This window comes from Phyllobates terribilis, unplaced genomic scaffold (genome assembly GCF_046119375.1).
Source record: "Phyllobates terribilis strain yellow unplaced genomic scaffold, ASM4611937v1 Scaffold_296__1_contigs__length_2355070, whole genome shotgun sequence".
Lineage (NCBI taxonomy): Eukaryota > Metazoa > Chordata > Amphibia > Anura > Dendrobatidae > Phyllobates > Phyllobates terribilis.
In genome coordinates, this window is record NW_027363056.1 from 2,124,220 (window position 1) to 2,196,308 (window position 72,089).

General features: G+C 47.2%; 1 protein-coding gene and 1 pseudogene across 1 annotated transcript; both read right to left on the reverse strand.

Annotated features, from left to right (window-relative positions):
• Positions 1–15,764: 15,764 nt before the first annotated feature.
• LOC141220448 (dynein axonemal heavy chain 12-like) lies at positions 15,765–40,302 on the reverse strand (the record flags this gene model as incomplete). The annotated part of the gene is made up of 11 exons (XM_073666365.1): positions 15,765–15,836; positions 16,228–16,302; positions 16,393–16,581; positions 18,045–18,128; positions 18,641–18,781; positions 27,173–27,353; positions 27,453–27,562; positions 35,541–35,660; positions 36,574–36,819; positions 38,255–38,494; positions 40,165–40,302. Coding segments are annotated over 11 exons (1,596 nt in total), but the record flags the coding sequence as incomplete, so codon positions are not given.
• Positions 40,017–48,796, reverse strand: LOC141220449 (dynein axonemal heavy chain 12 pseudogene; annotated as a pseudogene).
• Positions 48,797–72,089: the final 23,293 nt, after the last annotated feature.

Below are 72,089 nucleotides of genomic sequence, written 5' to 3' on the forward strand. Positions count from 1 at the left end.
CTGTGCCCGCTGCTTACATCCGTAGAACCGCATTTTAATTTCAGCAGAGGTACGTGTATCAAAGGTACCCCGCAGCCGGGCCAGAATGTCCTTTACGGTCCTTTTCTCCTCAGCGGGCCATTACTTTACCTCCCGCTGGGCTGTGCCAGTTAACTGCCCTGTCAGTATGCTAATCTTCTGTTCCTCTGTCAGGGGGTAAACTTGGAACAAACTGTACAGCCTTTCCTTAAAGTCAGTTAGGGCATGGGGCTCCCCTGAATACTTAGGCAACCAGGCCGCTCCATTGACGTAGGGCAGGGAAAATGGCATCACCGCTGCTGCAGCTGTGCTGGTGGTAGTGGGCGCCTCAGTGTCCGACATCTTCCTCCCCCCTAGATAAGCGTGGCCTACCTTCTGACGATCCTCTTCTGTAGGCCGCGACTCCGCTGGTGCTGCTCCGGACGAGGACCTGCGTCGCGTCCTGATGACGTCAGCGTCGCTCTCTCTCCCTTCCAGGACCTTGCGCAGCGTCGGTGCGTGGGGCGGAGATTCGGGTCTCGCGCGGTTTGGACGTCCACGCCCCTCCTCTTCCCGCGCAGCGTCCTGAAGATGGCATCCGCTGGCGGGAAAACGGCTGAAGATGGCGGGAACCGACGGAAGATGGCGGGAGACGGTTGAAAATGGCGGGAAACGGCTCCGGGTGGTGGAAAAACTCTTCTTCAGGTACGTGTACAGTCTTTTTCAGGCACGCAATACCCGTTTGTGGGGGTAATAGGGAGACGATGGGGGTAGTGGTGGCAACCCGGTCCGTGGCTTAGGGTGGTCAGGCCAGTGGCAGTCCTTTATAAGTTTTAAGTAATGTCCGACTACGCCACCCGTGGATTGTGGTCAGTGCTAACCGCCGCTGCAGTGCAGACCTCTGGGGCAGATGTAAATGTGCAGCTCCGAATAGTACAACTCCCCACGGGAAGAGTAGGGCCCCAGGGCAGTGTATGATGGATGATGGAGGGGATGATTCCAACCGCGTTAGCCAGGAAACGGAGGCCTCTTAAACAGTTCAGGGTCTTTATTAGAACAGGTAAAACGACCCAGAAACAGGCCCGGCTAGGAGGGGGCCTGGATGTCTGAGAGCAAGTGGGAAGCTGGCCCTGGTCAAGATGAGGGTGTCGGCCTACCGTGCTCTCTGTGCTCCTTCTGGCTATTTCCCTTCTGGTAATGTAACAGCCCACGTTCCTGAGCTCACCGTGTCCTCTCGCCCGTATGGCTTGCAACTTGGGTCCCTTGCTACTCCCGGCCTGGTACGGCTCTGTTGGTCCCTTCTGCTGTGGCGGAGCCTCCGGGCTTCTTAGGCCAAGGAACATACAGTCCCCTGCGGACTGGTTATCTGCTGTAGGATGTGGAATCCTCACAGCCTCAGACACCAAAGTCTGGAAGATTAGTTTCTTTATCTGCCAGGACAGACTCACTTCACCTTTTGTCCCTGGCTCGTGGCTCTCCTACTGCCACACGTCCTCTTAGGCTGCAACACAACTGTCTGTCCCGGCTCTGGGACACCTCTCAATCCAGAGACAGGTTGTCCAGTTCTCTCTAACCCTGCCCCCAGTTCCAGCTTTTATAGGGGCAGCCTGCTCCCCCTACTGGCCTGTGACAGGAGGTATTGCATGCTAATGGCCCTTGACTAGAGGACCTCCCCTTTGCTCTCAGACACAGCTTTATTATACATTTGTGGCATCCAGGCCAGGGTGACACACATTGTGGTCCTGTTCTTGTCACAGTTTGGGCAGCGACCATTATTTCCTCTTCTCTTCTGATCGAGAAGTTCCCTTATCACTCATCTTGTAAAGTGGCACAGAGCGGTAGTCGTGACTGAACGTCTGTCTGATTTCGCTCTGGCACTTTACAGACAATGGGTGTCCCAGTCCCAGTGTGCTCTAGGGTGTGGGGTGCAGCACATTCTCTTGTAGGCCGCAGGCCTCCACTGCCTTCAGGCTTCTTTCCTCAGAAGCCGCCGCACACAATTTAGGGGACACAAAGTTCTTTGTAACAGTCAAACATATACTTGACAGTTCTAGTTCATCAGGTGGGTACAGACAGGATAAGGCACAGCAATTCACATTATCCTCCTTCTTAGCATAACTCCTCTTCAGCCCTGTTGCTAGCTCATCCTGTATTTCTCGTCCACCTCTGCAGTGCACCCGGGACTGGCCTTCAACTTCCATCTATGCAGGTCCCTGTCCATCTTCCTTTGTACTTCAGAGTACACAAAGTGTCCGGCAGCTCCTATACCAGACCTTAGGCTCTGGACGTGACTGGAGCGACTGCTCTGGATCCCAGTAATGCCTCCCACTGCCTGGAACAAGTGACACATGCTGCCCCTAGCAGCCCACCGCACCTGAACTTCACCTTCACTATGCACTTCACTAACTCTCACTGAACTCACACTATTCTGACTCCATGACTAAGCTGCAAGCATAGGGCGCTGTGAGACACCGTTTCTAGGCTGTCTCTTTACCGTACTCACACATAGTGATGTTTTCAGATAGTTTAACTCGACTGCAAGAAGCACATTTTTGAAGATTCAGAAGAAGATTTATTTTCTAGCAGAATACTCGATGATGTGCAAATGTACAGCAGGTAAAAAGACTTTTTTAGAAACGGGCTGGAAGCACATAAGCTTCTAACATGGCTGAAGATGGTGAATGAGGAAGAAGAATGGAGAAGAAGGGAGGGGTTACTGACATCACAGCTACATCTGAGAGAGACAGGGAGAGACAAAGGACAAACTTATAAGAAAGGAAAACCTAACTGCATAGCAACAAAACAGCAACTTAATGATAGTGCAATATGGTCTGTAAGATTCCCAAATCATGGGACATGGCGCACACTATCAGGAAGTGCCCCTCTTTTTATTAACACTAGTGCCCATCCACTGCACTAGTTCTATCAATAACTATTTCCTATCTCATATACTAAACCTATTATCCTTATCCTATGTGTTATGCAATTCAAAAATTCTATAAACAAATTAGGAAATCCCAGAATTATAATAGAAACCCTAAAATACAAATGTTATTAAATCTCATTAAAAGCGGGACATATATCACCCTAAGTGAAAACAAATTAGTCACACCCCTAACGATAGACCCTTATTCAGACTGCCGGAAGAGGCACTTCTCAATCAGAGGCAGGCCACACCCATTGAGTACTATATACAGTGGGTACGGAAAGTATTCAGACCCCTTTACATTTTTCACTCCTTGTTTCATTGCAGCCATTTGGTAAATTCTAAAAAGTTAATTTTTTTTTCTCATTAAAGTACACTGTGCACCCCATCTTGACTGAAAAAAAACAGAAATGTAGAAATTTTTGCAAATTTATTAAAAAAGGAAAACTGAAATATCACATGGTCATAAGTATTCAGACCCTTTGCTCATATTAAGTCACATGCTGTCCATTTCCTTGTGATCCTCCTTGAGATGGTTCTACTCTTTCATTGGAGTCCAGCTGTGTTTAATTAAACTGATAGGACTTGATTTGGAAAGGCACACACCTGTCTATATAAGACCTCACAGCTCACAGTGCATGTCAGACCAAATGAGAATCATGAGCTCAAAGGAACTGCCTGTTACGATGTTAGTAGATACCCTGAAGTCCAATGGCGTGGGCCAAAAGCAGAGACTGAGACAAGAGTAGTGTGAAAGTCTATTTTAAACTCAAGTGCAAAAGATCACAGCAAACAGTTTATGAAGGTAAGTTCATTCCAAACAACACTTCTTAGAACCTAATCTGTAAGGCACGGCCTTCATTACTATTAGGGTATGTAAACGTTAACGATAGTCCAAGTTTACTTAGGTACAGTAATATGCAAACAGAAATAAGGATAGTAAGCAGACGTAGGTATTCCTCAGTTGATTGTGGACTCACGTAGTGCAGAAGAGAAGACAAACTGGAATATGGATCTGGATATTGAAGAATGCAGAAGGTGCAGCGGAGGAAACAGCGATGTCTTAAACCAGAATGAGGGAAATTATGCCAGAATGGGGACAATATGCCAGAGAGGGGCCCATGATGGGGGAAAATGTTATAGCATGAGGTCTGACCCAATTCCCAACTCCATTTGCTGAAATGCAGCCCCAAACTTACAGGACCCTTCACCGTGGTTATGCATCACTATTGACCACAGACACTCATTATTGTTCTGCTCTCCAGCCCTTCAGTGAACAAACTCCCTACAGTAACAACCACATTTTTCATATTTTGGCTCAACCGCGCACATCTTGCCAATCCCCCCCCCTCCTTCCCCGTTTTCTCTGTTTTAATGCAGTGACTCAGCGTCACTTGGCCTTGTTTTGATGTGGAAGATATGGCTTTTTCACCATAATTCTGCTATGAAGACCACTTCTGGCCAGTCTTCTCTGAACAGTAGATGAGTGAAGCTGAGTCCCACTGGTTGCTGCCAGTTCTGAGCTGATGGCACTGCTGGACATCTTCCGCTTTTGAAGGAAAGTAACCATAATGTGTCATACATCTGCTGCACTAAGTTTCCTTGGCCGACCACTGCATCTATTGACCTCAACCTTGCACATTTTCTTGTGCTTCTTCACTAGTGCTTGAATGACACATCTTGAACCCTCAATCTGCTTTGAAATTTGTGCCTTAGAGACCTTGCTGATGTAGTATAACTTCCTTGTGTATTCTTGCTCAGTCTTGCCATGGTGTATGACCAGACACCTGACTGCATTATTACAAAATCCCTGACTTTGCGCAGGTGTACCTAGAAGAATTGACGCTGTTTTAAAGTGAAAAGTTGGTCACACCAAATATTGATTGGATCTAGATTTTTCGTTTGTTCATTCACTTGTATTTTGTTAATTGATTAAATAGATCATTAACATTTCTATTTTTGAAGCATTCTTACTTTACAGCATTTTTTCTACACATTTCTAAAAATTATTTTTATGTGTCTTTTATTTGCTCATTAATAATCTGATATACCTTTTGGTATTTTGTGTATAGTTGTTTTTTTTGCTGTTGGGGTAAATTGTAGGATATTGATTTCAGAGGGGTTTCCTGATCCTTTGATTGTAGGAATGAGTGGTATATATGTGCTAATAAATTAGGACAAACGTAGGAAATTTAGGAAAAAAATTGGACATATCGGCAGTAATAACATGCTGATTGTGATGTCATGAAGATGACTTGAATTTCCACCATTAAGAGAACAGCATTGCTGGTCATTTATATTAAGTAAATTGGATATTCATTCTTCTCGATTGTGATGTCATGAAGATGACTTGAATTTCAACCAATCAGAGATCAGCATGTTTCAGGTCACCCAGATAGAACAGTCCATGAAACATGAGTCACGGCCACTGTGAGGTCATAATGCTGATTAGAATTTCCACCAATCAGAAAACAGAATTGCCCAGAAGAACCACCCAGGAGGTATGAGTCATCGCCACTGTGAGGTCATAATGCTGACCAATCACAGAGCAGCCATGCCCAGATTTTCCACCAATCACAGAGCAGGCACCCCCAGATTTTCCACCAATCAGAGATAAGCAGTGGGTATAAATAGCAGCCACACCCAGATTTTCCACCAATCAGAGATCAGCAGTGGTTATAAATAGCTGCTGCCGCCTGCCCGGCTTAGCCTTGCACTGGTTGGGTCTCTCTCTTTTTCTCTCTCTTGGTATCTCCCGGTATCTATCCCTCCCCTCTCTCTTCTCTCTCTCTCTCTCTCTTTGACCCAACGGCCCTCTTAAGGGCTACCCCAAATGTGTAAAAGATAGAACCAATATTTGTGTTGTTTGTCCGTTTTATGAGCCTGTGATTAACCCCTTCCCACTCTTTGCTATATATATATATATATATATATATATATATATATATATATATATATATATTTATTATGTGCAGGTGGGCCTTAAAGGGATTTTCCAGGACAAACATTTTGATGGCTTATCCCCTGGTTAGCTCATTAATATGAGATTTGTGGTGGTCCGGCACACGGCACCTCCACTAATCAGCTGTTTGCAGCTTCGGCCGAGGTCAGATGTAAACAGTGTTGAGGAGCTGAAAAATCACTGATCTGTTCACTCTGTAGTGGCCGCTCCCTGGTGCTGCAGATCAGCTCCTATTACATGAATATTAGCTGATCTGCAGGACCCACAGTACAGTGAATGGAGCTGTGATGTTCAATCTTCACACTATTTACACTTGAGCGCTGCAATCAGCTGATGGGTAGAGCCGGTGCCGCGTGTCGGAGCCCCACCGATCTGATATTGATAACCCATCCCCAGGATAAATCATCATTATTATACTACTCATACATGAAGAAAGCGAGGTGGCACACCGATTTAATAAAATCTTCTTTTATTCCATTTCCATTAAAAATACAGGGAAGCGGCGCCTTTTGCGGACGACGGCCGTTTCGCGTGTCTATCACGCTTCTACGGGTCGAGGCATATGGTCATGGGGGTGTGCAGGGGTTAAAATACTCCTGACCACACCCCCTGCACCAAACAGCCATACAAAATGTTACAACAAAAAATACATTAAAAACAACCACCCAGGAGGTATGAGTCATCGCCACTGTGAGGTCATAATGCTGACCAATCACAGAGCAGCCACACCCAGTTTTTCCACCAATCAGAGCAGCCATACCCAGATTTTCCACCAATCAGAGATCAGCAGTGGGTATAAATAGCCGCTGCCGCCTGCCCGGCTTAGCCTTGCACTGGTTGGGTCTCTCTTTTTTCCCTCTCTTGGTATCTCCCGGTATCTCTCCCTTCCCTCTCTCTTCTCTCCCTCCCCTCTCTCTTCTCTCTCTCTCTTTGACCCAATGGCCCTCTTAAGGGCTACCCCAAATGTGTAAAAGATAGAACCAATATTTGTGTTGTTTGTCCGTTTTATGGATGGAGCGAGACATGATGTCCCAGATGTGTCCCGGATTCAGGTCTGGGGAACGGGCGGGCCAGTCCATAGCTTCAATGCCTTCATCTTGCAGGAACTGCTGACACACTCCAGCCACATGAGGTCTGGCATTGTCCGGCATTAGGAGGAACCCAGGGCCAACCGCACCAGCATATGGTCTCACAAGGGGTCTGAGGATCTCATCTCGGTACCTAATGGCAGTCAGGCTACCTCTGCCGAGCACAAGGAGGGCTGTGCGGCCATCCAAAGAAATGCCACAGAACACCAGGATTGGCAAAGTCGCCACTGGCGCCCTGTGCTCTTCACAGATGAAAGCAGGTTCACACTGAGCACATGTAACAGACGTGACAGAGTCTGGAGACGCCGTGGAGAGCGATCTGCTGCCTGCAACATCCCTCAGCATGACCGGTTTGGTAGTGGGTCAGTAATGGTGTGGGGTGGCATTTGTTTGGAGGGCCGCACAGTTCCCTTTATTTTTTGAGCAGTGCATATACATATATAAACTGTCCCTCCCCCACCATGTGACATACTGCATACCTCATAGGGACAGCAGTCAGGAAGCACCAGTAGTACCAGCAGCTCCCACAGTACAATGCAAATGTAGCATTCTCAGCGTGTACTGACCAATGCTGTCCACCAGGTGGCATCAGCAGGAAATTACAGGGATGAGACAAGCACTGCATGACAGCACCGCCCCAATCTGCCCTATACCAGACACGCCCCCTACCAACGCCCCACCCCCGCTGCCATGACAACCGAATTGTTTAATGGCAGAATGAGACCTTATATGAGCAAAGAAGTAGCGGCCGGAGAGCGGGGTCCGCACAGGTGAGCGCCCCCATAACACAGTGTATGTACTGCACGTCAGCTCTATGGCAGACTGTCACCTGTGCTGGATCCAGTACGTGTTACACTTATATCTGTACAGAGACACAGAGGACGCAGCGGGGCCCTGTCGCCAGATATATATATTTCTATATATTTGTGTGTGTGTATATATACAGTATATATATATGTGTGTGTATATACAGTATATATATATATATATGTGTGTGTCTATATACAATATATATGTGTGTGTCTATATACAGTATATACTGTATATGTGTGTGTGTATATACAGTATATATATATGTGTGTGTCTATATACAGTATATATGTGTGTGTGTCTATATACAGTATATATATATATGTGTGTGTGTGTATATATACACAATATATATATGTGTTGTGTATATATACAATATATATATATATATATGTGTGTGTGTATATATATATATATGTGTGTGTATATATACAGTATATATATGTGTGTGTATATACAGTACAGAAAAAAGTTTGGACACACCTTCTCATTTAAAGATTTTTCTGGATTTTCATGACTTTGAAAATTGTACATTCGCACTGAAGGCATCAAAACTATGAATTAACACATGTGGAATTATATACTTAACAAAAAAGTGTGAAACAACTGAAAATATGTCTTATATTCTAGGTTCTTCAGAGTAGCCACCTTTTGGTTTGATGACTGCTTTGCACACTCTTGGCATTCTCTTGATGAGCTTCAAGAGGTAGTCACCGGAAATGGTCTTCCAACAATCTTGAAGGAGTTCCCAGAGATGCTTAGCACTTGTTGGCCCTTTTGACTTCACTCTGAGGTCCAGCTCACCCCAAACCATCTCGATTGGGTTCAGGTCTGGTGACTGTGGAGGCCAGGTCATCTGGCGTAGCACCCCATGACTCTATCTCTTGGTCCATTAGCCCTTACACAGCCTGGAGGTGTGTTTGGGGTCATTGTCCTGTTGAAAAATAAATGATGGTCCAACTAAACGCAAACCGGATGGAATAGCATGCCGCTGCAAGATGCTGTGGTAGCCATGCTGGTTCAGTATGCCTTCAATTTTGAATAAATCCCCAACTGTGTCACCAGCAAAGCACCCCCACACCATCACACCTCCTCCTCCATGCTTCACAGTGGGAACCAGGCATGTAGAGTCCATCCGTTCACCTTTTCTGGGTCACACAAAGACACGGTGGTTGGAACCAAAGATCTCAAATTTGGACTCATCAGACCAAAGCACAGATTTCAACTGGTCTAATGTCCATTCCTTGTGTTCTTTAGCCCAAACAAGTCTCTTCTGCTTATTGCCTGTCCTTAGCAGTGGTTTCCTAGCAGCTATTTTACCATGAAGGCCTGCTGCACAAAGTCTCCTCTTAACAGTTGTTGTAGAGATGTGTCTGCTGCTAGAACTCTGTGTGTGTCATGGGTGTGTCGCCACGAAGATCGTCGCGACTACACAGCCTGACTTCTCTCAGCTGAGTTTTTGGTGCTTTGTTTTTTGTTGTTGTGAGGGAGTTAATTCTCTCTCTCTCTGTGCTTGACGAGGCTCAGCCTCGCCCAGCTGCAGTTAATGCTGCAGTATTGGGATTCCTTCAAATACCTGCTGGTCTGTTAGGGAAGTTGTCGGTGAAAGCATTTCTTGCAGACCTTCAGAGTGGATCGTTGTTTGGTGGAGTTCAGAGGAGTATGCGGTGTGGTTTGTTCCCTTCCTCCCTTTATCATTTATCTCCTAACCTGTTGTTGTTCCCTCTGTAATTGTGGTGTTAGTTTTTGTATGCAAGGTGGTTTTTGGTTTTCCCCTTGTACTGTCTCGTTTGTCTAGTACTGTGTTTTGGGCATTTTCTATCCTGTTTCCCATTGTTGTGATCGGGGTCCTTCTCAGGACTAGATTACTTAGGTTCAGGGATATTCAGGAGTTTATGGTTACGCTGGCGGCCTGGACCTCTGTACCATTAACAGTACCTCCAGGTTGAGGGATTAGTCAGGGCCCCCGTCTAGGGTCAGCTCAGGCCCCTGACCCCCCTGTACGCTCTGACAGCGTGACAGTGTGGCATTGACCTGGTCTCTAATCTGAGCTGCTATTAACCTGCGATTTCTGAGGCTGGTGACTCGGATAAACTTATCCTCAGAAGCAGAGTTGACTCTTGGTCTTCCTTTCCTGGGGCGGTCCTCATGTGAGCCAGTTTCTTTGTAGCGCTTGATGGTTTTTGCAACTGCACTTGGGGACACTTTCAAAGTTTGCCCAATTTTTCGCACTGACTGACCTTCATTTCTTAAAGTAATGATGGCCACTCGTTTTTCTTTACTTAGCTGCTTTTTTCTTGCCATAATACAAATTCTAACAGTCTATTCAGTAGGACTATCAGCTGTGTATCCACCAGACTTCTGCACAACACAACTGATGGTCCCAACCCCTTTTATAAGGCAAGAAATCCCACTTATTAAACCTGACAGGGCACACCTGTGAAGTGAAAACCATTTCCGGTGACTACCTCTTGAAGCTCATCAAGAGAATGCCAAGAGTGTGCAAAGCAGTCATCAAAGCAAAAGGTGGCTACTTTGAAGAACCTAGAATATAAGACATATTTTCAGTTGTTTCACACTTTTTTGCTAAGTATATAATTCCACATGTGTTAATTCATAGTTTTGATGCCTTCAGTGTGAATGTACAATTTTCAAAGTCATGAAAATCCAGAAAAATCTTTAAATGAGAAGGTGTGTCCAAACTTTTGGTCTGTACTGTATATATATTTATATATATATATATATATATAACTTTTCTCACCTTTTAGGTATGACTTAAAGGACACCTCCAAAATCTCATTGGTTGATGTACAGCTGACTGCAGCAATGGGTCCCCCCGGTGGTGGAAGAAACGCAGTTACACCTCGATTTTTACGTCATTTTAATATCTGCACTATAAACGTCTTCAGTGATGAGACCATGGTCCGCATCTTCTCCGCCGTGGTGGCCTTCTATCTACGAAACAATGAGTTTTCTCCCAAATTTTTTACTGTTGGGAACCAAATAGTTAACGGCACCATGTAGGTGAGAAATACTACATTTTTTATATATCATTTGATTCTGTGACCCATACAGTGCCACTTTAAAAAGAATATTCTTGTGGTGCTGCAGCCCCTCCAACTCGCTAAATCCTCCTCATAATCCCAAATCTCTACGTTTTGAGGATTTTTAAGTTTTAACATAGCTATGAAGCATTTTATGGATTGCAACATGTGTAAAACATCTGAAGTTCATGAAGGCCGCTCCAGGACCACCGTCAGTACATGAATGCAGTGCCAAAACCACCGTCAGTAGATGAATGCAGCGCCAGAACCACTGTCAGTACATGAATGTACGGAAAGAACAACCGTCAGTACATTAATGCAGTTCCAGAACCACCATCAGTACATGAATGCAGCGCCAGAACCACCGTCAGTACATGAATGCAGCGCTAGAACCACTGTCAGTACATGAATGCAGCGCCAGATCCACCGTCCGTTCAGCTGATTGGTGGGGGTACCTGAATTCAGACCCCAACCAATCTGATTTTGATTGCTTATACAAATTCTTAAGTTTAACTTCACTCATAGTTTTAGATCTAAATTCTAGGTGTACAAGAAAGCCATGGAGAACCTATTACCCACCCCGGCTAAATTCCATTATACATTTAATCTGCAGGATTTCTCTCGAGTGGTGCAGGGATGCTTACTGATCAAGAAAGAGTCAACGAAAAATAAACGTGTCATGGTGAGACTTTGTCCATGAAGTTCTGCAGGTGTTTTATGACCGCTTAGTCGACGACCAGGACCGATCCTGGCTATACAAACTATTGAAAGATGTGGTGAAAGATCATTTCAAAGAAAGTCTTGATTCTGTCTTTGAGAACCTAAAACAAGAAAACAAACCTGTTTTGCACACTCTTGGCATTCTCTTGATGAGCTTCAAGAGGTAGTCACCGGAAATGGTTTTCACTTCACAGATGTGCCCTGTCAGGTTTAATAAGTGGGATTTCTTGCCTTATAAATGGGGTTGGGACCATCAGTTGTGTTGTGCAGAAGTCAGGTGGATACACAGCTGATAGTCCTACTGAATAGACTGTTAGAATTTGTATTATGGCAAGAAAAAAGCAGCTAAGTAAAGAAAAACGAGTGGCCATCATTACTTTAAGAAATGAAGGTCAGTCAGTCCGAAAAATTGGGAAAACGTTGAAAGTGTCCCCAAGTACAGTTGCAAAAACCATCAAGCGCTACAAAGTAACTGGGTCACATGAGGACCGCCCCAGTAAAGGAAGACCAAGAGTCACCTCTGCTTCTGAGGATAAGTTTATCCGAGTCACCAGCCTCAGAAATCGCAGGTTAACAGCAGCTCAGATTAGAGACCAGGTCAATGCTACACAGAGTTCTAGCAGCAGACACATCTCTACAACAACAGTTAAGAGGAGACTTTGTGCAGCAGGCCTTCATGGTAAGATAGCTGCTAGGAAACCACTGCTAAGGACAGGCAACAAGAAGAAGAGACTTGTTTGGGCTAAAGAACACAAGGAATGGACACTAGACCAGTGGAAATCTGTGCTTTGGTCTGATGAGTCCAAATTTGAGATCTTTGGTTCCAACCACCGTGTCTTTGTGCGACGCAGAAAAGGTGAACGGATGGACTCTACATGCCTGGTTCCCACCGTGAAGCATGGAGGAGGAGGTGTGATGGTGTGGGGGTGCTTTGCTGCTGACACTGTTGTGGATTTATTCAAAATGGAAGGCATACTGAACCAGCATGGCTACCACAGCATCTTGCAGTGGCATGCTATTCCATCTGGTTTGCGTTTAGTTGGACCATCATTTATTTTTCAACAGGACAATGACCCCAAACACACCTCCAGGCTTTGTAAGGGCTATTTGACCAAGAAAGAGAGTGATGGGGTGCTACACCAGTTGACCCGGCCTCCACAGTCACCAGACCTGAACTCAATCGAGATGGTTTGGCGTGAGCTGGACCACAGAGTGAAGGCAAAAGGGCCAACAAGTGCTAAGCATCTCTGGGAACTCCTTCAAGATTGTTGGAAGACCATTTCCGGTGACTACCTCTTGAAGCTCATCAAGAGAATGCCAAGAGTGTGCAAAGCAGTCATCAAACCAAAAGGTGGCTACTTTGAAGAACCTAGAATATAAGACATATTTTCAGTTGTTTCACACTTTTTTGTTAAGTATATAATTCCACATGTGTTAATTCATAGTTTTGATGCCTTCAGTGTGAATGTACAATTTTCATAGTCATGAAAATACAGAAAAATCTTTAAATGAGAAGGGGTGTCCAAACTTTTGGTCTGTACTGTATATATATATACATACATACACACGCTGCATATATACGTATAGTGGAAAAGATAAAAGAAAATAACTTACAAATAAAAAACTAATTTTTTTTGCGAATATTACCAATTCCCGTGGTCTAATAACTGCTGCAGGAGCTCGATAGGTGGCTGTGCTCCATATTTTTCTAATGCCGGCATGTTCATATCATCCACAAATATGATGCATTTCTTTCCCATCTGAGGTCGTACACGCCTTTCCGTCTTTTGTCCAGTCTGTCCATGATGATATTCTAGAATAAGATGCAAACTATGTGTCGGAAGATTCAATAGGTTGACCACTACTGCGGTGTCTCATTTTCAGGTAGAAAACATCACATGACCGCTGCAGCCAAATCAGCGGCTATTGATTGGCTGCAGAATTGATGTTTCATTCGACCTAGAAGAACTAGTCTTCTAGCTCTCTTTTCTGGCTCAGAAAGAAAGTCACCACTGCAGGCGATCATCTGACACTGGTTGGCTTCATTGACATCTCCTGGTCGAAAAGGAAGTGAAGAGACCGATGGGGACACAGGCGGCAGCGTGGAGAAGCGACAGGGTATTTTTTTTGTTTTAAGACACACATGGGTCCATCAACCCATTTAAATGTATGTCTGACCATCTAATACACAGATCTTCAGGGTCTGCGAGAGAGACCTCTGTTGTTTGTGGGTCTCCTCTGTGGCTCATAGCAGAGGGTCCTAAGTGGCGTATCCCCCCCAATGACATCTATATATCCTAATGAAGCAACCTCTTTCATTTGTCAGAAGGCAGGGTGATAAAAAGAAGACAAACCTGAATCTGATTGGCACTGGTGCGAGCAGAAAAGTTGATGAAGAAGGGAAAGAATTTTTCTTTGTCCAGATTGTTCATCAGTTTGTCTTTGACGTAAATAGATTTCCCTATCCCCGTCAGTCCCACAAATAAGAGTGGTCTGCGAAAAAAGGAAAGTAGTTTGTAGGACAACCATAAAATCAAACATTTTACAGTGTTGAGAATAAAACTACTAATTTAGGCCCGAATTCATATGTCCGATAAACACCATCCATGTACGGACCAAGATCTCCGGACCCAAACTCGCCAGCCTCATGGATGTCTATGAGGCTGTCAATTTCAGGTCAGGGGTCCCGCGGCCCGTCCGTCCATCGTGATATGTGTTTCCCGTCCTTAAGTAACTAGCAAACTATTTTCATTTATACAAACTGTGTTTGGTACAGACATAAAACAGACAGGTGTGAATGGCGGCCAGTTTTCTGTGTATAGACCAATAGGGTTTCCTAATTCGACTCCACTATCCGAATGGTTTTCCCATACAATAAGTAATTGTGATGGCAAAATGGATAATTGTCAACAAGGTTTCCTAATAAGAGTCATTTTGTTACTCTTACTTGGTGTTTTTGATGCACATATCCATGAGGAAGGTGTATCTGACAGTATCCATAGTTGGCACAATGATATCTTGGATTTTGGTGCTTTTGTCCCACGTGGCTGTGCCTTTAATAAACTCATTCCAGTGAACCCAGCGCCCTCGGCCTTTTAACTTCAAAGAAAAAAAAAGTAGTTACAACTTTGATAAACCATATTCGGACACATTTGATGTAGGGATAAGAGAGCACTGACACATTACATAAGTTTGACATTTAGGTCCTGTTCACACTGCGTTTATGCAGCATGTCTATTACTTTGCCAGAGGATCTGACGGAATCCACTTAGGTCATTGGACTCCATGTCTCCTTCTGAATTCAGTTTTTCGGGGATTCAATCAGAACCTCTGGCAGAGTCATAGATATACGGCATAAACACAGTGTGAACATGTCCTAAGAGACCTAAGATAATAACCCAAAGGCCAAAGTTATAAGTTGCTGAGCATTAGGCTTGATTTCCATGAAGAAATCCCTTTACCTCGTACATGTAGTCATAGACCAGGCCTTTATCGTCCAAAGGACATTCCCATTTCCCCACGGAGGACAGGAAAGGGCTCTGATCGATCTTTCCTGTGACAATTTCTTTGAAAAAAAGCATCAAACTTCACTCGGCTGTCGGTGTCACAACAGCCGCCAATGGACCAAACCAGGGAGAAAGCAAAACTGGCCTAAAAGAGAAGAAAAGGGATACAATATACAGCGGGCGAAATAAGTATTGAACACGTCACCAATTTTCTAAGTAAATATATTTCTAAAGGTACTATTGACATGCAATTCTCAGCAGACGTCAGGAACCTGCCTCTAACAATCGCGGATGACGTGGCCGGGCTTCAAAGGAGACCGTGATTTTTGCTATATGCAGCAATGGTGTAGCATTGCTGTATATAGCACAAGCGATCAGACGATCGCAGCTTTAAGTTCCCTAAGGGGGCTAATAAATACAAAGAAAAGTTACAAAAAATGTTTTAAAAAGTATGAAAAAAAACAAAAAAAACCCCATAAAACTTGAAATGGGTTTTTTCCCCCAGTAAAAACAGAGAAAATAAGTTTTACAAAAAATACACATATGTGGTATCGCCGCATTCAGAAAAGTCCAATCTATCAAAATATAAAAATAATTAACCCGATCAGTAAACGGCGTAACGAGAAAAAAAATCAAGAACGACAAAATTATGTTTTTCTGGTTGATGCAGTATCACAAAAAATGCTGTAAGAAGCGATAAAAATGTAATATCTATCGCAATATGGTATCAACAAAAACATTGTCTCGTACCACAAAAAATAAGCTCTCAAACAGCTCCATCGACTAAAAAATGAAAACGTCACGGGTCTCGGAAAATGGTGACACAACCCAAAAAAATGTTTTTTCCCAAACCTCTAATTTTTTTTTTCACTACCAATCTAATAAAAAAACTGGACATGTTTGGTATCGGTGTAATCGTACTGAGGAGTGAATCATATTGCTAAGTAATTTTACCACACAATGTACACCGTAAAAACAATTCCCAAAAAATAATGTCAGAATTGTGATATTTTCACAATTTCTCTCCACTTGGAATTATTTCCCCCATTTCCAGGAGCATAGGAAAGCACTGTCTATACCTGCAGGTGGATCAGCCACACTGTGTATGGGATCGGCAGATCTTCCACTTACCAGGATCCAGATACGAATGTTCTTATTATTCGGATCCTCTCACCACATCAAAAATCAGCATCTCCAATAATGGTGTGAGTGATATTACCACATTGCCATTGCTGGTTGTCACCAGATCCTATGAGGAAAGACATTAGGACACTGAGGGTAAATCTAGACTACAAACTTGCGCAATGCTCCTACAATTGAGAGGACACATGGCGCCCACCTTGCACTGCTTTCGGAGGAATCGAAGGGAAGGTTGGACGAGCCACTTAAAGGGTTCCTCTAGAAGAGCGAGGTGGTCCTTAGTCTTCAGTGCATCGGGAAGGGTGCTGAGCCAGGACCTCACCAGGGGCGCCCAGCCCAGTTGTTGGGGTTCCAGATAAATCATACCGCAGCGGCTAACAGTGGCGGGCTGGAGAGAGAGATATACTAAGTAGGGTTGCCCTAAGACACAAGCCCATCCAGTTATCTAATTATCTCGCTGGGTGGATGAAAAACAGTCTACAAAGTCGTTTCCAAGTGTCCTGACGTTTCCATCATCCATAGATTACATAGACATCCATTTATTTGAGTAGAAGCTATGTAACATTACATTTTCCCTACATTCAGTGCTGGTGTCAGGAACTGGATCCTCACCATTTAGATGATTGTTGTAGTAGCACCAGAATGAAAGGGACTGACAATCCCTTTAATTATAGCGACTAAAGTGAATGTAGAGATGACTGTCTGTAGCGTAACTAGAGTCCGATGGGCCCCCATTGCAACATTTGGACCCCCTGCATGTTGGTCAGATGTATGGGCCCTTGTAGTGTTCTAAATCCTATAAGGACATACGTGTTGCACCTCCTACCCCATTATGTAGTAATATCCCCCATATTGGGCTCCTTCCTGGTATATATGTCCCCTGTTCTGGCCCCATCCTGGTATATATATCCCCCATCCTAGTGTACATGTCCCTTATCCTGGGCCCCACCTTGATATATATATCCCCCATCCTGGTATATATGTCCCTTATCCTGGGCCCCACCTTGATACATATATCCCCCATCCTGGTATATTTTTCCCCCATTCTGGTATATATATCCCCCATCCTAGTATATATATCCCCCATCCTGGTATATATATCCCCCATCCTAGTATATATATTCCCCATCCTGGTATATATATATATCCCCATCCTAGTATATATATCCCCCATCCTGGTATATGTCCCCCATTCTGCCGTTGTACTTTAATGCATAGAAAAAAAATAAATGATTCTGCTCGCTTTTCCTCCGCTCCCCCGCTGTGCGCCATCCTCTTCTGAAGCCAGCATCTGACTTCAGAGTGCAAGCTTCGGGAGCATATGATGTCACTGTCATGCACCCTCAGTCACGTGCACGCCGACATCAGCTGCTGGCTTCTGATTGGCCGGCAGCGTGCATTGTCGTGCACAGACCCAACGGGTCTCTGCGCCTCAATACACTTCGTCTGAATGTGCGTTCGGGGGTGCACATGCAGTTGAAGTTTGCGCTGATGTCGGCGGGCCCCTCACCTGCACAGGCCCAGTCGCGACCTCTGCAACCGCGATCATTACACCCCTGATGACTGTGTATGTAGGACTTCCAAATCGGTGAATGGAAGAGTTGCTCGTGCTGCCAAACTCTCCTTTCACAGCGGCACAAGATGGGGCCTCATATTCGAGAAAAGTTTGGGTGGGTGCCAGAGGAGAGACCCTCATCTATCAGACAATTATGGCCATTTTGTGGATATGCTTTAAAAGATGAGAATACCTCTAAAAGTCAACCCTATAACTAAATCTGATTAGTTAGCATTAGATCCCCCGATGTACAAGTATATGGGAACTCCTCTCTTATAGGATGAGTGAAAACCTACCGACGCCTGGGAAAGGTCCATTGTGTCAAAAATCAGACTCATCTGAGGTGACATCTGAATGATCTCCCCACTCATCAAGCAACGCTAAAAATAACAGGACATATTTAAAACAATATTAAATGTTGAACAAATGAATAATAACTTAATCCACGGAGTCTGATCAGTAACCTCATAAAGGATCATTGTAAGCTTTAGTGGAGAAAGTACAATCATTATGTGCACAAATTAATATCTGAAAAAAGTGCAAAAATCTAGTAGCTGATTTATAATTGGAAGATGATCCTGCAATGAATATCTTTTAAAGCGTCTCTCTCCACATACAATACATATGTCCTCTACTAAAGGCTTATTTCCATCTTCATGAATGGATATTGTCGGATAGTGTTAGGAAATACAAACAGTTTTTGCAATTTACTGCTAATTAAAGATATATAAAGATGCCATAAAATCTAATGTTTTCTATTCTCCATCATGGCTGTAGATATACATGGAGGATAACTTTTTGTATCACTTTTTGTTATGCTACATGGTGATGAAAACAGAAAAGGATATAAATAAAAAAAAAAAAGTTTTCACAAAGTAAAATAGAGAGTTACCTTTTTATTATCATCTAGGACGGTGTTCATACTTTCTATCCCTAGCGTATCAATAGGTCCATCAAAGATAACCCATTTTCTTTCCGGGGTCTCAGATAACGCAAACTCCCGGAAAGTATTAGCGACTATCCCATCGGTCCACTGCAAATGAAGAGAGGCATCAATAAAATTGCTCTTCCCATAAAATCCAGTACAATCCCACAATTGAATGGATTATTAAAGGGAATGCCTGGGATTATGATATTGATGATGCACATGTATTGACTACACGTGGCCCCTATTGAAGTGAACGTGGCGGCACCGGGAGAGACCGCAAGTAAGTGATTTGCATATACGCGGTCACATGCCAACTAGAAGTGCATGACCTCACTCAAAGCAAGTGTATTGAGTGAGGCCAGACACAGTCTATTCAGAATGTGGCTGGAATTATGCAAATTTATGCTAATTTCTGGCATAAATAATACAATTTGTTGCTTCTGTGGCACCCCAGGGGTCTGGTTTCCACAGTAACAGCAATGTTATGTCTGAGAGCAGGTGGGAGGTCTCTTGGTCAGGAATCCTATGCATGCCACACCTCCTGCCCAGTCCTGGGAGGGGAAGAACTTCCCCTATATAAACCTAGGGCTGAGGCAGGGTTAGTGAGTAGAGAAGAAGTAGAGACAGAGAAGCAGATATAGGAAAAGAACATCAGGAGCTCTGTGGGAGCAGTGCTACAAGGAGTCAGGGGCTGGCAGCTGCAGAGCTCGCCCTGACTGAGAAGCTATCACCGGACCCGGAGTCCGAGGCTGTGGGGACTAACTCCTATCCAGCAGCAGAAACCGACCGGCAGGGGATTTCAGGTCCTCTGGCCAAGAAACCCGAAGGCACGGTCACACGCGTGGGACCAGCACCGCCGTCGTGGAGCGGAAGCTACTAGAAGGCCCCGAGTCACCGGCCATACGGGTGAGCACCACACGGTACACTCAGGGACGTGGGCTACTTATACCCGCCTCTAGCAAGGTAGCCAGAAGAGTACAGTTAGTTTGGGAGGCCTACAACTCCGCCTGGCCAGGGGAGATCCCATCTGCTCAAGGACTGACCAGGCCCCAATCGCTAGCCAGTACTCCGGGAGGGTCTATCTTTGTCACCAGTAAAGACCCTGAACTACACCGTACCGTCTCCGAGTGGTTCCTGCTACCCCCATCATCCACGTCGGCTGCCCTGAGGCCATACCCCTCCCGTTGGGGGTGATACTATCACGCTGCACAATCCTACCACCGGCCTCAGCGGTCTGCCCTGCAGCGGCAGCTCCTTCGCTGCATTCAACGGGTGGCGTAGTCGTCCAACATCTACCGCTAATACAGCGCCACTTAGTCTGACTCCCTGGGCACGGACCGGGTCACCGCCACGAGACTACAACCCTCAACAGATCCGGCTCCGGGTAAGCTCCCGCGTGCGCAACGCTGCGCGACACAGGCCCAGGGGTGCGTCAACTTTTGGCGTAGTCGGCAGGATTTCGTGCCCGCAACCACCGGGTACTGCGTGCCTGAAAAAGACTGTTCAAACTTACCTGTGGTGAAGATTCCCGCCATCCGGCGCCATCTTCCGCTTCCTTCCCGCCATCGGTGGCGTTTTCCCGCCATTGGACGCCATCTTGAGGACACCGCGCGGGAAGAAGAGGGGCGTGGACTCCGAAAGCGCGCGAGAACTGAAGCCCCGCCTCACGTCCGGACGTTGCGTAAGGTCCTGGAAGGAGCCCAGCCGACGCCGACGTCACAGGAGTGCGACGGAAGGTCCTCAACCCTGACGATCCACTGCGGAGCCGCGGCCTACGAAAGAGGATCATCGCAAGGTAGGCCACGGTCCACTAGGGGGGAGAAGGATGTCGGATACGGAGGAGAGCTTCACCGCTTCAACCCCCGCCAGCGCCACCGCTGTTGCGGTCATGCCTTTCACCATGCCCTATATCCCGGGGGCAGCCTGGCTACCCCAGTACTCAGGGGAGTCACATACCCTGCATGACTTTAGAGAAAAGCTGGATAGCCTCTTCCAGGTGTATCCCCTCACAGAGGAGCAAAAAGTGAGCATCCTGGTGGCCCAATTAACCGGGGCAGCCCAAAGGGAGGTAAAGTCCTGGCCACCTGGGAGGAGGACTGTCGCAGAGATACTAACCCGGCTGAGGGACACCTTTGATACCCGCACCTCAGCCGAGATCAAGCTTAGATTCTACGGGTGCAAACAGCGGGCACATGATAGTATAAGGGACTATGCCCTGAACCTACAAGAGGCCCTGAGAGCCATTAAGCAGACCGACCCTGACGGCGTGGGAGACGAGGACAGGCTGTTGACTGAACAATTTATAGAGGGTTTATATTGCAATGCCCACCGAACCCAGTTGCGGGCAATGGCCTTACAGGACCCTCATCTGGGATTTGCACAGTTCAAGGACAGAGCCATCCGGGTGCTCCGAGAACCGGCACCAGGTGGCGTTGTGACCCACAGACGCCCCACTACCACTTACCACCAGGAGGCGGCGCCCTTGTCGGCAGGGCCTGTGGGAGCTGATGCGCAGGCTTTGAACAATGACCCGGCTCCAGACCTGCACCATCAGGTCCAAGAGCTAGCTAAAAGCGTTGCCGCGCTAACCCGAACTGTGCAGTCTTTACAGGTTTCCACTCCAGGGAAGATCCAGCTGGCATCCGGACCGGAGGACATCCCGTGGCGTCGACCAAGGAGGACCCCACCGGCCAGAGGAAGACCCAGCGACCGATACAACGAGGACGGACAACCCATCTGCCGCCGCTGCAATCAACCCGGACATATGGCAAGGTACTGTCCTTTAAACTGGCACAACCTGGGGTAGAGGGCCAACCCCCAGGAAAAAGATCATCAGGCCCATCGAACTGGCGCGACAAATATGTGGGAGGACGTCCAGTCTTGCCTGTGGTACTGGATGGCATCCCTATGAGTGCCCTACTGGACACCGGGTCACAGGTTACCACTATCCCGTACGTGCTCTTCAAGCAGTACTGGAATGACTCGGATATCACCCGCTACCCTGACGACGACTTGAGTATCATCGCCAGCAATGGTCAGCCCGTGCCACAGATTGGATTTAAAGAGGTGACCATTAAAATCGGTAGAGTCGAACTGGCGGCACAGGGACTGATCATTGTAGACATTGACAAACACGAGAGTCACCCAAAGATAACTCTAGGAACTAATGTAATTGAAAATTGTCTTGCAGAGGTGATTTTCCTTTTACAGCAGATTGCCAAGAACGCCAGCTCCGGCCAGCAGCGAGTGCTCCAGAAAGAGATCCGGGCACTGATGCGACGGCAACAGATAGAACTCTCCGGTGGTGAGATTGGTAGCGTAAGAATGTGTGACCCTTTCCCTATTGCCATGCCCCCGAAAAGTGAAATGATGATTTGGTGCCGGGCAGCTATTGGTCTGAGAGGTAGAGATTACCAGGCAATGGTAGAACCAGTTTACTCAGACAGTAGGCCCACCATTTTGACAGCACGGGGGGTGGTCAATGTACGCCATGGGAGGGTGCCCGTTCGCATAATAAATATCGGGAAGAGGGAAGTGTACCTGCCCCGGTATGCCACGCTAGCCAAATTGTATACCATCAATCAAAATTCCATACAGTCCGTAGAACCCTTGCCTCCATCTTCCCCGGAGGAAGGTAACGGCTCTAAGGAAACAATGGAGGACTGGTGTCAGCAACTACATTTGGGTACTGACTCCACTCCCTCACACCAGAAACAGGGAGTCTATCGGGTGGTTCAAGAGTACGAGAGAGTGTTTAGTAAACACCCGTTAGACTTCGGGCGAGTCAAGGGGGTAGAACACCACATCCCCACGGGAGACCATCTTCCCATAAAAGAGAGGTATCGACCCGTACCCCCTGCACACTACCAACACGCCAAGGGGATGCTTAGGGACATGAAGGAGGCTGGGGTGATCAGGGATAGCTGTAGCCCCTGGGCAGCTCCACTAGTCTTAGTCAAAAAGAAAGACAACACCATGAGGATGTGTGTAGATTACCGGAAAATCAACCGTATCACACACAAGGATGCGTACCCCTTACCAAGGATAGAGGAGTCTTTGGCTGCTTTAAGATCTGCTAACTTCTTCTCTACCTTGGATCTCACTAGCGGGTACTGGCAGGTTCCTGTAGCAGAGGCGGACCGGGAGAAGACCGCATTCACCACCCCGATGGGACTTAGCGAGTTTACCTGCATGCCGTTCGGACTCTGCAACGCACCGGGAACCTTCCAACGATTAATGGAGTGCTGTCTGGGCAACAGAAACTTCGAGACGGTCCTGTTGTACCTGGACGATGTCATCGTATATTCCAAGACTTATGAGGACCACCTGAAACACCTGGCGGAAGTGTTCGAAGCTCTGGCAAGCTACGGCTTAAAGGTAAAACCCTCCAAGTGTCACCTCCTGAAACCAAAGGTGCAGTACCTGGGACACGTGGTGAGTGCTGACGGAGTGGCTCCCGACCCTGATAAGATCACCACAATTAAGGAATGGCCAAGTCCCTCCAGTGTAAAGGAAGTGCGGCAGTTCCTCGGGTTGGTAGGCTATTACCGAAGATTCATCCCCGGTTTCACCAAAAAGGCAGCTCCTATGCAGGACCTCCTGATAGGCCAGTCCCGGAAGGCCAAGAACCAGAAGCCGCCCTTCAAATGGGAGAAGTTAGAAGAAGAGTCCTTCCGCCAGCTGAAGATGGCCCTCACGGGGGATGAAATCCTGGCGTACCCTGATTACAGCCAGCCCTTTATCCTCTACACCGACGCAAGTAACATCGGGCTAGGAGCCGTACTGTCCCAGATCCAGCAGGGGAAAGAACGAGTAATTGCTTACGCCAGCCGAAAACTGCGACCCACCGAAAGAAACCCTGAGAATTACAGCTCATTTAAGCTAGAGTTCCTGGCAGTGGTGTGGGCAGTCACCGAACGCTTTAAGCACTACCTCGCTTCTTCCCGGTTCACCGTGTACACGGATAACAACCCGTTGACACACCTGGACACGGCAAGACTCGGTGCCCTAGAGCAGAGATGGATGGCCCGTCTGTCCAACTACGAGTTCACAATCAAATACCGGGCAGGACGCTCCAATACCAACGCGGACGCCCTGTCCAGGATGCCAAACCTACCGGACGTAGGAGAAGATCCAGAGGGACTGGAAGAAGTCGAACTCCCCGCGTTCCACCGTCATGGGACTATCCAGTATTCCCATCGGGTAAGGAGTAAGCAAGCCGCTACGTTTAACCCCTTGCCTCACTACAACTTGGAGGAAATGCAAGACAGTGACCCTGCCGTCCGACTGGTGAAGGAGATGCTGACTCGGCCAGAGGCTCGCCTTGACCCAGACGCTCCAGAAGAAGCCAAGCAACTGTGGGCTGAGAAGAGTCGACTGTTCCTTTACAAGGGGAAGTTGTGCCGCAGAATGGTTAACTCCCGGACGCATGAACTAATCTGGCAAGTAGTGGTGCCACGAAGAGACGCAGCCATGGTGATGGAGGCATACCACGATGGGGCTGGACACTTCGGATGGAAGAAGCTGGAGTTCCTGCTGCGCGGGCGGTTCCACTGGGTAGGCATGAGGGGAACCATCGAGAGGTGGTGCAGAGACTGTGGCCCGTGCAACCTAAGAAGGAAGGACCGTGCCAGCCAGAAGACTCCCCTGCAGTCCATCGTCACCCGGCAGCCGTTGGAACTGGTAGCCTTGGATCATGTAAAACTGACCCCAAGCAGAAGTGGCTACGTCTACGCGTTAACCATTGTGGATCATTACTCCCGGTTCTTGGTTGTCGTCCCCGTTAAGGACTTAACGGCTCAAACAGCAGCTAGAGCCTTCCAGCAGCACTTCTGCCGTCCACACGGGTACCCGGACCAAGTGCTGACGGACCAGGGACCTGCCTTTGAAGCGGAGGTCTTCCAGGAATTCTGCAATCTGTATGGCTGCCGGAAGATAAGGACGACACCCTATCATCCGCAAACTAATGGACTTTGTGAGAAAATGAACCAGGTGGTAATGGATCTTCTGAAAACGTTGCCCCTGGAAGAACGCAGTCTGTGGCCTGAGAAGCTGCCCGATCTGGTGGACCTATACAACCACATCCCGGTAGGTTCCACCAACTGTACCCCGGCTTACCTAATGAGGGCGAGACCTGGTAAGTTACCTGTTGACCTGGAAATGGGAGTCCTGACACCCGAGGACACTTCACCAGAAGCAGACTGGGACACAGAGAGGCAGCAGCAGTACCGGAAAGTACAGGAGAGCGTGGAGTGAAGTCTCTGTCAGGCTAGGGAAAGACAAGAGAAAACTTACAACCAGTATGCTCCCGCTGTTCCCCTGGTACCCGGAGAGCAGGTCTTGAAGAGGAAAAGACGGCTCCACAAGTTAGACGACCAGTGGGAGAAGGACCCGTACACCGTACTGCCCTCAAGCCACGAGAACCCGAAAGTCTGTACCATCAGTAAAGACGGAGGGGAGACCATAGCCGTTGTATCCCGGGATCACCTGAAGAAGTGTGCTGAACAGCTACGGAACCCTGAAGAGGAACAAGAAGACCATCGACCCGTAGAGGAAAGGGAAGATATGGTTAGTACTGTGCTCGGAGACTTCCCTCGGTCTTGGACTCAAGTCAATGGTGCAGTTGTGGTACCCGCACTCACCTTCCTCCAACCAGCATCCCAAGCACCTACGGAGCAACAGGTAGAGCTGGAAGAACAGCGGTTCAGGAGGCGGAAGACCCCATACCAGCAGACCAGGAGGATCAACCCTCTGCTTATAGTGAGCCTGCCATGCCCCTAGTGAGCCAAAGGGCCCGTAGACAGCTGCCCAGTTTACCCTTGACAGCTCCTACACCCTGTAGTTCAGGGCCAGACAGTCAGCTCCGTAGGTCCACTAGGGCCACTAGAGGCCAGTTACCCGCACGTTGGAGGATTTGAAGTGTATAAATTGTTTTATTTGTGGTTACCTGTTTTTCTTGTTGCTTGTGTATAATTATGTGTTTCTAGTTATTTATAGGAGTCCTTGGTGGATTTACCGGGAATCCTTTGTACATGGTTGGAGCGTAACCTAGGAATGGACTAAAGACTGTTAAGGACTCGGGGCAGGACAGACCCCTACCTGGTTACGTCTCCCTGTTTTGGTGAAATGGACACCTTGCTTTTCTTCAAAAACTGCACCCGGTTGCGGACACGCCGTGACCATCTTTATGTGTTTTTCTTATTGTACTATTATTGTTTATACCTTGTTATGTTTTTCTAAAAAAAAAAAATATGTTTAGTCCCGGAGTACTAAATTTCACTAGGGGGGAATGTGGCACCCCAGGGGTCTGGTTTCCACAGTAACAGCAATGTTATGTCTGAGAGCAGGTGGGAGGTCTCTTGGTCAGGAATCCTATGCATGCCACACCTCCTGCCCAGTCCTGGGAGGGGAAGAACTTCCCCTATATAAACCTAGGGCTGAGGCAGGGTTAGTGAGTAGAGAAGAAGTAGAGACAGAGAAGCAGATATAGGAAAAGAACATCAGGAGCTCTGTGGGAGCAGTGCTACAAGGAGTCAGGGGCTGGCAGCTGCAGAGCTCGCCCTGACTGAGAAGCTATCACCGGACCCGGAGTCCGAGGCTGTGGGGACTAACTCCTATCCAGCAGCAGAAACCGACCGGCAGGGGATTTCAGGTCCTCTGGCCAAGAAACCCGAAGGCACGGTCACACGCGTGGGACCAGCACCGCCGTCGTGGAGCGGAAGCTACTAGAAGGCCCCAAGTCACCGGCCATACGGGTGAGCACCACACGGTACACTCAGGGATGTGGGCTACTTATACCCGCCTCTAGCAAGGTAGCCAGAAGAGTACAGTTAGTTTGGGAGGCCTACAACTCCGCCTGGCCAGGGGAGATCCCATCTGCTCAAGGACTGACCAGGCCCCAATCGCTAGCCAGTACTCCGGGAGGGTTTATCTTTGTCACCAGTAAAGACCCTGAACTACACCGTACCGTCTCCGAGTGGTTCCTGCTACCCCCATCATCCACGTCGGCTGCCCTGAGGCCATACCCCTCCCGTTGGGGGTGATACTATCACGCTGCACAATCCTACCACCGGCCTCAGCGGTCTGCCCTGCAGCGGCAGCTCCTTCGCTGCATTCAACGGGTGGCATAGTCGTCCAACATCTACCGCTAATACAGCGCCACTTAGTCTGACTCCCTGGGCACGGACCGGGTCACCGCCACGAGACTACAACCCTCAACAGATCCGGCTCCGGGTAAGCTCCCGCGTGCGCAACGCTGCGCGACACAGGCCCAGGGGTGCGTCACTTCCATGTCTGATGGGGAAAATAAAACAGTTTCCAATTTTTGTGCAAACAGGGGGTAAGCAATAATAAAATGATTGCCCGGCAATGTATGGCTGGGATCTATGTCTCTGAAGGAACCCCTTCTACCATGTCCATAAGCCATAAAAGGGGAGATTTTCCCATTTTCAGCAAAGATATTAGTATTATAAACAATAATTCCAATCATAGACGAACCTCATGTGACACTGGATCAAACTGCCCGAACAGCTGGCCCATGGTGATGGCTTTAGGGTTCACTGTCCGGTAAATCACTTTTTCTTCTTCGCACCCTCGCTCATTCATAAGAGACAGCGTATCAGCGAGGACGTGGAGGACCTTCGTTTTTCCAGAGAACGGCTCTCCAACCAACATAAAACTGCACGGGATAAACAAAACGCAGCATGGTCCATTGTATAAAATGGAAACCGCGAAGAATAAATCCCCCGTCCCATGGACTTCTGTAGTTCCAGCTTACCCGTGTCTGACAATCATCATCTCATACGTCTGGATCATGTCCTCCAGGAAGACCTTCTCGGGCTGGATGTTGTGTCCAGCACAGCTCTCCTGTGCGCATTCAAGGAAATCCTGAGCAAAAGGAAGGTAAAATATTTCATCAGTCTGTTTACAGTGGATCCAATTAGAGGTGGGAGAATACATTTCCAGGACCCAGATCAGTATTCTGTGGCCGCTGGACGGGACCCCTGAGAGCCGCCTCTTAGCTGCCGGCATCCCCGGCTCCTTTTCTGATTATATGGCCTGGTGTACATCATGCTGCAACCATAACATCATGCCAGGCCGGCTAATCTGAAGAAGAGCCGGGGGGCAGGAAGAAATAAGGTGGCTCTCAGGGGTCTCATTCAGTGCCCACTACTGACCTGATGTCACACACAGTGTAGGAAAGACAAAGTGCGACACAAAGGGATGAGGGGAAGGGAGCCCCGACACTAGGGAAAGGGGGAAATGGAGACCTCCTAGGCTGATCTGCAATCACCCTGTCTCCCCTACCGACTCTATATTGGTTCCTCACCAATTGCCGTACAGGAACCTATCCCTGTATTTCCTTAGCGTTTGGCCCTGGATAGGGAAGGGGGGGGGGTGAGCACTAGTCGATCCCCACTGACAACTAAAGACAGCAAGGGGAGACAGACACGGGGGAAGTAGCTTAGCTTGAGTCGACTTCAGAGAGATGGCACACACATCCTCTTAGCACCAGAGAGGAAGTAAGAACTGTACTTGCTCCAAGCCTTCACAAGGGGTCATGTGAATATCACTGGCACCTCTGTGTAGCAACCAGGAAGTATTTAAACACCCAGGCCTGATTGTCAATTAGAGCAGGAGGGAGGTAGCCGCTGGGTCCTACAGTGAGACCGCTAAGAAGATGTCTGTAATGCCAAACGAAGGGATCTCCTGCAACCAACTGCAGGGCGACTGCCACATCTGACGCACCCATGACACCTGGCCATTGGATCAGTCTCCTGCAAATTGATTCATTCATCTAAAAAAAAATGTCTCCATAATCTACAACTAAACTAGCGATAAATCACTCACAGATGTTTCAACCATTTTTTTTCTACATCAGATCATCTTGCATTGGAGGTATAAGTGAGCCCCCTTACCGCTGGTGCCCCTGTGCAGCTGCCCAGGTTGCACTAATGGGACCGGACGATGAGTGACAAGGTCATGTAACCCAATTCCAAAGCAGTGGATCAGGATCGGGTGATTTCAATGGGATTGGTCTACCATCTACTGTGTATGGGGGCCTCATGACAGATTATGTTGGGGGACATAAAAATCGGCCGGTTGGAATTTAATCACCCGATCCTTACTTTCTGACCGTGAAATTAGCAGCTGCCATAAGATTCTGGCAGCGACTCTGTCATAGAGAAAACAGGAGCGAGCATTCCTGAATATGGGGGAGCCGGGAAAGACGGAAGGAAGGAAGGAAGGGAGACACAGATCCATTACTAGTGGGTTGGTGGAGCCCCACAGGGATAGTTCACCTCAGATTTATAAAAAAGTGACGACCGGCCCCTCCAACTTAAGCTCCTCCTACTCCCATGTTCTCCAGTCCGTACACAAGCTAAGGAAGAGCAGACAACACCAGCAGAACAGTACAACCCATTCTGAAAAATTCAGAAATGTGAGAAAACAGGTTATGCAAATAACAGCAAAAAAACACACAGTCCTAGGTACAACTCACTGGACCTGACAACTGCGATGAGCTGGCGATGCTGGAAAAGAGCCCTAGTGCGCCAACCCCAGACCAGATGACCGCCATCAGGAAAGGGTCGCGCCGCATCTAGAAACAAAAAAATACTTCTGCCATGGGAGGGTGCTGTGTCTCCCTTCCTTCCTTCGCTGAAAAGGATTTTACAGGTAAGTTCTTACCAAAATCCATCTTTCAGCAGCAGAAGGGAAGGAAGGGAGACACAGATCCATTACTAGTGGGACGTCCCAAAGCAGTCCAAAATTCTAGGGTGGGAAATAGTGGCAGAATCTCCAACACCCCAACAACTTAGGTAAGTGCGCAACCAGCGCCGAATAAAAAATAAAATAAAATAAAGAGGTAACTTAAACCACCGCCGCCTGCAGGACCCTGCGTCCCAAGGCCGCATCGGCGGAAGCACTCACGTCCACTTTATAAAATTTAGTAAAGGTGTGAACGGAGCGCCAGGTAGCCGCCCGGCAGAGCTGCGCTGCCGAGGCCCCCTGACGAAAAGCCCATGACGAACCAACAGCCCTCGTGGAATGAGCTCGAACTTTAACCGGACAAGGCTCGCCCTTGAGCCGGTACGCTTCCAGGATAGCCGAACGTATCCACCGAGCTATAGTGTCCTTGGAAGCACGCTGACCACGTCGACGACCAGCAGGAATCACAAAAAGAGAGTCCAATTTCCGAAAACCTTGCATGATTGTAAGATAGAACTTCAATGCCCGCACCAAATCCAACGAGTGCAAGGCCCACTCCTTTGGACCCTTCGGCTTCAGACAGAGAGAAGGTAACACGACGTCCTGATTGACGTGGAAATGCGACACCACTTTAAGTAAAAAATCTCCACGGGTACGAAGCACCACACGATCCGGAAGAAATTCCAGAAAAGGTGGCGAGCAAGACAGTGCCGCCAACTCCGAAACCCTTCTCAAAGAGGTGACCGCTACCAGGAAGGCCACCTTCCAAGAAAGCAAGTAAAGCGTAGCCGAATCCATACGCTCAAAAGGCTCATGCTGAAGAGCTTCCAGGAATAGATTAAGCCGCCAAGGAGCCACAACCGCCTCCCGAGGCGGAAACTGACGAGCAACCCCATGAAAAAAAGAACGCACGTCCCTACGTGAAGCAATAGCCCTTCGAAAAAGCGCGGATAGTGCAGATACCTGACCTCGTAAGGTACCAACTGCTAGACCCTTGGCCAAACCATATTGCAGAAAAGCCAAGAAGTTGGGGATGGAAAAAACCCTCGGGTTCCTTGACGATCCAGAACACCAAGAATAAAAAGACTCCCAAGTTCTGTGATAAATCCTAGTCGTAGCTGGACCTCTGGCAGAAATAACCTCGGACGAAAAACCACGACGGTTCAAGATCTCGGTCTCAAGTGCCACGCCGTCAAACAAAGTGACTTCAGGTCCGGATGACGAATGGGCTCTTGGATTAACAGGTCCGGGCGAAGAGGCAGTGGAAACGGAGGCGCCGCCAGAAGAGACACCAGCGTCGAACACCACGTCCTCCGTGGCCAATCCGGCGCTACCAAAATTGCTGATACTCTTTCCAGTTTGATCCGCCGAATCACCAAAGGAAGTAAGGATACTGGCGGAAACACATAGATCAGCTCGAACTGGTCCCACGGGGCCACTAGAGCATCTACCGCCACAGCCTCCGGGTCCCTGTACCTGGACATGAATGTCGGAACCCTGGCGTTCAGCCTGGATGCCATCAAATCCACCTGAGGAGTCCCCCACCGGGAGCACAGCAGTGCAAACACTTCCGGATGAAGACTCCATTCTCCGGGATCCACCTGCTCGCGACTGAGGAAGTCCGCCGAGATATTCAGCACACCTGGGATATGAATCGCGGAGATGGCTGGAACCCTGGACTCGGCCCAAACCAGGATCCGAGAGACCTCCATCATGAGTCTGGAACTCCTCGTCCCGCCCTGATGGTTGATATACGCGACAGCCGTCGCATTGTCCGACTGAATCCGGACCGGCAGACCGCTCAAAAGGACCGTCCAATGTCGGAGGCAGAGAAAAATTGCTCTCAACTCCAGAATGTTGATCGGTAGAGACGACTCCTCTGACGACCAGACCCCCTGAACCCAGAGGTCGTTCCAAACCCCCCCCCAGCCAGTCAGGCTGGCATCGGTCGAAATCACCGACCACCTTGGGAGAAGAAAGGATTTCCCCAGGGATAGAGTTTCTGGACGTAACCACCATCCAAGAGACTCTCGCACCCTGCGGGAGATAACAACCGAGCGATCCAGTGAAGTCGGCGATCGATCCCAACTGGTCAGAATAAGATTTTGGAGATCCCGGGAATGAAATTGTGCAAACGGTACGGCTTCCATTGTCGCCACCATCAGACCCAGAAGGCGCATGCATTCCCGAAGGGACATTGCCATCGCCGACCTCATAGCCTGGACATGGCGACGAAGGTTCGTTTGTTTGTCCGGAGGCAGGGACACCACTGCCCGTACTGTGTCGAAATGCATCCCCAAGAACAGGATTGACTGCGTCGGTTTTAATGACGACTTCTTCCAATTGACCAGCCACCCGAAGTCCTCCAGGTGCTGGAGGGAGAGATCGCGAGCAGTCATCGCCTCCTCCGCTGTGGGCGACACAATCAACAGGTCGTCCAGGTTGGGTAGAATCATAACTCCTTGTTTTCGAAGAAGCGCCATGAGTGGCGCCAGAATCTTTGTAAAAACCCTGGGTGCCGAGGCCAACCCGAATGGTAGGGCCACAAACTGGTAATGGGCCTGACCTATGGCGAAACGCAGGAAACGCTGGTGAGCTCTGCCGATAGGGACATGCAAATAGGTGTCGCGGATGTCGATCGACACCAAGAAATCGTACTGCGACAGGGCCGCTACGACAGAGCGGAGAGACTCCATGCGGAATTTCCGGGTCCGGACATGCAGATTCAAATCTTTGAGATCCAGAATGGGGCGAAACTTGTCCTCCTTTTTGGTGACCACAAAAAGGTTGGAGTAAAACCCCCTTCCCCGGTCCTCTGGCGGAACCGGGACCACCACACCCTGCTGCAGAAGAGTGTCTACCTCCCGCAGCAGTGCTGCAGCCAGCTTGGGCTCGGACGGGGTGCGTGACTGACAAAACCTGTCAGGGGGACGAGAGTGAAACTCTATGAAATAGCCTGCCAACATAACTCGCGTCACCCAGGCATCTGAAATGTGGGACGCCCAAATCGACCCGAATTGTAGCAGACGACCTCCCACCCGAGAGCCCTCGAGCGGAATCCTGGCGTCAGTCCGCCTTAGCGGGCTTCTTGTCAACCTCCCGTTTGTCCTGACGGAAATGTTGCTTCCAGGAAATACGGGATTTCTGGGTGGACTTCTTACCGGAAGCCGAGGGACGACCCGATCCCCAAGAAGGCTGACCGAACCGCCCCCTGGTCCGAAAGGACCGACGACCACCACTGGCACTTGACCTGCCAGACGTGGAAGCCGCCGCCTTCCGCTGAGGCAAGGCAGCATCCTTAGCCTTGGCCTTAGCAATCAGCTCCGTGAGGTCCGAACCAAAAAGATGACCGCCTTTGTACGCTAGACTAAGCAAACCTTGTTTGGATACTGCGTCTCCAGTCCACTGTTTATGCCACAGTGCTCTCCTGACTGTGACGGCCGAAGATTGAGACCTGGACAGAATGGAAGTAGTATCCAGTACTGCGTCCCTGCCATAATGTGTCGCCTCTTCCAACAGCTGGAAAAGCCTTTCCACTTCCGACAGCGGAGTTCCATCCTGCCATGCCGTCCGCAGCTGGTCCAACCACCGCAGAGAAGCCTCACCGGCCCACATGGCCCCCAAGACTGCACGGAATCCATGACCCGCGGCCTCGTAGATGGACTTCGCCGCTAACTCCGTTCTTCTGTCCAGAGGCTCCTGAAGACTGGCCTTCCCTTTAACAGGAAGCAAGGAAGATTTGCTAAGCTGAGACAGAGGAAGGTCCACTTCAGGGGAGGGAACCCAATTAGCGATCGTCTCCGTGGCGCAGGGATACAAGGCATAAAAAAAACGCATCCCCTGGAAGCATTTATCCGGACACTGGCGTTCTTTCTCCACTGCCTCGTTAAGTTCATCATGCGCCGGTAATGTTGAACGAGCCCGACGCGACTCCTGATACAGCCGGGCCGACTTGCCAGGCTTTGTCAGCTCTTCAGACAGCTGTAACGCTTCCCGCATGGCTCCAATAAGAGCATCCACGCGGCCCGAAAGCGAAGCAGGACGACTCTGCCGATCCTCATCCTCAGAATCAGAGATTTCACCAACCGAGCTTGTTGGTGAATCTGGAGCCTCCGATGCACCGCACGGAGGAGACAGCGCCACCCTGTGGCGCTTCTTGCCTCGTGGTGTCGGTTGCGACTTAGCTGACACCCAATGACCCAGGAGGTTAGAAAGACTGTCAATGGAGCGGGTGAGAGCCTCCACTTTAACATCACTAAGGGTCGAACTTGACGCCGTCGAAGACCTGGGTGTATCAGAAATGCGAGACCGATCCTGAAACGGATCGGGAGAGAGGTCCGCGCCCCCTGGTCCCTGATCCGTCATGCCTCCCACATCAGATGCCAGCATGTTAGAATGAGTATGGTAACCTAGGGTGTGCGAAAATAGCTAACACAGCCTGCTTCCACAAAAAAAAAATTCCCCCCTTTTTTTTTTTTTTTTTTACTTTTAAGGCACTGAAGGGTTAAAACTCTCCTCTAGAGAGAGTTACCCCAGCCCTGCAGAGCAAAAGTTAACCTAACAAACTGGGGAGAAGCGCCCTCTGAAACAGAAGTGTGCACCCCCAGAAAGAGTTAACAGCCCTGTTGAGCAGACCCCTTCAGAAGGGGTTAATGCTGCTGACACGCTAAATACCTCACTGCCTTAAGAGGTCAGAGAAGTGAGAGTGTCCAGAAAAGCGGTAGCGGCAAATAGCACCTTGCCTGCCTTAGCAGGTCAGCCAAGGTGCTCTGCAATGGAAAGAACAAAAAGGGAGCCTCTGCCTACAGGCAGAAACGACTCACCAGTGCCGCGGTGACTGCTCCTTCTGAGCTGTGAGGGCGGTGAACGGGGAGCAGAGAGCCGGAGGTGCACGTGGAGGGAAGCCGGAAGGAGGGAGAGGGGCGGAGAGCTCAGCGCGCGCTAAGCCAGGAGCTTCCTGTCAGAACTACAATGACAGGAAGCCGAACGACGCGAAGCCCGGCCCCCCGAGCTCACTCACAGAGCCCGCGCTCAGAGAGAAAGCGTGCGCTCTCCTGAAGGCTTCCTGCCTAAAAGTGACGGCAGGAAGCCAAGATAATAAAGCCACGCCCCCCGTTCCAACGGAGCCGTGCTCCTCCGTCCCTGCTCCCCAGCCCCCAGGGTCAGAGAATGCAGCGGTGATCCTCATACACCGTCTGCAAATACAGAAAAGCAGAAAATCACCACATGAAATAACGGCGGCGGCCGCACTCATACACAGAGCACTTACCCCGCTGTGCGCCACAGGGACCCCCAGGGATGTGTGGCGCTGTGGCCCTTGCTCCCCCCACGGCAGAGCGGGCAGGGACCCCACAGGCGGTGTGCGCCTCCGCCAGGAAGCGCCCTATGTACCCCGGGGCCGGCAGGTTACTGCGGGGACCTCCTTAAGGGGTACGCAGGTCTGCCAGGGGAGGGCAGGGGTCCCGGCAGCGCCGAGACCCCCTGAGACCTCTAGACCACGGGGGGTCCAGGTCTCCTTTGGTAAAAATAAAAAATCTTCTGAGGAGCTGCAAAGGCAGCGACTATCCTCTGCGACCTCAAATTTCAGACTGGAGAACATGGGGGTAGGAGGAGCTTAAGTTGGAGGGGCCGGTCGTCACTTTTTATAAATCTGAGGTGATCTATCCCTGTGGGGCTCCGCCAACCCACTAGTAATGGATCTGTGTCTCCCTTCCTTCCCTTCTGCTGCTGAAAGATAACTGTCATCCAAATGATAGCTGGCCCGCTATATAGGAGCTATCAGTTGCCATTAATATGCAATTTTATTACCTGGTGTAAATGCCGCTGTTCTCCTGAATCCGGTGCGGTTTTTCTTTTGCTCCTGAGCCTCTCCATTCCTGAGATATAGCCTCTTTATAGAAATCTAGTTCATAATTTTTAATAGCCAAGTGGGCGTGGTCATCAAGTCCTCTCTGTGGGAGTCTTCAGGAAGGCCTTGCCCAGTTGGCTTAAAGGGCTAGAGGAGAGTGACAGATGTCAGGAACGGAGAGGGGCAGGAAGAAAAGGAAAACAATGCCGGAGTCAGGAGAACAGCGGCATTTACATATTTATGGCGAGGGACAAGTCCTCTTTAAGGCTTGGAAAACCCCTTTAAGACACTATTATATTTTAATACCTTATAGTCGGCTTCCAGAAGTTGAATGCCAGGGAACGGGTCGCTGGTAATCCCATTGAACAGAGGAATATCATGAGACAAAAATTTGGGTTTGTTTCCATCCTTAATTGACGGCAAGAGCTAAATAGAATGAAAAAGGATTAAATGATAAAATAATTCATATACAATATGACATGAAACAATATTAAAAGTGAGGAACCCCATTACAAAGGAGCAGTCAGCTCTTGTGGTATGTCTGTATTAGTAAAGAATAGTATTCTCCAAAAAATAAGGATGAAACCCCTTTTCCTAAAACTCTACATTGTATCGTCCCTCTGTTATACCTCCTGGAAATGTATGTGTAAATGACATATAATGTATATATAATCTATATAGGGGACAACCCTATACAATCTGACTGTGCCCAAACAGTGGTGACATTGTCAGACTGTGTAGGGTACTCGTTATTGACAGATTTCAATTAATTCCTACATTTCCAGGAATGATAAAAGAGGAACGGAACGCTGCTGAGTTGCAGTAAATTATGCTGCAGAATTGTTTCTCCATAGGGAATAGATGTGGCCTCTGTGTTGCACTGTTAATTGCCGGCTGCAGAATGAGTTAAGTGAGATACTGTCAGTGAACTCGTTTTTATCTGTCTTTTTCTGAGCTCCTCTCAGTTTATTTATGACCACAGACCTTAACAAAATTGAATGTGCAGGGAATCAAAAAGCCGGTGAAAGCCAAGCGATGCAAAATTTTTAATAAAAAACAATTGTTAAGATGATTTTTAGCCTAAAATACATGCGTTTAAGTTAAAAATCAAACTGTCCCATAAGATGAACAAGCTACGTGTTTAACAACTATAGTTTTGACACTTTTGCACAGATGAGATCTAACAAGCCAGGAACAGTAATGTGCAGACATTATTTGCAAGTCTCTGTCTGCTATTATAAAATCAGACAGCTGTAATTTTTGTGATCCAAATGCTTCTCGGTAAGATGGTAATGCTATCCTATACGAGATGTAAAGCGACCAACAGTTCAGAACTTACAAGAATCTCTTCATTTTCATGGGGGAATTTCAGCTTCAGATTGCCAGCAGCGGTCAGCACAGCCTTTACTGCACGCATCCCATAATCATAATGGAACTGGGACGAGAGCGGCTCCGAGCACAGCCGGTAAGTCATTACCATCTTCACCGAGAGAGGTTTAGCGTGCAGAAAAGCGTAAGAATAAAGGCCGATCTCCGCAATCAGAGCATAGTTGGGGACCATCATTGCTACAGTCCGGAAAAGAACCTGAAATGCGCAAACCAGATGGGTCAGTCAACAAATGAAACTAAATTACTGTAAACTAGGCAGAGAGCCGGGGAACCCATTATGTCCATTTACACTATCCTCCACCCCAGACCTAAAAGTGATGTGTCTATTCCACATCAGAGGAAAGTCAGTCAAAGTGTGGTTAAAGGGGTATTCCCATCTCCAAGATCCAGTCCCAATATGTAATAGGGGTAATAATAATAATGTTTGCAAATATCTCCAATTAGAAATGTAGTATAGTTCTTCTGATTAGCTATGTCGCTTACCCCATGTGCAGGACATTGCAGTAGCTTAGGTTTCCATGGTTACGACCACTCATAGTAACAGTTAGTTACTTTCTAGTGGTCGTAACCATGGATACCTAAGCTACTGCTATGTCCTGCACATGGGGTAAGCGACATAGCTAATCAGAAGAACTATACTACATTTCCAATTGGAGGTATTTGCTATTAATATTATTATTACACCTATTACATATTGGGATAGAATCTTGGAGATGGGAATACTCCTTTAACACTTTCCAAATCTCTCTCCACACCTCTACTGTGTCCATTTTGGAAAATAGGAGAATGGGACATCAATATTAAGGAGCTTGCAGAAATGAGGGCATCAGGTGTGGTGATTATACATAGGAAATGTGCAATCTCATATAGGTTTGGGGGAGAATAATCCCTTTGATGAAATCTTATGTTTCTTTTGTAAACCTAGTATTTACTTGAAAGTTTGTGAACCCCTCAAAAATTTCTGTATTACTGCATAAATTTGACTTAAAGCTACATCAGTCTGTGAGGTCACAAAGTAACTCAAGGTAACCGCTAAGCAACTAAAGGCCTCTCCTCACATTAGCTAATGTAATTGTTCATGAGTCCACCATCAGAAAGACAATGAACAACAATGGCGAGCATGGCAGGATTGCAAGGAGAAAGGCAATGCGATTTAAAATGTCACTGCTAAAACTCACCTGGGCACATCAATAGGTAACTGGAATAATGCTTTGTGGAAGGATGAGGCCAAGATAGAGATTTTAAGTGAGAAGCTATATGTTTGCAGAAAGAAAATACTGCATTACAGCATAAGAACCTCCTATCATCTATGAAACACAAAGATGGTAATCGTAACATGCTTTGGGCCTGTTTTGCTGCACTTGGCCAAGGACGGCTGCCATCATTGATGGAACAATGAATTCTAAAATCTATCAGCAAATGCTAAAGGAAAATATCAGGATATCAGTTCATGTACTGAATCTCAAGAAAACGTGGGTCATGCAGCAAGACAATGGCCCAAAGACACAAGTCGTTCTACAAAAGAATGGTTGAATAAACATAAAGCTTTGGAATGGCCGAGTCATAGTCCTGAGCTTAATCCTATAGAAATGTTGTGGAAGGACCCGATGCAAGGCACTGGGACTCTTTACCTTGAGGTTATCCGGCAGCTCAGAACGTCCCGCGTAGCCAGGATTCATGGTAATGGCTAAGAAGCAATTTGGGTTAAGCTTCAGCTCTGTTCCTTCGAAGTTGAACATGTCCATCTTCGTCTGGATGGCTCTCTGGATGCGGAGAATCTGTTGGGCCACCACGGACAACACCTCCAGCTCAATATGGTTAAACTCATCAAAACACACCCATGTTCCCGATGATGCCAGCCCTTTGAAAAACTAAAAAAAAGTATATACAGTACAGACCAAAAGTTTGGACACACCTTCTCATTTAAAGATTTTCTGCATTTACATGACTATGAAAATTGTACATTCACACTGAAGGCATCAAATTATTAATTAACACATGTGGAATTATATACTTAACAAAAAAGTGTGAAACAACTGAAAATATGTCTTATATTCTAGGTTCTTCAAAGTAGCCACCTTTTGCTTTGATGACTGCTTTGCACACTCTTGGCATTCTCTTGATGAGCTTCAAGAGGTAGTCACCGGAAATGGTCTTCCAACAATCTTGAAGGAGTTCCCAGAGATGCTTAGCACTTGTTGGCCCTTTTGCCTTCACTCTGCGGTCCAGCTCACCCCAAACCATCTCTATTGGGTTCAGGTCTGGTGACTGCAGTGCAGGTCAATTGGCGTAGCCCCCCATCACTCTCCCTCTTGGTCAAATAGCCCTTACACAGCCTGGAGGTGTGTTTGGGGTCATTGTCCTGTTGAAAAATAAATAGCATGCTGCTGCAAGATGCTGTGGTAGCCATGCTGGTTCAGTATGCCTTCAATTTTGAATAAATCCCAAACAGTGTCACCAGCAAAGCACCCCCACACCATCACACCTCCTCCTCCATGCTTCACGGTGGGAACCAGGCATGTAGAGTCCATCCGTTCACCTTTTCTGCGTCGCACAAAGACACGGTGGCTGGAACCAAAGATCTCAAATTTGGACTCATCAGACCAAAGCACAATTTTCCACTGGTCTAATGTCCATTCCTTGTGTTCTTTAGCCCAAACAACTCTCTTCTGCTTGTTTCCTAGCAGCTATTTTACCATGAAGGCCTGCTGCACAAAGTCGCCTCTTAACAGTCGTTTAAGAGATGCGTCTGCTGCTAGAACTCTGTGTGGCATTGACCTCGTCTCTAATCTGAGCTGCTGTTAACCTGCGATTTCTGAGGCTGGTGACTCGGATAAACTTATCCTCAGAAGCAGAGGTGACTCTTGGTCTTCCTTTCCTGGGGCGGTCCTCATGTGAGCCAGTTTCTTAGTAGCGCTTGATGGTTTTTGCAACTGCACTTGGGGACACTTTCAAAGTTTTCCCAATTTTTCGCACTGACTGACCTTCATTTCTTAAAGTAATGATGGCCACTCGTTTTTCTTTACTTAGCTGCTTATTTCTTGCCATAATACAAATTCTAACAGTCTATTCAATAGGACTATCAGCTGTGTATCCACCATACTTCTGCACAATGCAACTGATGGTCCCAACACCATTTATAAGGCAAGAAATCCCACTTATTAAACCTGACAGGGCACACCTGTGAAGTGAAAACCATTTCCGGTGACTACCTCTTGAAGCTCATCAAGAGAACGCCAAGAGTGTGCAAAGCAGTCATCAAAGCAAAAGGTGGCTACTTTGAAGAACCTAGAATATAAGACATATTTTCAGTTGTTTCACACTTTTTTGTTAAGTATATAATTCCACATGTGTTAATTCATAGTTTTGATGCTTTCAGTGTGAATGTACAATTTTCATAGTCATGAAAATACAGAAAAATCTTTAAATGAGAATGTGTGTCCAAACTTTTGGTCTGTACTATATAATCAAAAGATGTCAGCAGAACATCGGATGGAGTCAGTTTATTATCTGCAATGGAGCAGCTTAACATTGTATGTACCTTTGACATTGCTATGTAGTCCAAACCATCAGAGCAGTTAAAGACCACACACTGCACGGCCAGCGCCTTGGCCAAATCTTTGGTGGTCTCAGTTTTTCCTGTGCCGGCCGGACCTTCTGGAGCTCCACCAAGATTTAGATAAAAAGCACCGATCTATCAATGAAACATGAAAGAACTGGTATGAAATATCAATAATAATTGCTAATAAGTTTCATGCATCATACAAAAGTCAAAAACATTTCTGAGCATAACCCATCACATCATAGCAGAGTCCGCTAGCATCGGTCAGTGAGCGGAGTGATGACCAGGCGTGGGGAGCTGCCCAGGTACTCATAGGCGGACTTCACATTGCAGTTGATGATTCGCACTCTCGCATTCTCATTCTCCCAGTAATAGCGGAGTTGGGCAAGCCACCGGAAGTCTGTTCATGAGAAACTCCTGAGGAATGTAGGAAAAGATAGTCAACCTCTAAGACACTGCAGAATCACAAGGGAGAGTTTCTAAAGGGAAGGCAAATGCACATACATTATAGGACAAAACTCCTAGTCACCGAATTCTGCTTTTTTCATTTAGTCCCATTGCCCACGGTGTATAATATCCGGACTCTCAGCCCCCAGTTTATAAAATCCGGCCTCTCGCCTCCCCCGGTGTATAACATCCACCCCTCGGCCCTAGTTTAGTATAACATCTCTCCCCTCGCCCCCCCGCCAGTGTATAAAATCCATCCCCTCAACCCCACTGTATAACATCCAACCCCAAGCCCTTCTTTGCATAATATCCGGCCCCCAGCCCCGGTGTATAACATCTGTCCCCTCGCTCCCTCCCCCTTGTGTATAACATCTGGCCTCTCGCCCCCCCCGGTGTATAATATCCGTCCCCTCGCCCCGGTGTATAATATCCGTCCCCCCGCCCCTGGTGTATAATATCCGTCCCCTCGCCCCTGGTGTATAATATCCGTCCCCTCGCCCCTGGTGAATAATATCCGTCCCCTCGCACCTGGTGTATAATATCTGTCCCCTCACCCCTGGTGTATAATATCCGTCCCCTCGCACCTGGTGTATAATATCCGTCCCCTCGCCCCTGGTGTATAATATCCGTCCCCACGCCCCCCGGTGTATAATATCCGTCCCCTCACCCCGGTATATAATATCCGTCCCCTTGCTCCTCAGTGTATAAGATCCAGCCCTCGGACAGTATAACATCTAGCCCCTCGTACCCCTAGGGTATAACATCTGGCCCCTCGGCCTTGTATAACATTAAGACTCTCGCCCCCCACCAGTGTATAACATCAATCCCCACGCCCCCCGGTGTATAACATCCGCCCTGCCATGCGGTGTGCTGTTACTAACATATGACAGAACGGCTGGTGGTGCAGAGCTCTCTGATACCAGCGCGGTCCTGTAATAGGAGCCACCGGGGTAACAAGTCTGGATATTACATTTCTTCCCTCCTAAATCTTCCCCCATCACATGTGAGTGATATTATTAAGGAGTGGAAGGAACTGCAGCACCTCAGGAGACCCCGGAACATTACAGAGCGGGGTCACTGAGTGCTGAGGAGCAGAGGGCAGAACGCTCTCCTGACTCCATAACTGCAGAGTCCAGATCTACTTTGGTAACAACATCACCACAAACAATGCGCCCCCGCCTGGAGCTTTATGGCCGAGCAGCTGCATGCAGCCTTACATCACCAAGCACGATGCCGAGCGTCAGATGGAGTGGTGTGAAGCCGCCACCACAGGACTCTGGAGGAGACCTGTTCTGTGCAGTGACGGATCACACTTCTCTATCTGGCATCTGATGGACGAGTCTGGATTTGGTGAATGCCAGGAGAATGTTACCCTATTAACTGCATTGTGCCCGCTGGGCAGTTTGGTGGTGGAGGTATGGCCTTGTTTTTAGGGGTTGGTCTAGGCCCCTTAGTTCCAGTGAAAAGATATCTAAATGCTTCAGCACAAGACATTTTAAACAATTGTAGCTTCCAACCCTAAGGGAATAGAAGAGCAGAACTGTTTCCCACACGTTCTCAACCTCAACCCCACTAAACACCTTTAGGATGATTAATTAGAACAAATACTGGAGAATGGCAGCATAAATATGTCACCGCCACATAGGGAAGAACAATGTCAGGCACACATCAATTACATTGCCATATGTCTGCTCAGGCTTAGAATGGCTGACCACTCGGAGAATGACATAATACCTACAAAGAAACCGAACAAAAGGTCATTAAAGGAATTGACATAAAACCCCTTTATTAGTCCATCCATGGTTATAGAACGACACTGCACAGAGGAGGGCACACACACCATTGATAGAAAATATTACAAACCGCACCTAGGCCATCCAAACCACTGACTATAAAGAAGATCAATTGTGGCAATAAGTCATATACAGGGGATGCCGACACCTACAGATGCCAAAACATTCCTATATAGGGACCACCATCTCAATATGCAGAAATGACTACTGCCCCATAGACGTCATTGTAAGTACACCCCAAGATTGCTTTACTGTGACAAGATCAATTGTGTCCTATGAAAACTCAAAGAAAAGAGGGGGGAACATAACATAGATATGGAAAGAACATGGGAATATGGTGAAATGTATGAAGGTGCTCGGCATACTGAGCTGTGATATCTGTAGAGGGACGGACTCCATATTAACATCCTGGATATGGATTAGAATAGGAGGCCATAAAAGCCCCTGTAGGTGTAATGTGGAGGGGGCACAATACCTTTCTCCATGTAGTGTATAATAAATAGAACATGGTATTGGAAAGTTTGCTGCCAGCCATGATGTTTGCACAAACCTGTTTCGATCATTTCCCTGACCACGTCACGAGCGTGCCCCTCTATGGTGACGAGAGCCCCCAATGTGCTGCGAGTCTGCTGGGACAATTTGCCTCCTCGCAAATTGCTCCAAATACCCAGATGTACCTCTATAAAACCCTGCTACAAACAGCATGGAAAACTCAATGCAGATGGATTAATTTTATGCTGGTATTATGGGAAATCCCATACAATGTCTTCCCTTATTGGTAGATATGACGAGAGTAGAGATGAGCGAATGGATTTGCAGGACTCTGGTCCAACAGTCCGGTCAGTATTCCACGGCCGCAGGACCGGAGCCCCGTGAACCGGCATCTCCGGCTCCTCTTTTGATGTCGATGTCATAGTTGTGGTGTGAGGCACAAATGACATCACGCCTGGCCGGCTAATCAAAAGAGGAGCCAGGGATGCCGGCATGTAAGAGGCGGTTAGCAAGGCTCCCATCCAACAGCCACAGACTACTAACCTGCTCTCTTAGACCAAGGTCCTGCAAATTTAGTTGCGCATCTCTAGACAAGATGCATGAATCAATGCAAAATCCCAACAATACTATGGAGCCTTTTGGGTACCTTCAAGATATTGAGCCGCTGTACAACTGCAACCCCCAGGAGAAGACCCCTGGGCAAGAACACTACATGGGCTCTTTGCAGTCTAATAACGTACTGTGAAATAAGCTGCTTGCATCTTTGGATGTGAATGTGGGTCCCCTTACCTCTGTTGCACCAATGGTATATCCCCCCCTGGAAACTCCTATAAGCTGCGTCTCTGGGTATGACAGTCTATTAGCAGGAGAACTCATGAAGTCTGTCTATGAATGTATATATATGTATTTCTCCCAGAAAATTATTACAATTACACGTTTTGTTGTTCACATGTTTATTTCATTTGTGTATATTGGAACAACACAAAAAGAAGATATTAGTCAACAATTTTGGTTCTCAAGTCCTCAGACAGTTCTCTTCTCCTCTTTCTGTTCTCCCTGCTTAGTGTGGCACGTAACAACGCAAAGACTGAGTCAACTTTTCCCCTTTGTATCAGGTTTCAGGTGTGATTTTCATATTGCCCGCACCTTTTACTTGCCACAGGTGAGTTTGAACGAGCATCACATGCTTGAAACAAAATTGTTTACCCACAATTTTGGAAAGATGCCAACAATTTTGTCCGACCCATTTATGGGGTTTTGTGTGAAATTATATCCAATTGCCTTTTTTTGTGTTGTTCCAATACATACAAAGGAAATAAACATGTGTATAACAGAAAATACACATGCAATTTTTTATGGAAAAATACTTCATTTTCTGGAACAACTTCAAGGGTGCCAACACTTCCGGCCATGACTGTTTATAGTGAAGCAACCTTGATCAGTAAAGGAGCTTATGCCGTACCTCCGGGCCACTGACGATAGCTTCATGCACTTCACTTGTCCAGAAGACACACAGAGCACGACCTGTCCCGGCCATTCCCTCACCCAGTCTTTTCTTGCAGTCGCAGGGTATGCCTTTTAAAAAAGAAAGTTAAATTACGTTGACAGAAGCATTTAAGAGAGGGACAACCTTACTAGTATTATCTAGCAAATTCATTTCTAACGATTGCAGGTAGAAGATCTGCTACCTGGCTCTATTGCAAGAGATACATCATCCACAAATCATTCACTGCCGCCAAATAATCTTATACAAATATAAAAGAACTAGATGGTGGCCCGATTCTAATGCATCGGGTATTCTAGAATAGGTATGCGGCCGACCGGGTGCAATCAGCAGAGCTGTGTTTAAATTTGGCGCCAAAATCGCTGATTGGTCGCGTTCGGCAACCGCGACCAATCAGCAAAGCGGTGTTTAAATTTGGCGGCAATATCGATGATTGGTCGCGGGCGGCGGCCGCGACCAATCAGCGAACCGTGTTAGCGAGGACTGGAGAGCGTGTTTAAATTTGGCACCAAAATCGCTGATTAGTCGCGACCAATCAGCCGAGCGGTGTTTAAATTTGGCGCCAATACTGCTGACTGGTCATGGCCGCCGACCGCGACCAATCAGCAGAGCGATGCAGAGCGGGGTTTAAATTCGGCGCCAAAATCACAGATTGGTCGCCGGCCGCGACCAAACAGCAGAGCATTCTTTAAATTTGGCGCCAAAATCGCTGATTGGTCGAGGCCGGCGACAGCGAACAATCAGCAGAGCGTTGTTTAAATTTGGCACCAAAAACGCAGATTGGTCGCGGCCGGTGGTTGCGACCAATTAGCAGAGTGAGGTTTAAATTTGGCGCCAATACTGCTGACTGGTCACGGCCGACAACCGCGACCAATCAGCAGAGCGTTGTTTAAATTTTGCGCCAATACTGCTGATTGATCTCGGCCAGCGACCGCGATCAATCAGCAGAGCGTTGCTTAAATTTGTCGCCAATCTCGTTGATTGGACGCGTCCGGCGTCCGCGTCCAATCAGCACAGCAGTGTTTAAATGTGGCGGCAAGATCGGTGAATGGTCGCGGCCGCTATTTAAATGTGGCGCCCAAATCGGTGATTGGTTGCGGGCAGCGGACGCGACCAATCAGCAGAGCGGTGTTTAACTTTAGCGCCAAGATCACTGATTGGTCGGGTGTGGAGAGCGCGACCAATCAGCGAATCGTATTGGTGAGGAGCGGGGAGCGGAATCGTATTAGAGAGGACAGGGGAGCGCCCCTGCCTGTGCGGCTACTTCCGCTGCGAGAACCCGGGACATGAGCGGGCGCTCGGAGCAGAAGTATCCCGACCCGCAGCGCCGCTCCCCGGTCCTCCCTTCACACCTTAGCCGCTGATGTCCCCACAGTATCCGCAGGGTGTTACAAAGGTCCGGACATTTGTGTTCAAAATCGCTGATTGGTCGCTGGCGCTGCCCGCGACCAATCACCGATTTGGGCGCCAATTTTAAATATCGGCCGCGACCAATCACCGATCTTGGCTCCACATTTAAACACCGCTGTGCTGATTGGTCGCCGACGCTGGGCGCGACCAATCACCGATTTTGGCGCCACATTTAAATTTAAATAGCGGCCGCGACCAATTGGATGTCAGCGCCGCTCCCCGGTCCTCCCTTCACACCCTAGCCGCATGGATGTCAGCGCCGCTGCCTGTGCGGATAGTTCCGCTGCAAGAACCCGGGACATGAGCGGGCGCTCGCAGCAGAAGTATCCGGACTCGCAGCGCCGCTCCCCGGTCCTCCCTTCACACCCTAGCCACTGATGTCCCCACAGTATCCGCATGGTGTTACAAAGGTCAGGACATCTGTGTTAAAAATCGCTGATTGGTCGCTGGCGCTGGCCGCGACCAATCACCGATCTTGGCGGCAAATTCAAACACCGCTGTGCTGATTGGTCGCCGACGCTGTGCGCGACCAATCACCAATTTTGGTGGCACATTTAAATAGCGTCCGCGACCAATCAGTACAGCGGTGTTTAAATGTTGAGCCAAGATCGGTGATTGGTCGCGGACGATATTTAAATTTGGCGCCTAAATCGGTGATTGGTCGGCGGCAGCGTCAGCGACCAATCAGCGATTTTTAACACAAATGTCCGGACCTTTGTAACACCATGCGGATACTGTGGGGACATCAGCGGCTAGGGTGTGAAGGGAGGACCGGGGAGCGGCGCTGCGGGTCGGGATACTTCTGCTGCGAGCGCCCGCTCATGTCCCGGGTTCTCGGAGCGGAAGTATCCGCACAGGCAGCGGCGCTGACATCCATGCGGCTAGGACGTGAAGGGAGCACCGGGGAGCGGCGCTGACATCCAATTGGTCGCGGCCGCTATTTAAATGTGCCGCACAAATCGGTGATTGGTCGCCGACTTGGCCCGCAACCAATCACTGATCTTGCGGCCAAAGTTAAACACTACGGTGCTAATTGGTCGCGGACGCTGACAGCGACCAATCACCGATTTGGGCGCCACATTCAAATATCGGCCGCGACCAATCACCGATCTTGGCTCCACATTTAAACACCGCTGTGCTGATTGGTCGCCGACGCTGGGTGCGACCAATCACCGATTTTGGTGCCACATTTAAATAGCGTCCGCGACCAATCCGCACAGCGGTGTTTAAATGTGGAGCCAAGATCGGTGATTGGTCGCGGCCGATATTTGAATGTGGCGCCAAAATCGGTGATTGGTCGCTGTCAGCGTCCGCTACCAATTAGCACCGTAGTGTTTAACTTTGGCCGCAAGATCAGTGATTGGTTGCGGGCCAAGTCGGCGACCAATCACCGATTTGGGCGCCAAATTTAAATATCGGCCGCGACCAATCACCGATCTTGGCTCCACATTTAAACACCGCTGTGCTGATTGGTCGCGGCTGATATTTAAATTTGGCGCCCAAATCGGTGATTGGTCGCGGGCAGCGCCCGCGACCAATCAGCGATTTTTAACACAAATGTCCGGACCTTTGTAAGACCATGAAGATACAGTGGGGACATCAGCGGCTAGGGTGTGAAGGGAGGACCGGTGAGCGGCGCTGCGAGTCCAGATACTTCTGCTGCGAGCGCCCGCTCATGTCCCGGGTTCTCGGAGCGGAAGTATCCGCACAGGCAGCGCCGCTGACATCCATGCGGCTAGGGTGTGAAGGGAGGACCGGGGAGCGGCGCTGACATCCATGCGGCTAGGGTGTGAAGGGAGGACCGGGGAGTGGCGCTGACATCCAATTGGTCACGGACGCTATTTAAAAGTGCCGCACAAATCGGTGATTGGTCGCTGTCTTGGCCCGCGACCAATGACTGATCTTGGCGCCAAAGTTAAACACTATTGTGCTGATTGGTCGCGGACGCTGACCGCGACCAATCACCGATTTGGGCGCCAAATTGAAATATCGGCCGCGACCAATCACCGATTTTGGCGCCAAATTTAAATATCGTCCGCGACCAATCACCACAGCGGTGTTTAAATGTGGAGCCAAGATCGGTGATTGGTCGCGGGCAGCGTCGGCGACCAATCAGCACAGCGGTGTTTAAGTTTTGCGCTAAGATCAGTGATTGGTCGGGTCCGAAGACCGCGATCAATCATCGAATCGTCTTGGTGAGGACCGGGGAGCGGCGCTGCCTGTGCGGCTACTTCCGCTGCGAGAACCCGGGACATAGCGGGCGCTCACAGCAGAAGTATCCCGACCCGCAGCGCCGCTCCCCGGTCCTCCCTTCTGCATGGAGGTCAGCGACGCCGGCGGTCCTTCCGCTGCTACCGGCCGGGAGATGAGCGCCTCGCGGCGCTCATCTTCCGGCTGCATCTCCATCCCGCAGATGGGTCCGTCGGTCGGGTTCCTTCTGCTGTTGCCGGCCGGGAGATGAGCGCCTTGCGCCGGTCATCTCCCGGCTGCATCGCCGCTCAGCTCCGTCCCGCAGATGAGCCGCTAACGGCCGCCATCTTTTTTTAGAAATCCCCCGGCGCTGATTGGCCGCTGCCGGACCAATGAGCGACGCGGGATTTCCTGGACAGACAGACACACAGACAGACAGACAGACGGGATAAGACGATTATATATATAGACTAGATTAGTTCCAATTAATGCTTTTGGTCTGTAGGTAGATCCGTACCATTCGTGACCGAGCAATAACATCATGCACGCTCCTTAACATGACATCTTCCCCTTGGATGAGCCACTTCTCCACGGCCCCCCGAGCCTCGGAGGTGGAGATGGTCTGGATGAGCTCTACGCGTTCCCCCTCGGTGCTGTACATGGCTTTGATGTCCAGGTTAGGAAGGAACTCCAGCTTTGCGATGCCTTCAAAGCCCTTCTTTAGATGTGGTTGGACCCGCAGAGGATCTTTAGTCTCAGAGAGAATTTCTAGCATTTCGTCGTTGGACAGGAAGAAAAAGCTAAAGCGAAAATGCACAATATGATAAAGATGTCATTAAAGTATTGGGTCAGGCGCCATTTGTATTAGTGTCTATGTGAGAAAATAGAAAAGCAAAGCTTTAAAGTAAAGATTCAGTCCCCATACACATTGGATTAAAATAGTTTAAACCTGATGATTGCAGCAGGACCGGCCTACCCACTGATGTGTATGGGGGTCTCCTGACTCTCCCCCGATAGAGGATGTCAGGGCCAGAAGGATCGGGCAGATGGGATTTCAATACCCGGTCTTTTGGTTCTCAGGGGAGATAACCCGCTGCCGGAGGTGTCCAGTACCGACTTTCTCCTCTCTCCCCATTAAAACCACATGACTGTTCAGCAGAATAGGTGGGAGTCAGGAGAAATAGCCAAATAACCATTCAGACCACGGGTATCTCATATGTCATGCGTATGGTTAGCTTAAAGGGGCTATCCAGCTTTGGGAACTTTTTTTTATTTAACTGAAATGTGTATTCCCATCTCCAGGATTCTACCCCAATATGTAGTATGCGTAATAATAATAATATTAGCAAATACCTCCAATTAGAAGTTTAGTATAGTTCTTCTGATTTGTTTTGTCGCTTACCCCATGTGCAGGGCATTGCAGTAGCTTAGGTTACGACCACTAGCAAATAACTGTCACTATATGAGTGGTCGTAACCATGGATACCGAAGCTACTGCAATGCCTTGCACATGGGGAAAGCGACATAGTGAATCAGAAGAACTATACTACACTTCTAATTGGAGGTATTTGCTAATATTATTATTATTACTACGCCTACTACATATTGGGATAGGATCTTGGAGATGGGAATACCCATTTAATTGCGAGTATTTGCGACAATTCAGTTTCATTAAAAATGTTGCACCGTTAGGCTTTTTGTTTCCTGCACATTCAGCTTTGATGTGATCTGTGGTCATAAATCGGCTAAGAAGAGCTGAAAAAAGACAGATTAAAAATAAGTCCAATAGCCAGCGCAACACAGAGCCAATAGAAGGCAAACAGTGCAAAATTATTAATGAAATCCAATTACAAAAATGATTTCAATGCGTTTAAATAAGAAAAAAAAATATTTAAGGAATATATACAATCATTGCAACAAGTGAAAGGACTATACCGTGGAAAAAAGCCTCTTCTTCTCCAGATAGGCATTCAGCCCTTTCATGATTTTATCCAGAAGCACATTGCTGTCCTGAAGTTTCTCCAGAAGTCCGGTCAGAGAAGTGGCGCTTAAAACCTAAAACAAAGTAGATAGCCCATAAGTAAGATTCCATTATATAGTTATAGAGACTGAAAAAAGGTCACATTCATTGACTATTGTGCCAATAGTTTATATTAAAAGAAAAATTAGAACCTATTTGGATAGAAAATAGAAGATGCGGGAGGCTGGAGTCCAGGCAGTGCGGAGCCCCATAACCCGGGATCCTTGTGATGGAAGCATCAGGACACGGACTCTTGGAAAACATCAATCCTGGATGCAAGATGACCGTGCTTTCTTGTATCAGTCCACCATGAAGCATCCATTTACCTTCGGGTCTTTAACGCAATGTTTCATGATCTCTCTCCAGTTTCTGTCCACAGTCTGGAATAAGCGTCCTTCTTCAGGCATTTGCTGCATGATGTCCTCAGAAGAGAAGATTAAAGCCACTGGGTCGGCACCTTCAGCCATTCATCAATGGTTTCCTGGATCCTTATCAGTCGTTCCTCCCATTGCTTAAAGGAGGAGAGCAAAAAGTTAATTACACATAAAATGAAAAGGATAGAAAAAAAATGCTATCATTTTAGAAGATAAATTATCAATGGATATGAATTCTGAATTGTTGGACATTTGTAGGGAAAGTTTGGTGAGACTCCTTGATACCATCCCCTTTACATGTAAGCTGGAGCCGCATGTAACTTTAGCCTCGGAGATCCTAATGAAACCTTAGCTTCTGCTAATAAGCAAGTGAAGATTTTAAGCTGAGTGACAACATTTACTGTGGGTGGGAACTCCTTAATCCCTTCAGGACCGGATAATTTTTTGTTTTGCATTTTTTCCTTCCCTTCTTCAAAAAGCCATACATTTTTTAATTTTTCCATTGATATAGCTGCAAGAGGCTATGTAATGTGCTGTAGCTTAACCCCTTCCCAACCTATGACATACTGTTAAGCCATATGCCATGTTCCTGCAGATGTGCAAAATTTGGACCTGGGCCCCCACCAGCATGTTGGTCAGATGTATGGGCCCTTGTAGCATTCTAGATCCGATAATGATGCGCGTGTTCGTCCCTGCCTTGGATGTTTCCCATTGTAGCCCCATCCTATAATAATGTCTCTCATTCTAGGCCCCTTCCTGGTATAATGTTCCCCATCCTGCGCCCCTTCCTGTTATAATATCCCCGATCCTGGGCCTCTTCCTGTTATAATATCCACCTTCTGTGTATAATACCCCCCATCCTGAGCCCCTTTCAGCAATAACGTCCCAATCCTGGGCTCCTTCCTGGTATAATGTCCTTGGTCCTGGGCCTCTTACTGTAATAATGTCCCCCATCCTGGCCCCTTCCTGTAACAATGTCCCCAATCCTGGTACAATGTCCCCCATCCTATAACAATGTCCTCCATCCTGGTATCCTGTCCCCCATCCTAGGCCCCATTCTGGTATAATGACCTCCATCCTTGTGCCCTTCCTGGTGTAATGTCCTTCATCCTGGCCCATGTCATGGTATAATGACCCCCATTCTGGTATAATGCTCCCTATCCTGGGCCCTTTCCTTGTATAATGTTCCCCATCCTGGGCCCCTTCTTTATATAATGCTCCCCATCCTGGGCCCCTTCCTTGTCTAATTCTCCCCACCCTGAGCCCCTTCCTTGTCTTATGCTCCCCATCCTTGGCCCTTTCCTGGTATAATGTTCTGTCGTTCTTTTCTAATACATTAAATAAACAAAAATAAATGATTCTTCTTACCTTCCTGCGCTCCCACGACATGCGGCGTCTTCTTCTGTAGCTGATTTCAGTGTGCCGGCAAGGGCAGCGCATGACGTCACTTCCATGCGTCGCTCGTGACTGGCACGCCGACATCAGCTACTGGCCTTTGATTGGCTGGCGGCATGCATTGCAGCTCAGGGACCCGGCATGTCCCTGCGCAGCAATATACTTCAGCCGAATGTGCGTCCTCAGACTGTGGAAGTGCCATAAATATATGAGATGGGAATACCACTCTGCCACTGTGCGTTCCTTTATGCACTTTACCCTCCTTTTTGGCACTCTTTGTGGTAAGAGACTACCTTAAAAAATGTTTTATGTGAATGTATCTGATTATTTGTGGGCAGGAGCATTATTTAGATGGATACCTGATGCATATGGCAAGTGTAAATCCAATGACTATGGAATACTTATGGATTACTTTTTGATATATTATTACACTCATTGGATTGTCTTGATATACTAACCTTATGCTATATTATCTATATTGCTCATGTCCCACTGTGACCATATGCGTGACCATATATGTATACTTTGTAACATATCTTGCTACATTGGTAATCTAATTAGTGTCTTTATACTATCCGTATTATGTCATTTCTCTTTTTACTATGTACGTTTTTTAACTTGATGGAATAAAAATTTATATTTTTTACGCCAATTAACTCTTTCTTCTCCTATGTACCCATGTGTTTCATGAGTTGGCTCAGTTTGGCAAATCTGGGATATATTTCCCCCCGGATATGCCAACTTTACCCCTATAGGGTCTATTTAGTTGTATCACTCTGAGTCTATGTCTGATCCAGAGATACAATAATGAACATGAATCCTTATATATCACGGATCTTGCAGCCGCCTTTACCTGCTTGGACATAAGTGTTACATAGTTACATAGTTTAAAAGGCCGAAAAAAGACAAGCGTCCATCCAGTTCAGCCTATTTCTTGTGCACTGCAGCTATTCCGCAGCGTTGATCCAGGGGAAGGCAAAAAAAAACCATGCGGTATAGGCCAATTTACATCATTGAGGAAAAATTCACTTCCCGACTCCAATCTGGCAGTCAGATTAAATCCCTGGATTAATTAACTATCACTAAGCATAAGATGTAATTTTATTGTTCTCAAGAAAGGCGTCCAGTCCTCTCTTGAACTCATTAAGTGAGTTGGACATCACCACTTCCTCTCCCAGAGAATTCCAGAGTCTCACAGCTCTGACCGTAAAGAATCCCCTTCTATGCTGGTGCAGGAACCTCCTTTCCTCCAGACGCATAGTGTGCCCCCTCGTCTTTGTCACCATCCTTGGTATAAACAGGTCATGGGAGAGATCTCTGTACAGCCCCCTGATGTATTTATACATGTTTATGAGGTCTCCCCTAAGCCTTCTCTTTTCCAACGTAAATAGGCCTAATTTGGACAACCTCTCTGGGTATTCTAGTCCCTCCATTCCCTTTATTACCTTAGTCGCCCTCCTTTGTACCCTCTCTAGCTCCAATATGTCTTTCCTGAGTACCGGAGCCCAGAACTGTGCACAATATTCTAAGTGCGGCCTTACCAGCGCTTTATACAGAGGAAGAACAATGTTCTCATCATATGCCCCTATTCCTCTTCTGATGCATGCCATGACTCTATTTGCCTTCGCAGCTGCTGCCTGACACTGGGCACTCCAATTTAATTTGCTGTTAACCAAGACGCCCAGGTCCTTCTCCATGTCAGATTTCCCCAACGGTTTCCCATTTAATATGTATGGGTGACTGCTGTTTTTCTTTCCCATGTGCATGACCTTACATTTATCGGCATTGAACCCCATTTGCCATTTTTTGGCCCAACTCCCCAATTTATCTAAATCCTCCTGTAGCTGTGCCCTATCCTCATCTGTATTAACTACGTTACAAAGTTTAGTATCATCTGCAAATATTGCTATTTTACTATGCAACCCTTCCACTAGATCATTAATAAGTATATTAAATAATATAGGGCCCAAGACAGACCCTTGAGGCACCCCGCTAGTCGAGACGCAGTTATAAAAGGAATCCAATTTGTCCGCATTAATCAACTGCAGGGCATCTTGATTGGCAAATAGATTGATCACTTTGGGGTACCAAGTGTTCAGCAACTTTTCTTCTGTCTTGGCACAAGCCAAGGATACGCTGTTCCTCAGGGATTCACATTCTACAGGACCCCTGGACCCGACAAAGAATAAAGCACTTTATCATATTAAACCTGACAGGGCACACCTGTGAGGTGAAGACCATTTCCGGTGACTACCTCTAGAAGCTCATCAAGAGAACGCCAAGAGTGTGCAAAGCAGTCATCAAAGCAAAAGGGGGCTACTTTGAAGAACCTAGAATATAAGACATATTTTCAGTTGTTTCACACTTTTTTGTTAAGTATATAATTCCACATGTGTTAATTCATAGTTTTGATGCCTTCAGTGTGAATGTACAATTTTCATAGTCATGAAAATACAGAAAAATCTTTAAATGAGAAGGTGTGTCCAAACTTTTGGTCTGTACTGTATATATCCACCCATATACAGTATACATATATATACACACATATACAGTATACATATATACACACCCATATACAGTATACATATATATACACACATATACAGTATACATATATACACACATATACAGTATACATATATACACACCCATATACAGTATACATATACACACACATATACAGTATACATATATATATATATATACACACATACAGTATACATATATACACACATATACAGTATACATATATACACACATATACAGTATACATATATACACACATATACAGTATGCATATATACACCCATATACAGTATACATATATACACACATATACCAGTATACATATATATACACCCATATACAGTATACATATACACACTTATACAGTATACATATATACACACCCAGTATACAGTATATATATATACACACCCATATACAGTATATATATATATATATATACACACCCATATACAGTATACATATATACACACATATACAGTATACATATATACACATATATACACACATATACACACATATACACACACATACCAGTATACATATATATATACACACGCCCATATACAGTATACAGTGGTGGCCAAAAGTATTGGCACCCCTGCAATTCTGTCAGATAATGCTCAATTTCTTCCTGAAAATGATTGCAATCATAAATTCTTTGGTATTATTCTCTTCATTTAATTTGTCTTCAATGAAAAAAACACAAAAAGAATTGTCCTAAAGCCAGATTGGATATAATTCCACACCAAACCTAAAAAAGGGGGTGGACAAAAGTATTGGCACCCTTTGAAAAATCATGTGATGCTTCTCTAATTCATGTAATTAACAGCACCTGTAACTTACCTGTGGCACCTAACAGGTGTTGGCAATAGCTAAATCACACTTGCAGACAGTTAACATGGATTAAAGTTGACTCAGCCTCTGTCCTGTATCCTTGTGTGTACCACATTGAGCATGGAGAAAAGAAAGAAGACCAAAGAACTGTCTGAGGACTTGAGAAACCAAATTGTGAGGAAGCATGAGCAATCTCAAGGCTACAAGTCCATCTCCAAAGACCTGAATGTTCCTGTGTCTTCCGTGCGCAGTGTCATCAAGAAGTGTAAAGCCCATGGCACTGTGGCTAACCTCCCTAGATGTGGACGGAAAAAAAAATTGACGAGAGATTTCAACGCAAATAAAGAACCTCGACTAACATCCAAACAAGTTCAATCTCCTGCAGTCCGAGGGTACAGCAGTGTCAACCCATACTATCCGTTGGCGTCTGAATGAAAAGGGACTGTATGGTAGGATACCCAGGAAGACCCCACTTCTTACCCCGAGACATAAAAAAGCCAGGCTGGAGTTTGCCAAAACTTACCTGAGAAAGCCTAAAACGTTTTGGAAGAATGTTCTCTGGTCAGATGAGACAAAAGTAGAGCTTTTTGGGAAAAAGCATCAACATAGAGTGTACAGGAAAAAAAAAGAGGCATTCAAAGAAAAGAACACGGTCCCTACAGTCAAACATGGCGGAGGTTCCCTGATGTTTTGGGGTTGCTTTGCTGCCTCTGGCACTGGACTGCTTGACCGTGTGCATGGCATTATGAAGTCTGAAGACTACCAACAAATTTTGCAGCATAATGTAGGGCCCAGTGTGAGAAAGCTGGGTTTCCCTCAGAGGTCATGGGTCTTCCAGCAGGACAATGACCCAAAACACACTTCCAAAAGCACTATAAAATGGTTTTAGAGAAAGCACTGGAGACTTCTAAGGTGGCCAGCAATGAGTCCAGACCTGAATCCCATAGAACACCTGTGGAGAGATCGCAAAATGGCAGTTTGGAGAAGGCTCCCTTCAAATATCAGGGACCTGGAGCAGTTTGAAGTGACCGCGGGCAAGGCCGCGCATTGGTATCTATGATCTGGCCCAGCAAGATCCCCACACACAGACTCTATCTTGACAACCGTATCTTTACTCGCATACATTTTTAACACAGCAAAGAAAAAAAAACAATAAATGACAACCGTAAATATGCACAGTAATAACGTGTACTGATAAGCTGACCCTCACTGTCCCTACTCACACGTTACCAGTCCTTTACTCCAGAAGGATGTGTCCCCCGTCGCAGGCCTGTCTGTCTTTGCAGGAAGGCGTCCCAGCCGGAAAAAAAACAGGAACAGCAGAATTCGCGGAAACAAAGGAAGGGATACTTCGGCCTCTCGCCAGAGGTCCCGCTTACAGTCTCTCTGATCCGGATAGAAGCTCTGGTGGGTCCCCTTATGTAGTCCACACTCCAGTAGCAGGGAGTGTAACAGCTGAATCCTTCAGCAGTGCAGGAGCTGGGGAAGGCTCCGAGGATATGGTGTCAGATAGAAGAAATCACGTTGAGAGTCTCTCCTGCGCCACACACGAGGGCCTGCACACCGTCCTGGCTCTTTTCACAGACCACAGCAGACTCTGCGCGCGCTTTTTCCTGCTTCCCACTTTGGTCACGTGACTCTCTAGGGCGGGACACAGGAGGCTCAGTCTTTTTCTCTGTCATCACACCCTGCGCAGGTGCAACCTCTGGCCACAAGGTGGCAACATCATCCTGTGTAATCACTTCTGTAACAGGCTCTATATCAATTATCACAGAACAGCCAGAGACGGCCAGCTCACTACAAGTTTGCCAAAGAAGAATGGTCTACAATTCCAGCAGAGCATTGTAAGAAACTCATTGATGGTTACCGGAAGCGGTTGTTCGCAGTTATTTTGGCTAAAGGTTGTGCAACCAAGTATTAGGCTGAGGGTGCCAATACTTTTGTCCGGCCCATTTTTGGAGTTTTGTGTGAAATGATCAATAATTTTATTTTTGCTTCATTCTCTTTTGTGTTTTTCCTTGCAAGCAAATTAAATGAAGAGAATAATACCAAAGAATTTGTGATTGCAATCATTTTCAGGAAGAAACTGAGTATTATCTGACAGAATTGCAGGGGTGCCAATACTTTTGGCCAGCACTGTACATATATATATACACACACATACAGCATACATATATACACCCATATACAGTATACATATACACACATCTACAGTATACATATATATACACCTATATACAGTATACATATATACACACCCATATACAGTATACATATATACACAGTATAGATATACACACACATATACAGTATACATATATATACACACACATACAGTATACATATATACACACCCATATACAGTATACATATACACACCCATATACAGTATACATATATACACACCCATATACAGTATACATATATATATACATACAGTATGCATATACACATATACAGTATACATATATATATATACATACATATAGAGTATCTATAATATAACGCTACAAGCGTCCCTCTGTCTGAAGCCTTTATAGTCTGCGCTAGTGCGACACGCCTGCACAGTCTGGCTCCAGACTGAAGAACGCATGGAGCCGTTACAGGTAAGAGGAGTGTATGGTGCAGGAGATCACGGTATGCGTATACACTGAACACATACCGCGATCTCTGGCGCCATACTTACATACTTACCTGACCGGGATGAGCGCTACCGCGGCGCTTCTGTTCGGTCCGGAGTCCGGGGGAAGAGGGAGGCATTGAAATCGGCACATGCGCATAGCGCTATCCGGCGCCATTTTACTGAAGACACATTTGCAATGTGTCTTCAGCAAAATGGAGCCGGACAGCGTGGTATGAGCACACGCGTACTTCGGCGCCGCACTCCTCCCCCGGCCTCCAGCAGAACGGGAAACAGCTCTGGAGCACAGGGAAGAAAGGTGAATATAAGTGTTTATTTTCTTGTATGTGTGTGTAGCATGATAGGGATGAGGGGTGCCATACATACCAGGATTGGGGGGTGAGGGGTGCCATACATACCAGGATTGGGGGGTGAGAGGACCATACATACCAGGATTGGCGGGTGAGGGGACTATCCATTCCAAGATTGAGGGGTGAGGGGTGCCATGCATACCAGGATTGGGGGGTAAGGGGACCATGCATAACAGGATTGGGGGTGAGGGGACCATGCATAACAGGATTGGGGGTGAGGGGTGCCATGCATAACAGGATTGGGGGTGAGGGGTGCCATGCATACCAGGATTGGGGATGTGAGGGGGTACCATAGATACCAGAATAGGGATGAGGGGGTACCATGCATACCAGGATTGGGGGTGAGGGGTACCATGTATACCAGAATTGGGGGGTGAGGGGACCATGCATACCAGGATTGGGGCTGAGGGGTGCCATGTATACCAGAATTGGGGGGGGGACCATGCATACCAGGATTGGGGATGAGGGGTGCCATGCATACCAGGATTGGGGAATGAGGGGTGCCATGCATACCAGGATTGGGGAATGAGGGGTGCCATGCATACCAGGATTGGGGGTGAGGGATGCCATGCATACCAGGATTGGGGAATGAGGGGTGCCAAGTATACCAGGATTGGGGGTGAGGGGTGCCATGCATACCAGGATTGGGGGGTGAGGGGTGCCATGTATACCAGGATTGGGAGGTGAGGTGACCATGCATACCAGGATTGGGGAATGAGGGATGCCATGTATACCAGAATTGGGGGGTGAGGGGACCATACATACCAGGATTGGGGGGTGAGGGGACCATGCATACCAGAATTAGGGGGTGAGGGGTGCCATGTATACCAGGATTAGGGAATGAGGGATGCCATGTATACCAGAATTGAGGGGTGAGGGGACCATGTATACCAGGATTGGGGGATGAGGGGTGCCATGTATACCAGGATTGGGGGTGAGGGGTGCCATGCATACCAGGATTGGAGAATGAGGGGTGCCATGTATACCAGGATTGGGGGGTGAGGGGACCATGCATACCAGGATTGGGGGGTGTGGGGACCATGCATACCAGGATTGGGGGGTGAGGGGACCATGCATACCAGGATTGGGGGGTGAGGGGACCATGCATACCAGGATTGGGGGGTGATGGGTGCCATGTATACCAGGATTGGGGAATGAGGGGTGCCATGCATACCAGGATTGGGGAATGAGGGGTGCCATGCATACCAGGATTGGGGAATGAGGGGTGCCATGTATACCAGGATTGGGGGTGAGGGGTGCCATGCATACCAGGATTGGGGGGTGAGGGGTGCCATGTATACCAGGATTGGGAGGTGAGGGGACCATGCATACCGGGATTGGGGAATGAGGTGTGCCATGCATACCAGGATTGGGGGGTGAGGGGACCATACATACCATGATTGGGGGGTGAGGTGTGCCATGCATACCAGGGTTGGGGGGTGAGGGGACCATACATACCATGATTGGGGAATGAGGTGTGCCATGTATACCAGGATTGGGGGGTGGAGGGACCATGCATACCACAATAGGATGGGGGCAGCACAAATACCAGGATGGGAGACCATATACCAATAAAAATGCTCGCCACCCGGGCGTAGAACGGGTTCAATAGCTAGTACATATATACACGCATATATACAGTAATACAGCATATACATACACATATATACTGTATATACACACACACACATATATACAGTAATACAGCATATACATACACATATATACTGTATATACACACACACACACACATATATACAGTAATACAGCATATACATACACATATATACTGTATATACACACACACACACATATATATATATATCTGGCGACAGGGCCCCGCTGCGTCCTCTGTGTCTCTGTACAGATATAAGTGTAACACGTACTGGATCCAGCACAGGTGACAGTCTGCCATAGAGCTGACGTGCAGTACATACACTGTGTTATGGGGGCGCTCACCTGTGCGGACCCCGCGCTCCGGCCGCTACTTCTCTGCTCATATAAGGTCTCTCTTTCTGCCATTAAATAATTCGGTTGTCATGGCAGTGGAGGCGGGGCGTTGGTAGGGGGCGTGTCTGGTATAGGGCAGATTGGGGCGGGGCTGTCATGCAGTGCTTGTCTCATCGCTGTAATTTCCTGCTGATGCCACCTGGTGGACAGCATTGGTCAGTACGCGCTGAGAATGCTCACATGGTGGGGGAGGGGCAGCTTATATATGTATATACACAGTCACAATGCAGTTAGGGTTATGTTCACACAGTGTTTATTTAAACGATTTTTTCCACATTATAAAACTCAGTGTTGTCAGGAAAAGCATTGCCTGTATTTTTGATGTATGCCTCATACAAAATACATTTTTGAAGATTTTTTTTAATCTTCCATCCTATACTCGGGCACTGGCTGTATATTGTTGAGGCCCCGGGACTTGCTTAGATCCGCTGGGTGGCATTGCCAGCTACATTGCAGTAAATGGGTGACCTGAAATCCCACATTTATCCTGTGACCAGTTAGGGACTGTTTTTTCTTAAAGAAGGGGCTCGTGTTATTAATCCCAGACAATCCATTAATGGAGTTTCCAGTAGTATAATAATGATGATTTATCCTGGGGATGGGTTATCAAGATCAGATCGGTGGGCTCCGACACGCGGCACCGGCTCTACCCATCAGCTGATTGCAGCGCTCAGATGTAAATAGTGTGAAGATTGAACATCACCGCTCCATTCACTGTACTGCGGGTCCTGCAGATCAGCTAATATTCATGTAATAGGAGCTGATCTGCAGCACCAGGGAGCGGCCACTACACAGTGACCAGAGCTGTGATGTTCAGCTCCTCAACAATGTTTACATCTGACCTCGACCGAAGCTGCAAACAGCTGATTAGTGGAGGTGACACGTGCCGGACCCCCACAAATCTGATATTAATGAGCTAACCAGGGTATAGGCCATCAATATGTTTGTCCTGGAAATTCCCTTTAAGGCCCACCTGCACATACTATGTATATAATATATATATATATGGCAAAGAGTGGGAAGGGGTTAATCAAAGGCTCATAAAACGGACAAACAACACAAATATTGGTTTCTATCTTTTACACATTTGGGGTAGCCCTTAAGAGGGCCGGAGAGAGAGAGAGAGAGAAAGAGAGAGAGAGAGAGAGAAGAGAGAGAGAAGAGAGAAGAGAGAGAGAGAAGAGAGAAGAGAGAGAGAAGAGAGAGAGAAGAGAGAGAGAAGAGAGAGAGAGAGAAGAGAGAGAGAAGAGAGAGAGAAGAGAGAGAGAAGAGAGAGAGAGAAAGAGAGAGAGAGAGAGAAGAGAGAAGAGAGAGAGAAGAGAGCAGAGAGAGAGAGAGTAGAGAGAGAGAGAGAGAAGAGAAGAGAGAGAAGAGAGAAGAGAGAGAAAAGAGAGAGAGAGAAAAGAGAGAGAGAGAAGAGAGAGAGAGAGAAGAGAGAGAGAGAGAGAAGAGAGAGAGAGAGAGAGAGAAGAGAGAGAGAAGAGAGAGAGAGAGAAGAGAGAGAGAGAAGAGAGAGAAGAGAGAGAGAGAGAGAAGAGAGAGAGAAGAGAGAGAGAAGAGAGAGAGAGAGGGAGACCAAGAGAGAGGAAAAAAAAGAGAGACCCAACCAGTGCAAGGCTAAGCCGGGCAGGCGGCAGCGGCTATTTATACCCACTGCTGATCTCTGATTGGTGGAAGATCTGGGTGTGGCTGCTCTCTGATTGGTGGAAAATCTGGGTGTGGCTGCTCTGTGATTGGTTAGCATTATGACCTCACAGTGGCGATGACTCATACCTCCTGGGTGGTTCTTCTGGGCGGTTCTGTTTTCTGACTGGTGGAAATTCTAATCAGCATTATGACCTCACAGTGGCCGAGACTCATGTTTCATGGACTGTTCTATCTGGGTGACCTGATACATGCTGATCTCTGATTGGTGGAAATTCAAGTCATCTTCATGACATCACAATCAGCATGTTATTACTGCTGAGATGTTCAGTTTTTTCCTAAATTTCCTACGTTTTGTCCTAATTTATTAGCACATATATACCACTCATTCCTACAATCAAAGGATCAGGAAACCCCTCTGAAATCAATATCCTACAATTTACCCCAACAGCAAAAAAACAACTATAAACAAAATACCAAAAGATATATCAGATTATTAATGAGCAAATAAAAGACACAATCACATAAAAAGAATCTTTAGAAAGGTGTAGAAAAAATGCTGTAAAGTAAGAATGCTTCAAAAATAGAAATGTTAATGATTTATTTAATCAATTAGCAAAATACAAGTGAATGAACAAACGAAAAATCTAGATCCAATCAATATTTAATGTGACCAACTTTTCACTTTAAAACAGCGTCAATTCTTCTAGGTACACCTGCGCAAAGTCAGGGATTTTGTAATAATACAGTCAGGTGTCTGGTCATACACCATGGCAAGACTGAGCAAGAATACACAAGGAAGTTATACTACATCAGCAAGGTCTCTAAGGCACAAATTTCAAAGCAGATTGAGGGTTCAAGATGTGTCATTCAAGCACTTGTGAAGATGCACAAGAAAATGTGCAACGTCGAGGTCAGTAGATGCAGTGGTCGGCCAAGGAAACTTAGTGCAGCAGATGTATGACACATTATGGTTACTTTCCTTCAAAAGCAGAAGATGTCCAGCAGTGCCATCAGCTCAGAACTGGCAGCAACCAGTGGGACTCAGCTTCACTCATCTACTGTTCAGAGAAGACTAGCCAGAAGTGGTCTTCATAGCAAAATTGTGGTGAAAAAGCCATATCTTCCACATCAAAACAAGGCCAAGTGACTCAACTATGCATTAAAACAGAGGAACCAGGGTGTAGAAAATTGGCAGGATGTGCTCTGGACGGTTGAGTCAAAATATGAAAAATGTTATTACAGAAGAGATTTTGTTCACTGAAGGGCTGGAGAGCAGTACAATAATGAGCGTCTGTGGGCAATAGTGATGCATAAGCACGGTGGAGGGTCCAGTAAGTTTGGGGCTGCATTTCAGCAAATGGAGGTGGAAATTGGGTCAGAATTATTGGTTCCCTCAATGCTGAGATATAGAGGCAGATACTTATCCATCCTGCAATATCATCAGGGAGGTGTCCGATTGGATCCAAATGTTTTCTTCAGCAGAACAACAACCCCAAACATACAGCCAATGTCATTAAGAATTATCTTCAATGTAAAGAACAAGGAGTCCTGGAAATGATCTGGTCCCACCTAGTGGAGTAACTAGAGTCTGATAGGCCCCCACCGGCATGTTGGTCAGATGTATGGGCCCTTGTAGCGTTCTGGATCCTATAAAGAAATATGTGTTCTCTCCCTATGTAGTAATGTCCCCCATCCTGGCTCCTTCTTGTAATAATCTCCCACATGCTGGGCCTTATGCTATGACATTTTCCCCCACCTGTGCCCCTGTCTGGTAATGTCCCCATTCTGGCATCATTTACTTCATTCTGGTTTAATGTCCCCATCCTGGTATAGTGTCCCCATTCTGATATAATGTCCCCATTTTTGTATAATGTCTCTAACCTGGTATAATATCCCCCATGCTGGTGTAATGCTCCCAATTCTGCTATAATGTCCCCAAAGCTGGTATAATGCCCCACATCCTGGTATGGTATCTCCAGTTCTGGCATAATGTCCCCCATGCTGCTATAATATCCCCCATACTGGTATAATATCATCATTGTGATGTAATGTCCCCATTCTGATATAGTGTCACCCATCCAGGTATGGTGTACCCCATTCTGGTATAGTGTCCCTTATTCTGGTATAATGTCCCCAATTCTGGTATAATGTCCCCAATTCTGATATAATGTACTCATTCTGATATAATGTCCCCATCCTGGTATAATGACCCCCCATCCTGGTATAATGACCCCCCATCCTGGTTTAATGACCATCATACTGGTTTAATGCCCCCCATCCTGGTACAATGCACTCCATTCTGTTACAGTGTCTCACATTCTGGCATAATGACCTAATTCTGGTATAATGTACCCATTCTGGCATAATGTCCCCCATCCTGGTATGGTATCTACTGAGATGCCATCCTGGGGATGGGTTATCAATATCAGATAGGTGGGCTCCCACACGTGGCACTGGCTCTACCCATCAGTTGTTTGCAACGCTCAGATGTAAATAGTTTGAAGATCTGAACATCACTGCTCCATTCACTGTACTGTAGGTCCTGCAAGTCAGCTAATATTCATGTAATAGGAGCTGATCTGCAGCACCAGGTAGCAGCCACTACACAGTGACCAGAGCTGTGATGTTCAGCTCCTCAACAATGTTTACATCTGACCTCTGCCGGAGTTTCAAACAACTGAGTAGTGGAGGTGCCACGTGCCGGACCCCCACAAATCTGATATTAACTCCTTACTGATGTCAGGCGTAATAATATGTACCTGCGACCTGGGCCTATTGGACCAGGTGCGTATTATTATGCCTTGGCGATCGCACCCATACAGAGGCTGTGCTGGCGCGATCGCTGCCGGGTGTCAGCTGATTCTCACAGCCAACACTCGTTGCTTTGTGCCAGGAGTGGGGCCGCACCGCTCCCTCGAAATGTTGCGAACTAAGTCGATCGCAGCATTCCGGGAGCAGGGGGGAGGTAAGCGCGACTCTCTTACCTTGAATCAAAAACTGCACTGTGAGCACTGGGTCCCGATCGTTGCTATGATGACCCGATGTCGTCATGACAACATCCGGGTCACCAGAAAGTTACTTTGATCATGCGCAGTGCACAATCAAAATAACTTGTGCGTGTGCAGCGCTGACAGGCTGCATGCATAGAGATGCTGCTGCTGCATCTCTATGCTGTACAAGCGATCGGCCTGCAAAAAATGAAAGTCCCATAGTGGGACAAAGTGTAAAAGTAAAAAAAAGTGTAAGAAAGTGAAATATATATATATATATATATATATATATATATATATATACACATAATCAAAATATTTGGGTATATATATATATTGTATATGTGTGTGTATATATATGTATACTGTATATGTGTGTATATATACAGTACAGACCAAAAGTTTGGAAACACCTTCTCATTTAAAGATTTTTCTGTATTTTCATTACTTTGAAAATTGTACATTCACACTGAAGGCATCAAAACTATGAATCAGCTTTGACGCCTCTTACTCGAAAAAGCCCTTTTCTTTACCCTGGGAGATGGGGGACTCGGAGTCAGGTCCTGTGATGGAGAGATGGAGTGTAGCCGTGGCCCGGACCCGACCCGTGCTCAGGGCCGTCACAGTAAAAAAAGAGATGGTGTATGCTTGTCCGGGTTGAGTGGCTGATTAACGACTACGCCACCGGTGGTACCTGGTGAAGGGCCACCAGCGCCGCTTCAGTCCGCTGAGGCATGGTGTTATGGCGGTCAAAGTTATTACTACTCCCCACAGGCGGAGCGTGGCCTCAGGGCAGAGGGACAGGATGGAGGGGGTAGTAGTGAAGGAATGCGGGCTCCGCGTCTCGTGGTGTGGCGTAGAATGAACAGTCCGGAGGCCGTAGGGGTGAACTTCCAAGGCTTTACTCACATAGATGGCATGAGGAAGGTGACTCCCTGCTCCCCGCGGAGTCCTTCGGTCACCAGAGACGGGGGTCCGACAACCTCCGAGTAAGTCCAGCATTCAGTCGGGACACTACACCAGAGTGTTCCTGAACTACGGGCCTAATCCTTTCCTGTCAGTGTGTGTGCAAATAGGCCGGGTCTCCCTCTGAGCTCCTCTCAGCTCCGTCCGGTACCCGGTGGGATCCTCAGGGCCTACCGGGCTTCCCCGACCAGGACATGGAGTAGCAAGGTCGAGTGTCGGGGGTAGGTACCCCTCTTGCAGCCGGACTCCCTCTGAATATATCAGGTTGGCGAGGACAGGTGGCGTACACCGCTCCGTCTGCATCCTGCCTGGGATCCATTTGCTGTGGAGTCACACTCTTAAGCTCCAGGCCTTCTTGGTCATGGTCATTGGCCGGGTTGAGACATTCCCCGTCTGCAACTTGCCTCTCGTCCCAAGACCAGGGTACGAGGGCCGTGTCTCCGACCTCTGCAGGCCCACACAGGGTCCACTATCAGAGTGGGAGAGCACAGTAACACACAGTATTTAACAGCACAAAGACCAAAACCAAAGATGGCTTTTTATTAAATATGAAATTTAAAGTGTAACTAACTTGTAGGTCCTCCACCCACACCCACTAACTGGTTCCCCTCACTCTTGGTTCCCCAGTCTCCCTGTAACATACTAGCCCCCTCTGGTGGAGAAGTGTGGTGTTGGATGCAAAGATTGGGTCACGACTATCACACTGTTCTTACCTCAGAGGAGGAACACTACAGTCCATTAAAGAAGTGCAGCATCCCTGTGGCGGTCGAACCCTCAGGGGCGCCACACAACACATGTGGAATTATATACTTAACAAAAAAGTGTGAAACAACTGAAAATATGTCTTATATTCTAGGTTCTTCAAAGTAACCACCTTTTGCTTTGATGACTGCTTTGCACACTCTTGGCATTCTCTTGATGAGCTTCAAGAGGTAGTCACCGGAAATGGTTTTCACTTCACAGGTGTGCCCTGTCAGGTTTAATAAGTGGGATTTCTTGCCTTATAAATGGGGTTGGGACCATCAGTTGTGTTGTGCAGAAGTCAGGTGGCTACACAGCTGATAATCCTACTGAATAGACTGTTAGCTGCTTTTTTCTTGCCATAATACAAATTCTAAGCAAAGAAAAACGAGTGACCATCATTACTTTAAGAAACGAAGGTCAGTCAGTCTGAAAAATTGGGCAAACTTTGAAAGTGTCCCCAAGTGCAGTTGCAAAAACCATCAAGCGCTACAAAGAAACTGGCTCACATGAGGACCCCCCAGGAAAGGAAGACCAAGAGTCACTACTGCTTCTGAGGATAAGTTTATCCGAGTCACCAGCCTCAGAAATCACAGGTTAACTGCAGCTCAGATTAGAGACCAGGTCAATGCCACACAGAGTTCTAGCAGCAGACACATCTCTTCAACAACTGTTAAGAGGAGACTTTGTGCAGCAGGCCTTCATGGTAAAATAGCTGCTAGGAAACCACTGCTAAGGACAGGCAACAAGCAGAAGAGACTTGTTTGGGCTAAAGAACACAAGGAATGGACATTAGACTAGTGGAAATCTGTGCTTTGGTCTGATGAGTCCAAATTTGAGATCTTTGGTTCAAACCATCGTGTCTTTGTGCAACGCAGAAAAGGTGAACGGATGGACTCTACATGCCTGGTTCCCACCGTGAAGCATGGAGGAGGAGGTGTGATGGTGTGGGGGAGCTTTGCTGGTGACACTGTTGGGGATTTATTCAAAATTGAAGGCATACTGAACCAGCATGGCTACCACAGCATCTTGCAGCGGCATGGTATTCCATCCGGTTTGCGTTTAGTTGGTATCACGGTCTCCACACTTTCCTTGTCTGCTAGGTTACTATTGTGTGGAGGCTGTCAGTCTGTTTTGGGTTTGCTGGGTTGTTTCTGCAATCATCTGTGTTCACTTCCCTTGATTAGTCTTCTACTAAAGCATGCTAGCTCCTTCACCCAGTGTCAATTGTACATTTGGTATTACCTGTGTAGGACTGATCTCTCTGTGCTCTGTGCCTGACCCCGCCTGACTATTTTCCCTTACCTGGATTTTGACCATTTGCTTGTTATCTGACTACTCTTTTGTCTGCTCCCTTTGTACTGCGCCATCTTCCTGGACTTGACTTTGGATTGTTTGACCTCCCTATTTTTATCTAGTAAGTAGCTCTAATATTATATTTCTTTCAGTAATATTAGTCTTTTCTCTCCTCTTCTGAGACTGTTATTTCTGTAGTGACTCGCGTCACAGTTGGACCATCATTTATTTTTCAACAACACAATGACCCCAAACACACCTCCAGGCTTTGTAAGGGCTATTTGACCAAGAAGGAGAGTGATGGGGTGCTACGCCAGATGACCTGGCCTCCACAGTCACCAGAACTGAACCCAATCGAGATGGTTTGGGGTGAGCTGGACCACAGAGTGAAGGCAAAAGGGCCAACAAGTGCTAAGCATCTGTGGGAACTCCTTCAAGATTGTTGGAAGACTATTTCCAGTGACTACCTCTTGAAGCTTATCAAGAGAATGCCAAGAGTGTGCAAAGCAGTCATTAAAGCAAAAGGTGGCTACTTTGAAGAACCTAGAATATAAGACATATTTTCAGTTGTTTCACACTTTTTTGTTAAGTATATAATTCCACATGTGTTAATTCATAGTTTTGATGCCTTCAGTGTGAATGTACAATCTTCATAGTCATGAAAATACAGAAAAATCTTTAAATGAGAAGGTGTGTCCAAACTTTTGGTCTGTACTGTATATGTATACTGTATGTGTGTGTGTGTGTATATATATATATATATATAATATATGCTCTGTCCTCAGTGGCTAGCGGTACACTGCAGGGCGCGGACCTGCGCCCCGCAGTGTGCTGCCAGGACCTGCGGTGAAGTCAGCGTTCACCTGATGGTCACGTGACCATCAGGTGATCAGTGCCGTCAGCGATCACCTGATGGTTACGCGACCATCAGGTGATCAGTGAAGTCAGCGGTCAGCTGATGGTCGCGTGATCATCAGCTGATCAGTGCTGGCAACAATCAGCTGATGACCACGTGACCATTAGCTGATTGCTGACGCCGGTAATCAGCTGATCAGTCTCATGTCCGATCAGCTGATGTTCAACCTGAGAACATTTGCAAGAATGTTCCCATGGTGGTAAACTCTCAGGGGCTCATCAGCTGATCTTCAGCTGATGAACCACAGTGACCCCCTGAAGCACTGTATTCTGACTAGGGGTGATTTTACACCCCTGTCAGTATACATTAAAATACTTTATTCTGGCCGTGTTTTTATTGAAAAAGCGCCGTTCACTTTACTACACGGTTAGTATTGGGGATCTTATGCGCCATTTCTGGGACTGCTGAGGGGTGATATTAATAGCCGCGAAGGGGGCTAGTATTCATGACCCCTTCCCTGGCTATTAATATCAGCCCACAGCTGTCTAGTTTAGCCTTTGCTGGTTAGGTTTTATAGGGGGACCCCATGTCAATTTTTTTCTGGGCTGCTCCTGTAATCTAGTCAGTTAAGGCTAAACAAACAGCTGTGGTTTGATATTAATAGCCAGGGAACATTGTTGGCTAATGGAGCCTTCTGCGGCTACTAATATCAGCCCCCACAGGTGGAGGTCCTGGGGAGAGGTCTTACATTTTCTCCAACTAATGCTTTCAACTTCTTCACAGGGATAAAAGATCTACACCTATTTTCTCGCAAATTGGTATTGAAGAAGTTGCATCACAAGAGCCCGGAGGTTATGGATGCAGCAGTGACTGAGAGAGAAGCATTGAGATGTTTGGAAGAACTGGCAGAGGAACACTGCAATCCTTCACGAGGTGGGTTCCCTCAATCTATTATGCCGAAATCTACAAGGTTCCCCCCTTATCTCTATGCCCTGCAGTAGAGATTTTCACCAAACTTGTCACTGAAGATTTCCTTAGATTACCAACAAAACGGAAATTTGATAATCTCACATATAACCATCGCCGAGCTTTACAACAGCTTCAGGAACTCAGTGACGTGGTTATCAAGGGTGTAGATAAGGGGGGCAACATTGTTATTTGGCCTATCAACAAGTATGAGCGGGAGGCTTTCCGCCAATTGAGAGACCCCAATACCTATGTTAGATTGCCCTCTTGTCTTTTGACCCACTTCACTGCTAGGCTGCAGGACATCCTAACCCAGGCTCTGGAGTGCTCAATAATCTCCAAAAAGGTTTATGAGGGCTTGACAGTGGCCTTCCCCAGGATCCCCACCTTTTACCTTCTACCCAAAATCCACAAAGATCCCGTCGACCCTCCAGGGTGTCCGATTGTGTCTGGTATTGGGGGACTATGTGAACCCATATGTAGATTTATTGATCACTATTTAAAACCCTTAGTGACCAATTTACCATCATACATCAAAGACACAACGGACGCCCTTACTAGGGTCGACGGTATCACGGTGGATGAGGGGACTCTCTTGGTCACTGCCGACGTTGAAAGCCTGTATACCAGCATTAACCACACTGATGGTTTGAACGTGGTGCGTCTCTTTCTCGGAGCCTCCGACCTGGATAGTCCCTTGTGTGAACTCATCCTTGAGCTGATGGAATTTGCCCTGACTCATAACTTTTTTGTTTTCAAAGATCAATTTTATCTCCAGAAGCGTGGCACAGCCATGGGGGCGGCCTGTGCCCCCTCATATGCCAACCTCTTCCTAGGGCTGTGGTAAAGGGAAATCTTTGATGGGGATACCATCCCTGCTGCCCACCATGTGCTGTGCTGGCTGAGATATATTGATGACATTTTATTTTTGTGGCGGGGCTCTATACAGCAGCTCGGAGAGTTCATGGACTGTCTTAACATGAATCAATATAACATCAAGCTGACCTATATACATGACACTAAGAGGGTGGACTTTCTGGACATATCCCTGTGTGTCGACATCCATGGGGGCCTGCAGACGGACGTGTTCAGAAAGCCCACCTCGGTCAATGCTTTGATTCATGCGGGATCTGCCCACAGTCCAGCCACAATTGGAGCTGTCCCGGTCGGACAGTTCCTGAGGATGAGGAGCATCTGCTCTACTGAACAGAGCTTTCAGCGTCAGGCACAGGACCTTAAACAGCGCTTCCTGCAACGTGGTTATAGTCGGAGATGTATTAGGAGGGGGTATGATAGCGCATGTAAGACTCTTCGTACTGTCCTCCTGCATCCGAAAATACGATCTTCGGATAGGGAAGAAACCATACGTTTCATCTCCACCTATAACCACGAATGGGATAGCATGAGAGCCATCCTTCAAAAACATTGGAGTATCTTGATGGTGGAGCCCTCCCTGAGGGGACACCCGGGGTCTCTTCCATCAATGACACCAATGAGATGTCGGAATCTTGGCGACATATTGACCAAGAGTCACTACGTTGCACCGGTAACGCGACCCTTTGGCTCTGGGGGCCCTATTAAAGGCAATTATAAATGTGGACACTGTGTGGCCTGTCCAAATGTTTTGCGGTACACCAGCTTTTGTTCAGCTGATGGCCACAGAACATTCGATATCAGACACCATATTTCCTGCGGTACATCCAACATCATTACTATGCCACGTGTAGCTGCCCCATGATCTATGTTGGTTTAACCACAAGGGAACTACGGGTTCGCACACGTGAGCATATTTGTGACATTGCAGCAGCTACCTCGGCGAGCGATCTAGCTCAGCTAAAAACAATACCACGGCACTTTAAATTGAAACATAACTGTAATCCCCGCTCTTTCATGGTGCGTGGTATTGATGCAATACACATGGGGATACGGGGTGGTAATGCCAAAAAGCTATTGGCTCAGAAAGAGTCACAATGGATTGTACGATTAAACACTGTGACACCTTATGGCTTGAACGAATCTCTGAGCTTCTCTCCATTCTTATAGCCACAATCTATGCATTTCTTATTTGGAGCTATATAATCTCCTTACACATGCATATATTGGGTGGTTGTTCATTATTTATATTTTATTTTTTCATTTTATTTTTCATTCTGGTTTTTATCTGTGGCCTTTCTATTTGTGTTTTCTTTTTGGTTTCAGGAGTGTATAGATTTGGCTGCTTCCCTAACCCAATTTGATTTGGCGAATTCTGTGATCACATCCATTATGGGATATATGTCCTGATGAGAGCATTACAAATTAGAATACACACCTATGCCGGGATGATGCTGCTGAATATGGCTAATCTCTATTACTCTGTAGTGGCATTTGTATTATTACTGTTTCATCCCTGTATTGTTATACTGTTATACTCTCTCGTGGCTGCTCCTAGTCGTTGTCCCCGTTCTTCTCCT